Source organism: Felis catus, chromosome A1 (genome assembly GCF_018350175.1).
Source record: "Felis catus isolate Fca126 chromosome A1, F.catus_Fca126_mat1.0, whole genome shotgun sequence".
Classification (NCBI taxonomy): domain Eukaryota; kingdom Metazoa; phylum Chordata; class Mammalia; order Carnivora; family Felidae; genus Felis; species Felis catus.
Window position 1 is genome coordinate 74,592,061 of NC_058368.1, and position 72,089 is coordinate 74,664,149.

Here is a 72,089-nt window from a genome sequence, read left to right on the forward strand (position 1 = left end):
TTGTAATTTTTTTTTTTCGGAGGGGGTCGATTTCTAATTTGTAATTTTTACTCCCTGTAATAGATCAAAGCTTTTTCTAAATATGTAAATTTGCCATCCAACCTCCTTCAAAAGCTACATCTTTGGCATCTGATCAAATGGTTAAGACCCATTGATTTACTGACTACCTGAGTTTCTGAGATACAATGAATACAGTCACTAAATGAGTCATGTTTCAAAGAGAATAAGGAAAGATCCTCAATAAAATACTTATAATTTCAAATTACTTTCCTAGATTTTCTGTTCGGCTTCAATAATTGATACGGTAAATAAAATTAGAAATAACCAAAATTGAGTTGCATATTAATAACTTTCCTTTTAATTGCTAATTAGGGAAAATATTATTTGCCATAAAAACATCACCTGGCAATTTCAAATAACATCTCAAACATCCTTGGAAGTAATGAGTCTCGCTTGGAAAGTAATAAAGTATTCAGGCTGTACAATTCCAAAAAAACTGTAGAAATAGTTGTCTCATAAAAGGATCCTGATGCCCTTTGCAACATATACACTGATCTTTACTTCAATTCAGAGAATATGCTTTTTTTTTAAATATATGGAATCATGACCGAAGTGTGATTGCAAGAGTATTGAATTGAAATTAAACATGTTTGGGGAGCCTGGGGGGCTCAGTCAGTTGAGTGCCACACTCTTGATTTCAGCTCAGGTCATGATGCCAGTGTTCCTCAGAGAGAGCCCCATCTCGGGCTCTGTGTTGACAGCAAGGAGTCTGCTTGGGATTCTCTCTCTCCCTCTCTCTCTCTGCCCCTGCCCCGCTTGTACTCTCTCTCTCTCCCTCAAAATAAATAAACTTAAAAAAATGCAATATGCTTACTGTGAATCCACATAATCATCAAGGCAAAAACAATCGAAGAGATAATGATAGTATTTGAAATCGGGTCAATTATGGCTGTGACGCACTGATTAAAAACCATAGATGAATCCTAAGTGAAGACATCTTGAATACTGCGTTTAGAGGGTTGATCGGTCTAGGCATCGTGTGGCCGTCCTGCTGCTAAGTCTTCTCTGACCTTTGCTGTTTTCATTCATGTTATAGTGATTTTTCCAGTTGTTTTCATTCATGTTATAATGATCTCTGCAGTGGGATGGCTTTCTTCCCTCCTAGTCATCCACGCCCCAGGGGAGGAAGGCGAGGAAGATGACCACAGCCCTTATAAAGGCTCTGCGGTGGCTCCTCAATACTGCCCTTTTGGGTAAACTTGCAAGAGAAGTCAGGGTCAAGGGAGATACTGTGCAGAATGCTTATAACGGAGACAGGTGCTTTCTTATGAGACGCAAATCTACCCTAAGACATCATCTCCTGGGGCCACAATTATTCCAACATAACTTTGATGGACAAAAGTAACACGTTCTCCTCACCCCACCGCCCGGACGTATATGGCACATCATAAAAGAGATCTGCGGGCACCTCGGGAACAAACAAACGTGGGACAAGGTCAAGTGAAAGTCACGCGTGGTTCTAGAACCAAGAATGAAATAGTAATAAGACTAGTACTCACAGTAATAGTAATAAACAAAAATGAGTTCTCTTGTGCTGAGTGCTAATTGTGTGCGAGGCATCAGTCAAATTGCTTTACATGTATTAACCAATTTAATTCCCAAACCACTTGATTGGTTTTACTTTTACCCCTGTTTATAGATGCTGAAAATGGAACAGAGAGGTATAGTAACTGCCCCGTATCACACATATAGAAACAATAAATGATGATCAGGACACAAATGTGAACACGTAAAAAAAAAAAAAGAAAAGAAAAGCACAACAAATAAAAACACTGTGTCTACAATGAAGGCACATGTGTGATGTTTCCATGTTCCTGCAAGAGATATGTGGAAGGATTGTCTCAATACCAATAATGGCTATTTCAAAATGGCAGGACATCTAGTGGGAATTTTCTTTATATATTTATCTTTCCTTTGATTTATTTTTAATAATGGCCCTTAGGTCATATTTTGACTGGAAACCTTAGTCTAGACAGCTCAGCTAGAAATGTAAGATCCTGGTCCTAGAAAGTAGACCTGAGACAATATCGAGGCTCTCATCCTAAAGACATGGCCTCTCAGTTTGGAAACACAAGCCCAAACACAAAGAAGACTCAATACTTAATACTCAAACTGTCCTGGTGGGATTCCTACCCAATGTTGGCTACACAAGTCTGTAGATTTCATGAAGAATGCAAGTGACTCCTTAAAGGAGTAGTTAAGTAATCCCTTACCGAGAGCTACCAAATCAAGTAAATATTTGCCAATAATTTAAACAAGAATTGTATTCAGACAACAACCCCTCTATGGACATATAGGTTTTCCTTTTCCCATAGGCTGGGGTACATGCCATAGAGGTTTTTAAGCATCTTGAAGGTCATCCTGCCCATGTCTCATACTTGACTAGTTTCTTATTTCTGCTGATCCTTAACCTGCCACTGACTTGAGCTCTTTGACTGCCTGGGGTATTCCATCACCCTGTCAAGATGGCTTCCGCTCTTTGCTACCCATTACTTCATCCCACAGTCTTCCTATCCCACACTGTGTCTCCCTACCTTCACTCATTTACCCTGGATCCCTCTCTCCTCTGTACTTACCAGATATTTTTCACCTTTTCTGACACAGAGCAATTGTGTTCTGAAATCCATGCCCTCAGGATCTTACTTCCCATTCAAGTAGCTTATTAAAGTTTTTTAAAATTTTTTTTCCTCCTAAGGAGAAAGACTGTTCCCTATTTAAAAATTTCTTTTGTTCTATTACCTAAACATATTGTAAAGAAAAGTACATTAAGTCACCTTATTGCTTTTTTTTTTTTAAATTCCCTCATCAAATCTCTACTCCTAATTGGTTCCTTTGCTAGAATCTGTCCCCAAGACACCAACACCAGAATGATCTTCCTAAATCGCCACTGTGATCATTTTATTCACTCCCTCAAGTCTCCCCATCATCTAACTAACAAAGCTCAACCTTGCGTCATCAGACGTGTCCACACAGGCAGGTTTGCTTCTCAGCATATCCAGCTCACAACCCCCCATGGCAGTCATCCTCGACTACTTGTATTTTTTCCAAAGGTGTCCGTGCCTCTCTCCTCACCCTTTCGCTCCCCGTGGCATGGACTTTTCCCAACCAACTTTTTCACAGAATAACAATTAACACTATTCATGTAGACTTCATATCTCTTTTAAAGGTCTTAACATCATCCCACATTGGGTTAGCCTCTGTCTTCTTGTGTTCATCGAATTGCCTGTGGTTCTAAAATACAGCTAACGGAGGGGCGCCTGGGTGGCTCAGTCGGTTAAGCGGCCGACTTCGGCTCAAGTCATGATCTCGTGGTCCGTGAGTGCGAGCCCCGCGTCGAGCTCTGTGCTGACAGCTCAGAGCCTGGAACCTGTTTCAGATTCTGTGTCTCCCTCTCTCTCTGCCCCTCCCCCGTTCATGCCCTGTCTCTCTCTGTCTCAAAAATAAATAAACGTTAAAAAAAATAAAATAAGATAAAATACAGCTAACGGCACTCATCTCTACTTCTTATCTGCATGTTTGTTCAACCAAATAGCAGGCATTTTTCAACCTGAAAATCCACAATCATATTTAACAACTCTTAAGCATTAATACACATTAAATGAGCAAGTGACTTTACAGTTCATGTGAAATGTTAAAATTCAAAACTATTCATAAATATGAAAAAAACTGAGACACATCACAACTGAACAATTTTAATGCCCTCGTAAACCATCAACCAAAAAAATCAATAGAATTTGCATTACATTGTAATGCTAGATACCGGAGCACCCGGCTAAGAGTTACTGAAATGTCTTGCAAATCAACACTTTAAAGAACTTAAGCTTTACATATGCGAGGTATTTTATATCACGGGTATGCCTTACAATAAATGCCTAGGCCATCTATGTCAAAACTTAAGACTATTGGGGCGCCTGGGTGGCGCAGTCGGTTAAGCGTCCGACTTCAGCCAGGTCACGATCTCGCGGTCCGTGAGTTCAAGCCCCGTGGCGGGCTCTGGGCTGATGGCTCAGAGCCTGGAGCCTGTTTCCGATTCTGTGTCTCCCTCTCTCTCTGCCCCTACCCCGTTCATGCTGTCTCTCTCTGTCCCAAAAATAAATAAAAACGTTGAAAAAAAAATTAAAAAAAAAAACTTAAGACTATTATTTCTAACATCAAATCTGCTCAAATAATAGCCCAATATTTGAAATCGAAGTTATCTTGAAAAACTCTAGGGCACGTCATTTCATTTCAGGGGAGGTAGCTCTTCCTTTTCTGCAACCCTGCTGTGGGGGCTGACAAGCAGGAGACTCGATTCTGGTTTTAACACACGGGCCTTGCCCAAATCAGTCCCTGAAATGCTAATTGAGGACGCGGGAGCAGGTAATTCACCAAGGTATTTTTAGTTCATACCTTGATATGACTTTTTTTTTGTCATTCTTAGACTGGCCACAGTCTGGCCATGTCTGGGCCATTTAATCTTTCACCTCTGCTTGAAAGCAGGCAGCTGGCCTTTCCAGAAGAGACCCCAGCAGGTGCTCCGCATTTGTGGCCTTAACTCTCATTGTATTTCAATTCTCTCTGGCTCATTCCACATCTGGAATTCCTGTCCTTGCTCCCAGTTACCCCCCAGTGTTGCCCCATGAGAGGGTTTTAGTTTATTTAGCGCTTCTCAGACTTGAATGAGGATAAGAATCACCTGGAGATCTTGTTTAAATGCGGATTCTGATTGTGTGGCTCCGACGTGGGGTTGGGAGAATTTTCATTTCCAACACGTTCCCAGATGAGGACGCTGCTGGTTATGGGTCACAGATCATTTTGTGTAGCAAGAGTGTAGTTCACAAAGCACAGATTATTGGAGTGATTATATGATAAGTTTGTTTAGATTTTGGACTCTGGTTTCACTATTTACTAGCAGGGGAACCTTGGGCAACCTGTATAAACGTTCTCAGCTTCAAGGAACTTTTCCTATAAAAAGGCCTGTTAATACTTCAGAGGGTTCATGGGAGGACAGGGGATAATACAGTTCAGTGTCCGGTGCCTTTTAAATGGGAGGTTGCTCCTTAATGTAAATGGCCTTCTTTGCCTCTCCTTGTCCCCTTGATCTTTCAGCGTGAGTCATTTACTGAGGGAGTTTGTCACTCATTTTCTCCTGCCTCTACTTGGTCCTTTCCCGCTTTTAGGTTCGTCTCTGGCGCCGTGGTCTATTATTCATTGATTAACTGACCATTCACTAACGATCTTTCATACCCACATCTTTCTTCATAGACAGACCCTCCTGAGATCATGGGGACCCACAACGGTGAAGCTTTGGTAATGTGATGCTCTCATGACAAAAGCAAACTTTTCTTTTGCAGGTCGAACGTTAGCATCCCTCCAGTAAATTTTGTGAAATTCACTGAGGACAGTGAAATTCAATGAGAATTTTTACTGGGCTGTCTAACTCGGGGTGCTCGGTTAAGGTCACCCCTTGCCTCGTACAGACGTCTGTCCTGATAAATGGGCATATAATAAAGGCCTGTTTTGCCAGTGTGCATAATTACGTATGTGATTTTTCCTGAATTGGGTTTGATAGAACAGTTTGATTTTAATAAGACAGCTTTATTATTCATATGATCCAGAATAATCCATTTCAGCTGATGATTATTTTTTTTAATGCTTAAACAGTTTTGGAGTGTCAATTAAAAGGAGCTACAGAACATCACTGCCATCATCATTGTGGCATTTGTTGTATAAACAATTAAGTGCATTTGATCCTGAAATTAAGCAAGCAGGGAAATATTCGAACAAATGTACTGCAAACCAAAATAACATGACAGATACGATTTATGCATGAAGGCTATGGGAGGTGACATATTTTTTAAATTGTCTATCATTGATGCTATGTTAAATAAAAACGTGTTATTTGTGGCATTTGAATCAATTATACATTTTAATCCAACTTTTGTTTTGATGCTATGCCCTTCCACTCAAAGATCTAAGCCGTCTACCTACAGGGGGAGAGCATCCCTTAGTACACTAACTAATGAATATCACAACATCTTTTATTTCCTGAATTTCCCCGATTCAATGGGAAAAGTTACGTTAAGCACTGCATTGGAGTCTTTCTGACATTGTTAGTCTGGCATAATATAAGAAATATTTTGGGGCTAAATTTTCATCCTGGTGTAAAAGTGGTAAATTAAGCTTTTCTTGCAAGCAGTTTTACTCCTGTTAAAAATTTTGTTCCAGGTACCTAACTAAAATAGAAGATTTAAAAACTGTGCATGACCTAGTACTCTTCTGTGAACAAATTTATAATCTGCCTTGCATCAAAGCGCACATATACGTGCACACATCTGCACCATAATATGTGGGTCCTTTGTGTCTATCAGACAGCTGTATCCATTCAGATTTTACATTTAAAATGCCAGGATTCTGGGGCGCCTGGGTGGCTCGGTCGGTTAAGCGTCCGACTTCGGCTCAGGTCACGATCTCGCTGTCCGTGAGTTCGAGCCCCGCGTCAGGCTCTGTGCTGACCGCTCGGAGCCTGGAGCCTGTTTCCGATTCTGTGTCTCCCTCTCTCTCTGCCCCTCCCCTGCTCCTGCTCTGTCTCTCTCGGTCTCAAAAATAAAGAAACGTTAAAAAAAATTATAAAAAATAAAAAATAAAAAAAAATAAAATGCCAGGATTCTAAGCCAGATATTTTTCATAGGTTTGACTAGTGTGCTTAACATGAAAAGTTAAATACAAAAGGACAGATGAGTATGAAATGTTTTGTCTTTCTTTAAAAAGGGACTTTTTAAATTTTATTTTTGCTTCTTGGATGCATTACTACATGAATATGGGTGGGCGCTTCAAGGTGATGCCCATTGAGGAGGGCACTTATTGGGATGAGCACTGGGTGTCGTAGGTAAAAGACGGATTACTGGGTTGTACTCCAGAAACCAAGACTACACTGTATGTTAACTAACTTGAATTTTGAAAGAAAGAAAGAAAGAAAGAAAGAAAGAAAGAAAGAAAGAAAGAACGAACTAAGTTGAGGATTCACTTAATAAAAAAAAAAGAGGTATTTATTATATAAAACATGGTTTTCCATGTTTTCCAAACTTTCCTGCCCATGAAGGTTTTCATTTTTATTTTTTTAATGAATCATCCAATAGGCCTGTAGAATATACTAGCACTTGAATTAACAAGCCCAGTTTGCATCCTGGTTCCAAACATCAGTTACAAGGAAATGTTTTAATATCATTCAACACTGGCATTTTCTAAGGAAAGGGAAACTGAGAACAGACTTTATCCTCTCAAGTTGATGCAGAAATACATCAACTGTTTAACACTGTTCCTTCCACTAGTAATTGATTAATACATTTCTGCTATTGTTGTCATTTATTTAGCTTCTTTTCATTATATTTGAAGTAATCATATCTGAGAGACCTCCCAAGTCATTTTAGGATCCATTTACCCCAAAATTCTTCCCACGTTCTTTCTTGCTTAATGAAATACGGTGTTCCCTTCTGACATTAGTATTTACCTGAATTGGCCCCTGTCAAGTAACTAATCCAAAAAAAAAAAAACCCACATTTGTTATATGTTTCCTTTCTCTCTGTCCTGATTCCCCAGGACAAATGGAAACCGAGCTGGGTACCTGGATGGATAGGTAAACGTCAGTCTGCAAACAGTGATATTAATCATGCTACATGAACAGGTTCATTACCCTAAATTTAAATTTATTAAAAACTGGAGAAATAGATCCAATCTAAATCCGTATTCTTGGAATTAGATGATCATAGTTTCCAAACTCATACTGGACTATCTCCTTCTCAAGGTGGAAAATTCACCCAAATTCACAAAGACCTAACATTCTACATATTCTAATATTAACATTTATACTCAGTGATCTAATAAGAGTATTCATATTTAAATATAGTAGCAACTAACATTCCTTAATCTGGTTGCCTAGGTTAAATATTAATCATAATAGATTCAAAGAATATACCTATTTTTGTTCCCTAATTTTGCATCTCAAGGAGCCATCCAAGAAGGAGCACAGGATTTTAATTTCAATTACTTTAGCCAAGTGTTCACCAATGAAATGTAACAAAAATAAAATCACGTAATAAATAATATATTTTATGACCACATGCAATCACGAATAAATGTGACCCACCTGTATCAAAATGATATTTCTATTAGATAATATAAGTATGATATTCCTATTGAATTTATGTTTGGATACCACTGATTTTATATTTATCAAAGTAATAGTCATGAAGAAGTCAACTAGATTAAATGTCTATTGCAATAGAAGTTTATATAAGGGAAGTCTATTGAATTAGATGTAAATTTTTAAACAATTATTTCAGCTCTAAAGATTATGTCTCTGTCCAGATTTCTTTTTTTTTTTATTTTTTTAACATTTATTTATTTTTGAGGCAGAGAGAGAGACAGCATGAACAGGGGAGGGTCAGAGAAAGAGGGAGACACAGAATCTGAAACAGGCTCCAGGCTTTGAGCTGCCAGCACAGAGCCCGACGTGGGGCTCGAACCCACGGACCTCAAGATCATGACCTGAGCCGAAGTCGGACGCTCAACCGACGGAGCCACCCAGGCACCCCCAGATTTCTTGTAGTAAAGTCTACACCCAGAAAACCTATCTCATAACAAACACATTTATCAAAATTCATAGTGGGCTTTACTGGGAAATATTTAGAGGTATGACCACTAGCATTCTTATTCAATACACAAGTCTGTATTGAAACAGTTTAGATTTTATAATACTACAAACTTCAATTCAACAGCTTGTGAAATACAAGAAATATTTAATTTCATAGCAAACAGCTTTACTTTTTCCTGGATACCTATATAGTTTTTATTACTGAACTTTCCAGTACAAACAAGTTTCCAGAGCTTCAAATGTGTTTTGAGCATAATGTTACTCAAAGCATACCTAAAGACTGTTATTAAACACACAGACACACACACACACAAACACACATACTTCACAATGATATCGGCCCCTGATGAGCCAGATATCTATGGGCAAAATTAAGGCATCTGTCCTTAGCATACATCCATAGAATTCCTAACTAATCCTTCTCCAATGGAGATTTATTTTGAATTTATGTCTTTGCCAATTTTTTTCTGTTGCTTTTTATTATGGCTAAGATTTAACGTTAATATGATTATTGAATTTCTCATATATAATAATTACTTTAATTATACTTTTTGAAACTAGATACTGCTTTCCATACCTGCGAAACTCCATTTCAGCATCCTTACCCGTCACGACCTCTCTTTGCTCCTCTCTGTCTGAGGTTACAGGCCTCCTCAGAATTTCATCCGGTATTTTACATTGCTGATCTATGCATGATAGTAAGTATACACTAGAAACTAAGGTATACATTATAATTTAACTTTTGCTTCTTAGATCCTACCCCCTAAATACTTACTGATACCTGATAACGCACTCCTTCTTCGTAAGTCCGGATGACTGAGAGAATATTCATTCAATCATACCATATCCCCTCCTCATGGAACTTACCTAATGACCTCCCCATAGTCCTTTTTTCCTGGTATTAACTTTAGCATGAGGTGCACTGTCTCCCTTCCTGCTTCCCCATTGCTTTTCTTTCTGGGTCATTCTTGGAAACCACAACACCCACAAGGATGATCCACCCAATACATCACCATCAGTCTAGGACCTCTTTTGTTGTATCTTGTTTTCTCAAATGCACCCAGTCATCTTACTGTGCATCTCCCCGTGATCAGTATCTGTGTCATCTTTAGATCTTGGTTTCATAAATTTTTTTTTCAACGTTTATTTATTTTTGGGACAGAGAGAGACAGAGCATGAACGGGGGAGGACCAGAGAGAGAGGGAGACACAGAATCGGAAACAGGCTCCAGGCTCTGAGCCATCAGCCCAGAGCCCGACGCAGGGCTCGAACTCCCGGACCGCGAGATCGTGACCTGGCTGAAGTCAGACACTTAACCGAGTGCGCCACCCAGGCGCCCCTAGATCTTGGTTTCAAATATTTGCTTTTGATTCACCTGTCTCTGGCTTCTCCAGCTGACCTACATAACTGTCCGTTGCAATATCCAAGGAATGCATTGACCTACCTCATTTTTACTATATCTTTTTTTAAGTTTATTTATTGATTTTGAGAGAGAGAGAGAAAGAGAGAGAGACAAAGAGAGAACTGGGGAGGGGCAGAGAAAGGGAGAGAGGGAGAGAGAGAGAGAGAGAGAGAGAATCCCAAGCAAGCTCTGCACTGACAATGCAGGACTTGAACTCATGAACCTTGAGATCATGACCTGAGCCAAAACCAAGAATCGGATGTTCAGCCAACTGAACCACCCAGGAGCCCCTCATTTTCACGATATCTTGACTCTCTTTACTGCCCCAACTTCATTTTTTGCACTTAGCACAGTAATCGCTCTCTTGCAAATGCCATTAACTTCCTTGCCCTCCTGAGTTTGGGGCCCACTCACCTGTGGAAATATCACTGTCCGGAAGCCCTGCCCCTCCCCACCCCCCACAGGGGCTGCCCCCCCACAGGGGCTGCCCCCCTCCCCCAAGCCATGGAAGGTTGCTTGAAAAAACTTCCACAAACTTGCAAGATGGACTCACATTAGGTTTATGACCACTGACCTCAGTCTCCCAACCATGGAGTAAATGCTTCTCCATTTCTCTAGTAAATTATCTTTTCCACTCACTGGGAGGACAGTCTCCTTTCTTTTCAAATCAACAACTCCTCTGCAACCTGACTTCCTGGGATGAAACAAGGAAACCAGTCAGGAAATACCTCACTCTGCAATCACCCCTTTGACAAATCTGCCCTTCTGCCTTTGACTTCCCTTCCTTCACAGCGCAATTTCTCCAGAAGTTTCCTTTCATCCTGGCCTCATTTTCTCATCTCCCAGTTTCCCCTCGACCGGCTCGGGGCAGATTTCCTGGACCACCATTCCAGAGCCTCTCCTATACAGTTTGTCAAACCTAAAGGTCACTTCTCTGTCTTCCTGTGCATTATATCTTGGTGTCATTTGACACTCTCTTTTTCATAAAGTTTTCTTTTCTCCACTCCCTTCACGTTTTACTCAAGCACTGGTGCTCCAATTTCCTTTGTCAGTAATTTTTTCTACCTTATCAATGCACTGGATACAGCTGTGTCCTAGGGCTCCCCCCTCCCCCTCTAGTCTCTATATTGGCACTCCCTTCCGAAGTTACCTTATCTGTCCGGTGACTGCAAATAGCATCCATACGACCTGCTGGTGCATCCACGGTCAGCCGCACAGCCCTATTCTGTAACCATCAGATGCCTACCTCCAGCTTCCTACTTGCTGTCTTCACTGGGACATGCACTGAGTTTAGACAAAGCAGAGAAAATGGTTTTCTCTTCTGTTAATTTCTTCCCACCCCTCCCCCTCCAGGACTCGCCCTTCACCAAATGTCATGACCGGTCACCCACCCACGCAAAAGAAGACCTAGCAGTAATTCTTTTTTTTTTTTTTAACGTTTATTTTGAGGCACAGAGAAACAGAGCATGAGCAGGGGAAGAGCAAAGAGAGAGAGAGGGAGACACAGAATCCGAAGCAGGCTCCAGGCTCTGAGGCATCAGCACAGAGCCCGACGCGGGGCTTGAACTCACGGACGGTGAGATCATGACCTGAGCCGAAGTCGGACGCTTAACCGACTGAGCCCCCCCAGGCGCCCCTAGCAGTAATTGGGCGTCTTGATTCATCTCTTTGGCTCATACCCATTCCATCAGCCAGTGCTGTGACCTCCACTTTCAAAATGCCCAGAATCAAACTGCGTCCCCCACCCCCATGGCCACCCCCAAGTCCTCGCCCTCATCTCTCACCTGGAAGATGCCCACCGCGCGGCCTGGCTCCCTCCTCCACACTTGACCTGCTCCTCCTCTCCATACTCTATGCAGCAACCAGAGTCGTTTTTCTGAAACAGACATTATCATTCCCCTGGCGAATCCTCCAGTTGTTTCCTGTCACTTTGAAAACAAAAGCACAGATTTTTATGGAGGTCTGAATGCTCCTGCCGGGCTGGAGGCCTGCTGGCTTCTCTGAGATGACCTGTTCACCGTGCCCTTTTGTCTACACTTCAGCCCCACGGGCTGTTCTTGGGTGTCACAAAACCACCCAGATCTTTCCTATTAGGCGTTCTACCAACAAACTCCATTTCTTTCCCTTGGAATCCTCTTCCACTTCCTTTTCCGAAATTTTAAGCCAAGGCTGCCTCCATAGACAGGCTTTACTGGACCTTAATCCCCAAACCTTGGCCAACACCGCCCCTCAAAACCCTCCACCAGGTCACCATTGTACCCCATCCCTGGCCCTTGTTAGCAGCTGGGATTTTCTCAGTTGTGTATCTTTTCTGTTAACTTCCTAAACAGACTGCAGGCAAAGAGAGCTCAGGAGTTTCAACTTTCTCTAGGCCCTGTGGACCCAGTTGTCAGGAGGAGTTTGGAATGTGGCATGTGCCTCAAAAACACTTAGTTTTTGTCATCCGCTGATGACACCAACATTTACTGAGTAACTCACCACCTGTGAAAGTGATTTCACATAATATGTTTGTTGTATTTTAACTCTCATAAATACTTGGACTTATTTCTCTAAGTTCTTTTTTTTATGTTTATTTTTGAGAGAGAGAGGAGGGTGGAGAGAGACAGGGTGTGAGAGGGGAGGGGCAGAGAGAGGGAGACACAGAATCCGAAGCAGGCTCCAGGCTCTGAGCTGTCAGCACAGAGCCCACTGCAGGGTTCAACCTCACGGACCTCAAGATCATGACCTGAGCCAAAGTCAAATGCTTAACTGACTGAGCCACCCAGGCGCCCCTCTCTAAGTTCTGAAGATGTGATTATATTGTTTCATACGAGTGATTTATAGGGTTGATGGATACCCTTGATTTTTTCCCAAATACACACACACTTAATGTTGACAATGTAACTCTTCTGCATGAACTTCTCAAGAGTTTATTCTGTCATTTCCACTCTTAACATGAGAGCAGAATAAAATAAAACCCTGATGTAAATCTAAATAGAATTCTTTTAAGAATGTGAAAGAATTTGAAAAAAAAAAAAGATTCAGTGTTTGGGCATCAATAAAGCTTAAAAGGATGGTGAATTTATATTTTTTATATTGACAAACTAGGATTAAAAAAATAGATATATTAGCAACACTTATTCCCCCTCATTGAAGTGGTCTGTTTCAAACCACATTCACTTCAGTATCTGTCATTTGGGCAATGAAAATCATATGGTTGTGGCACAATAAAGAATCATAAGATAATAGTGTGAACCCTTAACAATTCAGAGAGACATGAATTTAAAACTTTTGTACACTGGGGCACCTGGGTGGCGCAGTCGGTTAAGCGTCCGACTTCAGCCAGGTCACGATCTCGCGGTCCGTGAGTCCGAGCCCCGCGTCAGGCTCTGGGCTGACAGCTCAGAACCTGGAGCCTGTTTCCGATTCTGTGTCTCCCTCTCTCTGCCCCTCCCCCGTTCATGCTCTGTCTCTCTCTGTCCCAAAAATAAATAAACGTTGAAAAAAAATTAAAAAAAAAAAACTTTTGTACACTAAATGCAATACATATGCATGCAAAAATCTTTTCAATTGTGAGAAAAAATAACTCTGAAAAATTTAATCATTTATATATTTACCTGGAAAGAAGCACTGTCCAACTTTAAGGGGTTGTAAAGATATTTTTATCTTTTATTACATTTGTTTCATCATTCAAAAGAATTTTACATATTGCACATGCAATATTACGTATTGCAACACCATCTGTGTTCCGATATCCCCAAATATCATTTAAGTGCACAAAGAATTATATCATAAAACCTAAATAGATGTGAGCAGAAAATAGTTTTATGCCAGATAAATTTTGTATTTGATAAGCTTTTATTATTGTTGTTGCTGACTATCTTCAACTAGTTGAAAGAGAGTATTCTTCCAATTTTTCAATATTCAGGTGTTTCATTGACAAGATCTCACTGATTAATTCAAGAAGATTTCCTCCACGTAGTACTTTAATCCCATGTATTGTGTTTAACTGGAGTATGTTGGGAGGAGAGATCGTTGTTTGTGTTAATCTATTGAGTGAAAATGACCTGGGGTAAATTATTTCTGCATTTAATTTAGCATAAGAGTTCTACATAATCTCAGACTTTACAATCATATGTGTGTTTCATAACTGTCTACTGTATTCATAATTGTCTGCTATTTGCAGTTGTGGGATGTCTATGGGTAGGCATCCATATGGGTGATCACGTATGGAATAATTTTTAAATGTAACAAGGAAGAAGTAAGTTCTGATACAAATGAAGGGTTTGAGAAAAGTCCTCAGGACCAGCTGATTCTGTCACCATGCATCGTGAGATCAACTGTGGCCCCTGCTGCCTGGAATCCCCTCAGTTCCAACTCAGGAAACACATTATTCAAGCCCTACCCTTTGGGAAGCCCCTGCGGTTGTCCTCAACCCTTAGTTTCTATTACAAATGTAATGACCAAAGTAAAGGAGTCATAACAAGTTATGAGAACTTGTTTCTTCCCATCCTCCTGCACCATATAAAGATTGTGGGTGGTCCTGAGAGCCCGTACCACGTCTGGAAGTGCTAAGAAAAACCCCATCCTTTCTTTCTTGCAATATCAGACTTTACGTATGTGAGGAAAACCTCAAACTGCTCTACGGCCACACGTTGTTTGTGACATGTATGTAATAAAACACCCAATCTGTTGTTCGAGGTTATTTTATCACGTTTACATTTCCCAGTGACCATCTGACTAGTCCAGGCTGAGGAAATCAATTGGAAGAATTTCTAAATATTAACAACAAAACACAGGGGTTGTTCGATCTGTTATCAAATTTTAGAAATCTGGAACAATCCCAAACCCTCCCCACATGGTCTGAACTTGAACAGCTATACAAGATGTCAGGGGCAAATGGCAATGTCATGAACCATTCTTTTCATATCTTACATTCTGTTGGTATTATCACTTCACTCAAATATTTGAAAAATGTCTGAGATCAGACATGTCAATCACCTGCCTTTGAAGGTGGCTCATAGAACTCGGGGCAGAAGATCCATCTGGGGGTGCACCACGGACTAGACTCTGGGGGACCACACAGGCAGCAGAGAGATTAACATGTACGTTTCAGGGAAGAAGGTCAGACTCTGTGAACTCTGCTTTCTCGTTTATTTCTAAAACTTGATCCTGCATATGAAATCTGTCTCTCTTCTACAATCTAAACTGCACTCTGTTGAATTGAGATGTGAAAAGATAGTACATGTAACTAATTGGTAACTTAAAGATCCGTTTTTCCTTAACTCCTATTCTTTATATTATCCCCCCACAAGGTAAATTGATATTTCAGGCAAATAAGACTGCAAGAACGGTATTAGCTTCCAGATTGCCAGATAAAAACATGAGAGTAACCTTTCAGAACTCTACAGAGTTGGAAGAAGAAAGGATAATGTATTTGCGTAGATAGCAATAATGGTATTTTTACGGTAAGCACCTTTTGGGGGAATATTTGCTCAAAACCTTCAAGTAAACGACGGATAGACGTCCTGGATTTATTTTGCTGGGCAAATTCATATACGTAAATGAATGTATCCCAAAGATATATAAGAGCGTAAGAGATATTAACTGTGCTAATACAATAACCACCTTTTGTCACACAATAATGTTTTTCAAACACCACGCTTTCAGGGTAGCCAATTCGCTAACCCAATTTCTGGTTGGCAAGGACCTGGGTTTTAAGGTGCAGGGGACATGAGATCCTGAGTAACCTGTTTAGGAATCAAATACTGAAGACTGCAGTCATAATGACTGCACTCTAGCAAAAGTGTCCTCCCCTCAATTAACGTGACACAAAGTTACCGGAGTCATTAGAAGAAATGGCAAAACCAGAACCCGCTCCCTGAAACAATAGAGTCATCGGCCCACTTTAGAGCCCCCTCTAATCCGATATGTCAGGCCCTAATCAGCTCTGTTTCACAGCGCTTTGCCCCATAAAAGCAGATTTGTTTAACCACAGCCTCTATTTCAGCATGAGTGCGGACGAAGAATAATGGACGAGCCCGGCAGATCTCACGGGTTATGTGATGGGGATCAAGTGAATCCATCATTTGCTGGAGAAGCTGAGGAAAAGTGACAGGCTCATTCATGCCTTGGAGACATTTTTAGGTCTATTGAAAATTTTAATCTGTGCACTCTAGATGAACCCCCGCACTCCCCAATTTCCAGCGTGTAGCCATGTGTGGAATCTGTCTGCCTCAGATAGGGCAGGCGGGCTGCTGTAGGACAGCAAGCCCTCCGAGCAGTTTTCTTCTCTAAATGCATCCTGCCTTGAACTTCACACACACATATAAGCTCCATTTACAGAAGGATTTCAGAGTTAATTAAACGCCGAATTTGTTTCTTTAGAAAGCACATATGCCTCGGGGTTAAGTAATAGCATTTCAGCAACTACTTTAATTTAGGATTAGGCATTCTGTACATTTTCGGAGGGAATTTTATTTTTATAAGGACACATGGAGAGAGATGGGGGGAAATTTCCCCCTCTGTTCCTACAAAAGCTTTTTAAAATCGCTTTGAAGAAGACACCGTGTGCTGAAAGATGCTGCAAATCAGCAAATTCAAAATCATCTCTTACGGAGAAAGCACTGGAAACAGACAAATAAAGGAGAATGCTTGTAAAATGGCTGCTTTCCTGATAAGGCCGTCGAATGACTTCCATCAAAGGCCCCTAGCTTTGAGTTCCCTCTGCTCTGGGTTTGCTCTGAGCATGCCACGGTCATAATCCCAGAAGCACAATATTTACAAATATTTGGGTCAAAGATGACGGGTCAGATTTTTATTATCAAACTAGCAAGTCAAGGCTGACATAGATCATCTTACTCCCACTAAAGAGTCTTACACAGAACAGTAAATATTTTCATTCTTAATTTTCTGAAAGGTGGGGCCTTAGCAGTGAACAAAATGTGAACAAATGCAGAACAGAGCAAACCAGGGACCTGGTTTCATCCTCAGCGGATTCACTTCTGAAAGACTTTGCTCTAAAAGTTCACAGTAAATGTAGGACCTTGAGTTCACGGGCACAGATACCTTTCAGCATCCTTCGTAAGAATGTTGCATTTTAGCAAAATGCCCAATCTGTGAGGTCCTCGATTGACAAAGGGCCAGAAAATATTTTCCAAAATAAAATTTAGAAAAAAGGACGGGGGGGAAAAAGTACACTTAAAGTTTGGGAATACCCTTAACCTTTTTTCTGCTTATGTTTAGCATAAATTATTAATGAAATGGAAGCATTCAACACAGCGGGGAGTGCTTTCTTTTCCTAAGCTTTTTCATTGGCCGTAAAGTTGAAATGAAAACTGTTACAGTTTTGGGGGTAGAACTAGAATTAGGCAACATTTGGTGCTTTCCGCAGTCCAATGAGCATATGGACTCTTGGAGGTAAAAAGTTCAATTCATGAGGAAGAACAGAGACAATGAAGGCCAGAATGAGTACAGTAAAATAAAACAGCTCCAAAGCCCCGTTGGAATAAGCCCCGTCCATAAATCTTATTAATCAGGGATACATCACAATGAAGTGAGCAAGGCAGAAAAGCGTGTTCTAGTTCAGTGCCCAGATTCTTTATTATTTAAGAGAGGATTGAAAAAAGAAATGATTAGGGCTTTGAGAGATACAGAAATCAAGACACAGGGAAACTTTTGTAGTGTGTACAACATAAACATGGGATGCTTTGAAGAAGCATAAATGCCCGTACAGAACGTGTCAAAATTTTACATTTGCATACATGCAGATTTTTGTCGGTTGCGTGAAAGTTTCTCATTGTCAGATGTGTCCGTATGTCATGTGGTTTCTATCGTTTGCTCCATTCAGATAAAAATAGCAGTCATTCCAAATGTATCTCCTGTCCAAATACATTGTTGAGAGTTTTAACTCTGGCACATTTCCTGTTTCAGTTCTAATTCATTTGGAAAAGAGCCCTTTTTTTCCTGATTTCTAAAAACAGACACTGGGAAAGGAAAGGAAATGAAGCAAACTAAGATGATCTAACTGTGAGTCGGTAAAGGCCTCGGAAAGCATTGTCATTTGGAAACTTTATCTTAATATTCAAGGGAAATCTGCAATTAAAATAAACTAACATAGATGAAATAACGCAAACATTGAAGAGAACTTAATTAGCCCACTACTTGATAAAAATTGATGATTTTAATTGCTTTAAGGATTATGGTTTGGCAATCCGAAAACAAATAATTTTATAAAGCTTCACATCTATATATGTAGCAAAAATCATTCGATTTTTACTTTTAATTGATTTCTGTTATTATTATTTTTTAAATAACAGTAATAATTTTAACAATAATCATAATTTTTTTTTGAGAGAGAGAAAACAGGTCATGAGCAGGGAAGTGACCGAGAGAGAAAGACACAGAATGGGAAGCAGGCTCCAGGCTCTGAGCTGTCAGCCAGAGCCTAACGCGGGGCTCAAACCCACGAACTGTGAGATCATGACCCGAGCCGAGGTCAGACGCTTAACAGACTGAGCCACCCAGGCACCCTCTGTTTTTTAATTATAAAACAGCATAATGATTTTACCAAACTTCAAGGTTATGCACACAGTAAGAAAGGAAAAATAACCCTATCTTACCATACTTAGAGATTCTAACATTTTAGAACATGTTTACCTTTCCTGATTAGATTTCTCTTAGTGATCCACATAAACATACATTGATACATGTAAATAAACACAAAAGTGAGATTTTGCTGCAAATTTATATGAATTTCTTTTATGCTTTCACATGATACTGTATTCTATATGCTGACCTTGTCAGTAAGTATTTTCTCTGGGAACAGGAATTCTGGGAGCTTCATAATTCTCCAAGCTATAGATAGGGCTCAATTTAGTGGGTCAGATTTTGGACGTATTTAGGTTATTTCTTTTATCCCCATATTAATGATAATCTTTGCTATATTTCTTCTTTCTCTTTTTTATTCAAAATAGATCCATGATAAACTTTTAAATTGCCCATTTTATGGCACCTAATACAAATTTCTTAAATACAATTTCTAACATTATATGACAAATATATTGTCATTGTTTTAAATTGCATTTTGGACTCTTCTAAGATTAACTGTTATAAATAGATACTTATGGGATTTTTTTATTTCATAGGATATCTATTTATATGTTTTCTGATTGATATTAAGACCTTTTATAGAATCACTGATCATATAATACCAATATTTTTCTTATATTTTAAAAGGTTAATTTTTTTGCTTATATGTAATTTCAAATATAAAATAAAATGTGACATTTTAAATTATATTTTATGATTGTGCATAAGTGCTTGGAACATCTTCCCTTCACATTATGGAAATATTCACCCATATTTACTTTATTATTTTTAACTATTTTAAATTTTTTTAATTATTTATCTTGAAACAGAGGGAAAGAGAGAACAAGTATTTTAAATTTTTTTTATTATTTATCTTAAAAGAGAGAGAGGGAGAGAGAGAACAAGAGGGGGAGGTGCAGAGAGAAGGAGAGACCGAATCCCAAGCAGGCTCTATGCCATCAGTGCAGAGCCCAGTGTGGGGCTTGAACCCACAAACTGGAGATCATGACCTGAGCCAAGACCAAGAGTCAGATGCTCAACTGACTGCGCCACCGAGGTGTCCCTATTTTTTTTTTTAATTTTGTTTTGAATATTGCCTCACACTATCTACATATAATATATTTAGACATATGATAGAACAGAACTAATGTATTATTTTTAATAAAAGTTACTCAACAACTATTTTTTAAACAATATATTTCTGGAATGATTGTTTTTCATAGTGTTGTCTTTACCATAAACTAAATATATATATATATATATATATATATATATATATATATATATACACACACACACACACACACACACACACATATTAAGGTCTACTTTGACACTTTGGTTCTGGTCTATTAAATTCTTTCTTTCCAAGTCAAGAACACCACATCTAAATACTATAGTTCTTTAAAATGTATTTTAATTCTGGTATAGCAAATCCTCCCATTATTATGATTTCAAAAATATATTGACAAATGATCTCCTTTAATACTTCCACAACCATTTTATCATAGTCTTAAGTAGCTCAAAATAATACTATACATTTATTATTATTTTCTTTTTATATTTCACTTGGGATAAGTCACAATTTAAAAATATTTTTAGGTTTGTTCATACAGTTTTATAAAATCCTTTCTCTATAGACAGATGATAGATAGATAGATGATAGGGAGAAAGACAGGGAAATATGCAAGTTAATTTTTAGGCGATGTGCATTTTTTTGTTTGTTTTTTTGAGAGAAAGAGAAAGAGACCATGCATGAGTGGGGGACGCAGAGAGGAGGGAACAGCGGATCTGAAGCAGGCTGACACTGTCAGTGCAGAAAGCCCAATCCGGGGCTCGAACTCACGAACAGTGAGATAGTGACCCTAGCTGAAGTTGGATGCTCAAATGATTGAGCCACCCAGGCGCCCCAAGATGATGTGAATTTTTATGGCACATGTGAATGAAATCTTTGATGCCGATGCTTCTTAGTTATTATTGCTAGAGTTTGGAAACTTTGTTGGTTTCTCTGTTTTCATTTATGATTGAGTATAGCTGACACGCAGTGTCACATTAGTTTCAGGGGTACAACTTAGTGATTTGACAAGTTTACGCATTTTGGAAATTTTTGAATTGAGTTCCAGGAGTCTTGATATATCTTAATTTTATTCCCTTCGCTTGTCTATGTAACATTAAATCTGCAAAGATCGTTCTTCGGTAGGCTGTTACATCAGTTAAAAATATCTACAATAAAAGCAGTACCCACTATGTCCTAATCACATGTCTAAGTGCCAGAAAGCACCAAAACACTACATTGGCCATCAAGGACTCTACAGGCTTATTTTTTACTATATTAACCCCTATTTTTTGATATTTCTGATTTATCATTTTATTATTTATTTATTTATTTATTTTTTGAAAGAGAGAGAGAGAGTGAGAAAGAGAAAGCGTAGAGGAGAGGGGAAGAGGGAGAGAAAGAGAATCCCAAGCAGGCTTCATGCTCAGCACAGAGCCCGACACGGGGCTCAATCCCACGATCCTGGGATCGTGACCTGAGCCAGCATCAAAAGCCGAATGCTCAACCAACTGGGCCAGCCAGGGCCCTTCCGTTTATTCTGTAATAGACTACTATACATTATTTTTCAAAGGATGAATTTCCTGTTTATAATTCTTATTTTCTCTGTTACCTATGTCATTAATATATGCTTTATTCATACTTTTCTGATGTTGGAGCTGTTTTCAACCCTTTTCTTTTTATTCATTGCGTGGATGCTTAGTTTATTTTAACTCGTTTCAATTGGTTTTGTCTTAATTAGGCTAAGGTCTTTTATGGTGGCTTCCAGATTCCTGTTAAATTTTATGCATTGAGTTTGCATTTTTTTTCATATCCATACCCTATCTTGTATAAAGATTTATATACATACATATATGGATTTATATCTTGTATAAATAGATAAATATAGATTACATCTATGTGTATATGGAGAGATTGATAAATATGGATATAAATACAGATACGGGTATAGATGTAGATATAAGAGAGGTAGATCAGATCTCTGAGAGATAATAAATCGTTACTTCCACAAAAGGGTTTGCAAGGTGGGAAAAAAAAATGGTAGACTGAATGTGTTTTGAAATCCTTCCTTGAACAGAACCAACAACTCTGCTCTTTTGCTCCCTCCTTTTATTTGTTCTTGGGCCAGGTGGCTGGCGGGTCACATTGTTACAGTAAGAAGGGTATAGGTTGTGGAGTAAAGAGTCAACAGGCTGTTTTCCTCTGGCTCCTTGGCTGTCATGGGAGCAGCCGTCTGTCACGCTAGAGACCTGGCACTCCATGGTCCCCGAACCCTGGGAAAGGACAGCCTGACTTTAAGGGGCAGGCACGTGAGGCCCTGGATGCAGCCAAGCGTGAAATCAGCTCTGGTGGATAACCTTGAACAGGGACAAAAGAATTATCTCCTTCCAAACCGGGCTGGGAATTGGTGCAAGTGAATCCTTCCAAGTTCCAAGGAGGGGGGTGTGGGTGCTTCAAAGTTGCAGGTAGAAACAAAAAGCAAGCAACCAGCCAACCAAACAAAACCCCCAGGCATCAAATATTTCCAGTTGTGGACAAATGTTCTGGTTGTAAATAACATTTTTGAGAGACTGGAGCGCCTTTCCAAGACTTTAAGGGGGGAACTGAGACTCCTGTCCCGCAGAACAAGGCAGAGGAAACTGGTGATCCCAGGAGCTACCCGGTCTCTCCCACGCAGGGTCAGCCCTGGGCTCTGCCCTTTCTCCACTGGTTTCTCAACACTGCCCTGTGCGCCAGCACGGCTTTCTCGTTGAGCCTGGGCTTCATGCAAGTGTAAGGTTACATTCAGCCCAGTAGAAAATCCCATCTAGTGAAGGGAAAGCTGAAATCTGATATGAGGGTGATGTTTTGCTGGTCCAGCTATTATTATGTGCTCATAATATGTATTAAATTGTACGTATTTCCTTTCTCATTTAGCAGATAAACTTTTTATCGGTGCTTTCCTCTAGTGAGTAGAGGCTTTGCTGCAATTCTGAAATTATTTTAAGGTAATTGAAAAATCTTCAGAGAAACGGTTTGAGGCCATTAGTTTGGCCTTACTACCATATGGGTTTGATGAAAAAGGGATTTATTTTCTCTTTACATTTGAAGTTAGAAGGCATTCTTGAAAGGTTTAAATCTCATTTCCACAAATGACCGATTCATATAAACCGACAGTCTATAAAAAAGCAAGTGTGCAATTCACTTAAATGTTTGTATTTGGTTTTATAAAAAAGCATTCCGTGATTTGTGAGAATGCATAAATATGTGTTATTAGTGATTTCCCTTGATTAGAATTTAGATCTTTAGGCCTGGATTTCATCCAGTAACTTCTGTAAGTCATACTAATAGATATTTTCCACCTAGACGCAGAAAGCCTTCTTTATTAAGTTTTTCGTATCACAATTCCCCACATTCACTCATAATTTATGAAGACCAAAGAATCTGGAGGTAACTTGTCACATCAGGGAATATTTACTAAATATCTATATTCTATTTTAGTCCAGGAATCTTTCGAAATTGGAAAATCTCAAACTTGTGTATGAAAAAAGTTAAAGCAAAATTAAATTATCTGTCAGGCAAAATTGCAAATCTGAAGTCACAAATTACTCATTTCCTTTTAATATATATTTTACACCACGATTATTATTATCCGTATTTTAGAATGTTTGCCTACCATTGCTTTTGGTATTCATAAACAAAAGAAACATGTTACATAAAGAAACAGTGTGTATTTTTTACATTTGCTAAATGTGATTGAGACTCAGCGGCTGCTTTTTAGAAAGGCTGAAGGCCGACTGCAGAGGACATTGGGTCATGAGCCTGAAATACTGGACACGAGTACTAGATATTCCCCCATTGGTCGCGTCACCTTCCAAAGTCTTCAATAGAGATAAGACATGTTGGGGTCCATTTCTCTGCGCGTTTTGGGGCAATGAGAATGATATGTTTAAAACTCTTGAAAAATAAATGACTATAATAAATGGCAGTGGTCCTTCTATTATCTTTATGGACACACTGATGTTTAGACAACCGAGGGGTGTAATGATCGTGCAACATGTAAGTAAGTATGTCAAGTTGGAGCAGGGTTGCCTTTGTTCGGTACATTTTTTCTTGCAAACATGGATGTTCTGGTGCTGAGCATGAGTCAAAGATTCAAACAGACAGCTTCTTCCACTCTTTTTCTGAAGATTCTATAGACTAGCCTCAGAGAGAGGACATATTTACAGAGGATAAAAAATGAGTGTACATAAGCAAGGCTACACAAGCTATCGAAAAATAATTTAAATTCATGCATACACGCAGAAGAAATGCAAAGCTGGGAGACAGTTGCTATGATCAGAGATAAACGTAGAGTCTGGAAGAGCCCCATGGATCACTGCTACCCCCAATCACGCGGGTCTGATTTAGTTTAGTTTAGTTTACTTTAGTTTACTTTAGTTTTGTTTTGTTTTTGTTGCTTTATTTTTTCTTCATTTTATCATTATTATTATTTTTTTTGAGAGAGACAGAGAGAACAGGAAAGAGGCAGAAAGAGGGGGAGAAAGACAGAAGGTCAAGCAGGTTGGGCACTATCAGCACAGAGCCCAACATGGGGCTCAAACCCACAAACCTTGAGATGATGAGCCAAGCCGAAATCAGGAGTCAAGAGATGCTCCATCAACTCAGCCAGGCAGGCACCCCCCACCTGGATATATTTTTTGACAAAATTTTTATTGTAGACTTTTGGAGGCTCAAATAATATTTCTGAATGGATTTCCTGTTGAGAATATTAACAAAGAATTAAGGCGTCTTGGTTTTCTTTTTGTTTTTCCTCCTATGATCGTTTGTTTATTTCCTAAATTCCACATGGGAGTGAAATCGTGTGGTATTTGTCCTTCTCTGACTGACTTATTTCACCTAGCATAATACCCTCTAGCTCCATCCTCGTCTACATGTAAAATGTAAAACCATAAAACCTCTAGAAAAAATACAGAAGCAAATTAAGTCATGATGATTGGTTATGTTAAAGGGAGAGACGAGCCATGTGAAAGAGCTCCCAATGGCCAAAATCAGAATGATTTGAACAAAATACCAATAAGATGGTATTGAGTTTTAGTCAAAATTAAACTTTAATAAGTAAATTTACTAAGTAAATAAATAATAAATAGATAAACAGCACGTCATGTTGATAAGATTTGATGAGAATGACACTTTACTTCTGGGGGGCCTCGCTAACCCAAACTCTTAATTCCAGTCTAGTCAGGAGACAAATCCCGACTGAGGAACATTCTACCAAACACCTGGGCAACACTCAACATTGTCAAACTTGGGAAAAACAAACAAGCGAAAAAATGTCTGAGAAGCTGTCACAGCCCTGTGGCACCCAAGTGTAACAGGACATTATAAATGAGACCCCGAACCAAAGAAAGACATTAAATGAAAAATAAGGAAATCTGAACAAAGTACGTTAGTTAATAATAATTTTAAAAAAGATACTAATATCACGCTATATGTTCTGTAGCTGAAATTTAAATAACTTTTGAAAAAGGAGGTGGGGTTTGTGAGACTTAATGCAGTTGTCCATGAAAGGCCAACTCACTGCATCCCCCTGACTTTGGGTGCTGAACACACCCAGAGGAAGGAAACTATCCCTCTAGCCCTGAATTTATGTCTCTACTTCGATTTTTTTAGATTTTGTTGTTTAATTCAGTTCACATAAGGCTTGACATTCTCATTAATACAAGTGGTATATATGCTCTTTGTGCTGTTGATTTTCTAATAGAATTCACTCAGAAACTCCCACAATCCCTTGATGTGTGATGTCACCCAGTGTCCAGGCTCCTCATTTGCCTTGCAAATGGACTTTTGCTTCTCATACAGTACATTCTAGATAGTAACTGAAATGAATTCGCTTCTACTCAACAACCATGACTTTGGACATTTGTCCTGGGTATATTCTCTTGCCCCTCAGTTAGCAACCCCCCCCCCCCCCACACACACACACCCACTGAGAGTCTGAGCTTCTGTGCCCGTGCTGTTCTCACTGGATCAGAGCATTTGTGTCCTCTGCTGATCACCTTATAGAGAAGACCTGGAAAGGGGCTCCTTTCTATAATGCTTTTCCCTCTGACTTCAGCACTTCCCCATGTGTCCCGTTTCTTCTCAATCTCCCACCTCTGTCTCAAACAGACGCCCTATTCTGAATGTTTCTTACAGAATTACTAACCCCACCAAGGCTAAAATGACCAGATGTTTCTGGATCTGTCTTAGTTCATTCAGGCTGCTACAACTGAAAAACCAGACCATAGACTGGATGACTTTTAAACAATAGAAATTTATTTTTCACGGTTCCAGAGGCTACATCCAAGATAGAGGCACTGGTAGATCAGCATCTGGTGAGGACCTACCTCCTAGTTCATAGATGGATGGCTTCTCTGTGTGTTCTCACAAGGTGAAAGCGGTGAGGGAGGTCTATGGGGTCTTTTTTTATAAGACCGCTAATCCCGTTCATGAGGGTTCCACCTTTATGACCTCCCAAAGGCCCCACCTCTAAATACCATCACTTCCGAGGTTTGAATTTTAACATACGAACTTTGAGAGGAGCGCGAGCCTTCAATCTGAAGCAACCTGATATTTTGTTGACAGTATGAAAACTCAGATTAGCTTTCTCATTTAGTGAAAATAAAACCATGGCTCAAGGAGAATGGCTTGCTCCTTGTCTGATTCTCACTTTGCTACCATCATTAATACGACGCATCATTTTTTCAAAGATGGAGGATCCCTTCAAAGGAGAGGCAGAAATGAAAAGCCAGAGACACCCAGGACAGAAGCTACCAGTGGTGATGATAGGGAAGCTGAGCTGTTGAGACATAGGGCACGTGAGAGAAGAATGGTGGTGATTAGGAAACCAACCGAATTTTGTTCTAAGGAGGGTCTGATGAACATCTGTGACCTCTCAGCAACCTTCCAGGAAGACCAATCCTGACCTTCAACATCAGCATAACCCTGTCTTCACGGAGTTACTGACCCAATCCACAATGGCTATACTGCCAACCCCTCTGTTCAAAAATCATCCTCCCCTCAGAGTTCTAGGAGAGCAGGAGGTGAGACAGAAAGCTGACTCTCTTTCCTTGCTGGAGCTGGATGGTTCTTGCCTCCCCACTTGGAACGCTGAAGAGATTTGCCCATAGAAACAATATTGACACAAGGGAGAGAGGGCTGACACCTCTACGGATTTGGAACTATAATTATGTTCATTATGCATTAGGATGGCTTTTATGGGTTTGCCTCAGACGCCAACCACATTTCAACACTCTTTCCATAGGAAAAGGTCAACTTTAGGGCAATGGGTTGTGAAACCAGCTATTGGAACACAGCATATGCATCTGGAACATAAGTGACTCTCTTCATTCTATGGGAACACAGGGTAGGCACGTGCCCCAACAGCATTTCTTCCCTGAGCTTTGAAAGCCAGAATTTTCAAGCAAACCAGCGAGGTTATGATGTTGTCCTTCAGGGTGAAAAAAAAAAGGCCCATCCTTTTATGTCTCTATAGATAACAACTTGAACTAAGCATTGTTTCTGTTTCACTTACAAAACCTTAAGTGGTGGGTTTGCTTTTCCAGCCTTCATTACTTGAGTCTAGCTAAGTGGTTAAGGGCATGCAAAGTTCACTCCCAGCGCACCATTTTTTAAGCATTTACTTCCTTGTCAGTGTTATAATGTAAACAAGTATGTGTGGGTGGTAAGGGAGGCCCTGGGAGCACTAACCATTCACTTGATTAAATAAAATGCCACAAAATAATATAAATGGAGATGCGAAGGGGCTATCAACGAGTCCCAAGGTTCTAGGTTTCAAAATTAAAGGCTCTTTGATAAAAGATGTCAGCAACTCATATGGCCAAATTTGTCACACGCTTAAACATTTCATTTCCCACGGGGAGAGTGAATGCAACGTGATGCTTTGTCTTAGAATACGTTTTAATCTGGTGTGTTGTCCTCAGTTGAGGGAATCAAAGGGCAAGGCCAGGGAGACAGGAAACACACAGATCCCCATGTCCAGATTCCTCTTACATGAATATTTTGTAAGCCAGCATATGAGGTGCGTTTACTCCGAGAAATGGGTTGTTTGTTGTAAGCCTTCGGCAAACAGGAACCGACAAACCTGTCTACAAATAGCAATGCCTGAAGAGTGAAGCAATCCGTAAGTCTACTCACTAGGAATGCCGTGGTTCCCCCGCTGTGTCCTCCCCTCTGCTCTGGGAACATTGTGACCTCTTCTAGTAAGCAAAACTGTAGGAACAGACGATGATTCATAAAATCACTTCCCCAGGTGAAGGCGGAAGATGGACGAAACAGAACCTTTGATCTTAATGAAATCCTAATGGGAAAGCCACCCCAATTACGTGTTTCCGTTTGAGTATTCTTCCGCATTGATTCGTATTTTCTAAGGAAAGCAGCACAATATGGCAAGTGTATTAGTCATGTTACTTCTCTGGCTGCAATAATTTATTAAACAGCATCGTAGTTTTCTGGACGATTTACTAAGCCTCTTCAATTACTTAACTCTTGTAGAACAATTTCATACCGGCAAGAGCAGAGAGGAAAAAGACCCACGAAGGAAGTCATGAACTTAGAATGTTTCAGAAGCACCTGGACAGAGAATATGTCTTTATCTCTCAATTCGCCATGAAATACTGTTTTCTACGCACCCACCATTTTTTAAAAGCCTTTGCGAATGATTAGTCCACTTTATCTTTTTTATCTTGCATATTGTGGCTAAGTGGCAGAGATTAATTAATTAATTAATTTTAAGGGAGTCAATGTTTTGGCATCCATTGCGTGCTTCTGTAATAAATGCCTTACTCCAATTTGCTGGTCGATCAAGCACCTGTCAAAATCGCCTGAATCTTTTTCATACTGACTTCTGTATTTCTTCTTTGTATTCTGCCTTCTCCTCCCTATGTTGTACGTTTGAACGTACTGCTTGAAGAGTGTACAAACTTGTATTTTCTCCCCTTGTATGTATTGTTTACAGAGCCCTTACCTCCGATGTCTTTTGATTGATCAAGTGCGGTATTTTCTAATAAAATTTACATCGTATCTCTCTAAGATGCATTTGAACAAAGGGTTTAAAAAGCCAAATGATGAAATTGCAAGCCTCAGTGCAAATGTGAAAGAGATTTTGCTTTTGCTTAAGTCAAAGAGGCCACTGATGATTAAATATATCATTATTTTATTTACCACTCTGAAAGCAAAAAAAAAGTTTATAAATTATAATGGATACTTAGGAATAATTTCACACAGCATATATACTGGGCACACCAGCCTTTGGAAATTTTGAAATCTATTTAATCTATTCCAAAGGAGATGCCATTTTTTTCTTCTTGTCCATTTTGCACATCTCAGTTGCAAACTATAACATAATTTGATCTATTTGTGTGTTTTTTTTTCCATTCCTAGGTACAATAAAACACTTTGTTTTTGCTTTGCAAGAAAATAAATGGAATTGCAGTCATTTCTACAATGGCTAATATTTGCCAGCGGAATGAAAGAGGTCATCAATTCCTAGATGCATCTTGCTTTTAGAGTTGATTAATTGGAGGGAAATGTGTAGATAAAAGGCAGTATTTGGGAAAGGATTTCATTCCTAAAGCCATTTAATTTGTTTCCTCAAAAGAACAAATTGTCTAGCACCCCATCCACCTGCAGTTATCAATCCTGAAGCTTCAATGGCATTAGTAAGATGTTTATCAAGAGATAAATAGGGGTAGGGGTGTGCTGCATGTCACGTGGCCTTTGTTTCTTATATTGATTTCCTGCATTGAAAATCCCAATCATTCATTATTAACATCCCTACTTCACCTTAACTGTTAGTTATAAATTACATATACTTAAAAACAAATCTTTGCTGTCTGAAAGATTACAAACTGGCTGATAGAAAGTAATCATATGTGAAATGAAATTAGAATCGTTTCAAAATAGTGTGTGAAAAGTTACATAATTCTTTACATTCTGATGTACGAATATTACAAAATGATATTTAGCGACACTTAATAGGTTTAAGTTTGTGATGCAATAGTCAAGACACTGTACATCTTTCCCTTGAACTTTTGCTAAAATTTTGAACATGTTCCTAGTGGATGAAAAGTGGCCCCATGCCTGATCTGAACAATTAAATGTTCATGAGTGGCTAGTTGAGAATAACATACTTTTTAACTTCAATTATTTATTGAAAACTATTAAACCTACGGGTATAACATTTATTTGTTATGAAGCACTACATTTCAGAAAACATCTGTATGCAGCAAGATACTACAGAAACAATTCCCTAGGTAGTCTTTTATATTTTGGTCACTAATAGGCAAGAACTCGGAAATGTTCTACTTTATCACTTCAAAATTTAAGGAAATATCATATCATCTTTATTATTTTTCTCATTCTTTTTATGATAAAATTTTCATTACACAGGACATATTTAATATTTAATCTATTTATTTAAAGTTGAAATGGAAACTTTTTCAAACCTGGGCCTACACGACCTAACAATCTCCCTGGAGAGTCTATTTGAAGCACTAAAGGCTTTGGGGTTTGACAGAGGTACGTCCCAATCTCAGGACTGAGCTGCTCACATCATCTCTATTCTGTGAAATGGGGGGCAGTAGGGCATGAGTATTGGGAAGGCAGCCTGGGCTGACATATATAGATCATGGTGTATGGTCTATAAGAGATAATGAAATATGAACTCCCCAATCATGGTTACATATCATAAAAGGAAAAAATTCTGCAATTATTTGTGAAAATATGAATAGCCATGACATTTATACAAATGAACATCTTTAATAGAAATATCTAAGTCCAGACCGCTTGTAACCTGAAAAGACAGTGGAGACAAAGAGAATAGAAAAGAAAGAGAAGGGGAAGAAGGAGGAAGAGATTGACCAGAGGAGGGAGGGAGGGAGGAAGGAAGGAAGGAAGGAAGGAAGGAAGGAAGGAAGGAAGGAAAGAAAGGAGGAAGGAAGGAAGGAAGGAAGGAAGGAAGGAAGGAAGGAAAGGAGGAAGGAAGGAAGGAAGGAAGGAAGGAAGGAAGGAAGGAAGGAAGGAAGGAAAGGAAGGGAGGGAGGGGGGGAGGGAGGAAGGAAGGAAGGAAGGAAGGAAGGAAGGAAGGAAGGAGCTACACTGTTTCCATCGATTATAGATTTTGATGAAGTATTAATAAGTGGTTAGGGTTTTATTTCATTTTTACTTATTGGTTTGTTCTACCACGATTGTCAATCATCATGTCATTCGTGAAGGAGAAGCTACTGTTCTTTTGTAATTATTAAAATTCATGAAATATCTGTTATGTTTCATTTACTGACCTACGCTTCGTTCATGATGTCTTAGGTATGAAACATACCCAGTGGATCGGGCCTAATTATATTTAGTGTACTGATGGGGGTGACAGAGGATGAGGTTGACTGAAATAACTGAAGTTACTTGAGAACACAAACTCACTGTTTAATGCAGACATGGATGCATATTATGAACCAAAACATTTCCTTTCAAAACTAAGCAAGGGACAGAAAGTTATCTCTTAGTAGCCAAGGACCTGATTAAATAAATCAAAAAGTAAAGCCATCCTAAATATCATAATACTCCTTCAAAGAAATATGTGGAGTAAGTGAATGTACTGACAGATAAAGAGAAACCATGTTAATGGAGAATCCGAAACACCCAGGCTGCCCATTTGCTAGTCAGGTGATGTATTTGGCAAATCTCTTAATATCTTGAAGTTAATTTTTTCCTTGCGTATAAATTGGAAGTAATGATACCAAATCATACATCTGTAAAGAGATAAAATGAGATAATGTACACAGTACATAGTCGAATTGCTAGTATAATTATTTTTGCCTGTGACCTCTAAAGGATAACCATTCTGATTATATAATAATTTGAAAAGTGTTTATAATAGCACTATTAAGTCAAAAAGGAGATTATAGAACCATACTCAATTTTTCCAACTATGAAAAGCTCTGGGCAAGCAATAAGAGACTATAAAGAAATGAATAGTTCCTTAAGTAACATATTGTTATTGAATACTTTAAGTGTTATAAATGGTACTCGTTCAATAAAACATACACAATTACAGTGTTTTAAAAGATATTATAAAATGGCTAGTCACAAGGTAATATTTAATATGGTGTGAAAACTTACCAAAGGATAAATGACCCAAATATTGAAATATATGCATAATACGATATATTTTGATAAAAAGACAAGTTTAAGGTGAATTTGCTTTAACTTTGTAGGGCCAGCATATGGAAAGGTCTCCCAGGACTAAGAACGCAGAATTACCACAACAGGAAAACACCCTGCCAATATTATTTAAGCATTAGTCAACAGAGAATGTGATACTTTATTCTGAGAGTGCGGATTAAATGAAACCTGAAAATGTAAGCACTTTTTTTGTGGGGAGGGGGGAGACAAGGGAAAGTCAAGGTGAAAATGATGCCTAATCTTATGTCCTAATAGGTAGATTAACCATTTGAGACAGGTAGAAATGAGAGAAGTTGTGAACACATTCTGGTCCATCATGAGGTCAGCCTAGAGACTGAAGAAATCCAGGGGAAAAGAGTGGAGTCTACGAAGGACTAAATATCACCATCAAAGGAAAAGGGGGAATCGAAAGGCCTGCTAGAAGAATGTTGACACCATTGACGTTACTTGAGTCAGATACAAATTTTAATTTGGGAAGAGTGAAGAGTTGTGAAGAGTTCACTATTATCGTTATCCGGTTTCAACAGTAATCAAATAGAAGGTGGACATTTCTTGGTCAGTCTCTCATATACTCACATTTATATTTATGACACAAAGCACAATGCTGACCTCTCCCCTAAATGATACGCAGACGTATGCAGTATTTGTAGGGTATATATTGACAAAGGCAATACTTAGGCCCTGACTAAACCAGTATAAAGAGAGAAAACCCAGGGGATTTCCCATCACAAATTCTAGGCTGTTATATTAATTATATTAAAACCTTATTTGACCTTTTCTGTCTGCCAAGTATCTTAGATTTAGTTCTTATTTTATTTGTAAAAGCTAATTATTTATGTGTATACACAGGTGTATACTTATGTATAAATGCGTACGTATGCATATACACGTATACATACATATACATATGCAGCGGGACGCAGAGAGACAGATTTTCATTTTAGATTCTCGATGGTATTAACTCAAGTGTTCAGAGAATTTATTCGGTTAGGAGCTAAATAAATTTATACATCGTCCTTGTGTTATGGAGATACAATAAACATCAGACCATGTTATAATGACTATGTTTTTCAGGAGGTAAGTAGATTAACCAAGAGTGGAAGAAACTTGCCAGAAATCACATAATCAGAAAAGCCTGGAGATCAGACGAGATCTTCTGGTTTTAAGATTTTGTCTCTTTCTTTATGCTTTATAACAGGTAAAAATATGAATCCATCGGGATAAATCCTCCTTTAAAAATGAAAATACTAGACTCTTATTGCATTATTGAAGCATAATAACGATTTAAGATACTGCTTTGACTTTTGAAATCGAAAACCTTTCATTTTTTTGAAAACCTTTTAAATGTATTTGGCTTTATACTATGCCTACCAAATGAAAAAAAATACATTTATTTTTCTAAGTTCAATTTAAATTTCTTATTTTCTTGAAAATGTACTGTACCAGATGAGAATTTGAGCTTCTACTTTAAAGACAATATTTGTTTTATTTCATCTTGTCAAGACTTAAAAGAACCGGGATTATTATCATGAGTTTCAAATACCTTTACAACGATCTTAAATTCTGTATCTTAGCTGTTACAGGATATTTATTTATATCTCTCTTCTCCAAGGCTATAAGACCTGGTAAAATTACTCGGTAAGATTACCACCTATTTGGAGAGGGAAAATATACATGTAACCCCAAATCAGAACCACTACAGAGTTTTGTACATCAACAATAGCAAAACTATCCACATACAATATGCCTAAATATTGAGAGCGTTTATTGCCATTTTATGGGTTTGCAGTTAGAAAACGTGTTCAACTGAAAATACGTTCAGAATCTAAAGCCATACGGTGGTATTACCATTTGCCCTGAATAATTTTATCCTCCGCCTCTGAAACATTATCTGGGAAGGAATGACAACTGAAGTGAAGATTGCTAGTTTTACTTAACCATACAGATTCTGCTTTGCGAAGTTTGAGGAAAATAACTCGAACGCCTTTTGTGTCTTTCGAAAGTTAGGTTGGTAGAAACAACCGGAACAAAGTACCTGAGCATTTCTCCATTATTTCTGTGCTACGGCGTGAGAGCACAAGCACCGAGCTCCCTCGTCTGCATCGACTTCACAGGTGCCATGTTGAGTTGGGTTGCACCTGTCATACTGTGTCTTGTCGCATTGCATGGTGCCTTATGATGGATGCTGACACGAGGTAGGGGGGCTGCCCCCACGCCTATGAAAACAAATTCAGAAGGCAAGCAGATGGTGCGTTGTTTGCTGCGGTAACTATTGTGGTAAATAAAATACACCTAATTGTGGAAACGGCTATCATGTTGCTAAACCTCATAGTCTGAACTGCATCTAAAAGGGGTAAATGTTATTGATCTCGGGGATGCTTTTTCTTCAGTCATGTGATAAAATGGACGTTAAGCTAATATCGCAGCAGTTACTAAGCCAGAAGGTGGAGTGGAACCACACTGCACGCAACCATGATTATGTAATTTGAAAAAATTTGGAGACGGTAAGGGTAACCATTTTTTTGCCGTGGGCACTTCGGATTCTTAAATTGTGGCAAAGAGTTGTCAATGCAGATGTCAACAAGCCTTTCAGAGATGAGAGCCATTTCAATAGGATGTGGGGGGCGGCTGGGTGGCTCAGTCGGTTAAGTGTCCGACTTCGGCTCAGGTCATGATCTCACTGCCTGTGAGTTCGAGCCCCACGTGGGGCTCTGTGCTGACAGCTCAGAGCCTGGAGACTGCTTTTGATTCTGTGTCTCCCTCGCTCTCTGCTCTTCCCCCACTCACACCCTGTGTCTCTCAAAAAATGAATAAACATTAAAAAAAATTTTTTTTAAATAAAAAAAAATAGGACGTGGAGTGAACAGTGGCTGTAATATTCCCAAATTACATTAAATTTCAGGCCAGGTCAGTGAATACTGGAAATAAAACCTTATTATTTTCAGTTGAAAAGTTCAACACCACCATTATGAACTAACCTATTTCAGAAGCTCTTGAATTTTTTTTCCCCACAATGATCAGCAGGTCACGTAAACTATATTTTTAAAATACTCAACTGATGTGTGCTACATCATAATTAGGATTAGCAAATTCATATTTTATATTATGAATAGAACTAATTATAAGAACCGAGATTTATACTTTGGTGAATCTCTGTTTAATCGTAAGATTAAGGTATCCTTTTATAATCAATATAATATTTAAAGAGAAATACAATTAAATAGGTCAATTAACCCAATGCATTAAATGTAACATTTCACTAATCTCATAATTAGCTTATATAGGGTTTAAAAATGTAGTTATTCCTTATATAGATTTATTTCATCTTAGACTTCATGAAGATATGTGTTAGTTTTGGTTTTAGGTGAAGAAATATCATTAAATGAAAAATTAGTCTTATAACATATGTTGGTTGATGAGTTCTAATTTAATCCATCAAAACAAATGAACTGATTTAATACTTTGCAAAACATTTTTCCTGGACACTTGACTGAAATATTTCAAGGCTTCTTACTTTCTCTGTAACAAAAGAAATCCATATTCAAGTAGTTCTGACATGTGAAAGTGTAGTGCAAAATTTGAGAAGGGGGTTGATATGTAAATATCTTTTATGAGCGCAGTAATGAAACTGACCTTATGTTTATACTTACATCTATATTTTTATCTTAGGACTCAGTCTGCCTGGTATGACATCACAGATGCCCAGACTGCTTAATATTAGGTCAGTCTTCTTCGAACTTTAGCTGTAAAAGAGCATTCCTTCGCAGGAGGTAGTTTGAATTATTTTCATTGGCTCTGCCCATGTGTGTATTCTATAGTTACCTCATGAAAAGAGCAAAGAACACTAAACTATCAGGATGGATTGACCAATTGATCGATCAGTAGATAGAGAGATAGATGATGGATAGATCGATAGATAGATGATAGATCGAGATAGACAATAGATAGATAAATCATCACATTCTTGCTGTGGAACCACCCAGGGTTATGCTCACGCTAGTTACCATCCTCCAACAATGATTTCTGTATTGTTTTAGAGGCTCTGCTAGGACATATTGAACAGCAGGACTTTGAGAACAACGGATAGATTACCATTGGTTTTTCTGAGAAGTATGGCGACCAGGTGTTCATTTTAAAAAGGCAACTCTTCAGAACATCTTGTATGTCCTACAAAAACACTGTCCATAACATGATATTGTCTTCCTAACTCTGTTTCTTCTCATTTCTTCCGGTGTATTTTCTGACTCGCTATCTCCACAATGGAAACACCAGCCGTCACGGAGTTGATCCATTAATTTGCCCCTTACTGCCTACAGTACTTACCATAGTAAGCCATTTCTACCTCCAAATAAGACTTCAATCCACTCCTTCCTCTCTATCTCCAAGGAATTTTTTTCAATCTCATCTTCCCAGAATCCCTCACCTAAAAGCCTATACTATTTTTATAATGTTACTCCTCTCTTAATCCCTTCCAATTTTCACTACCTTGTCGCCAAGTTGCTGTTTTAAATTAACTTTATCACAACGCTCCTCTGTTGGCTCATTACTGGACAAAATCCAAACTCATCAGCACAGAGTCAAGATTTCCTTTGTATCTGACCCCAACACTCTGGCTCTTGAACCCTAGTTTTGGCCTTGCCACAAAAGGTCCCCTAATATTAGTGGGTAGAAATGAGATTCTACACTTTATGTGTGCCTGGTACACATAAACTCTATGCAAGTGTGAGGTATTTGCTGTTATAGTTAACAAAAGCCACAGATGGGGATGAAACTAAGAGAACAAATTAAATGGAGAATCAAACATAAAGTTAAGATTAATGAACTGGAAAATAGATTCAGAACATGTCTACAGGATTAAGGTTTCTGAAACACATAAAAATACAGGATTTATACGCAAAAAATTAGGAAGCCCAGAAGACTGTAATGGATACAGGGCCATGGATAGCACGATAAGATGCCAAGAGAATTCTCTGGATTTCCTTGCCCACAGGTGGTGTCGACAGATGAGTCCTGAATCAGTCTGACTACCTCCTATACCACTCTGTCACTATCTTAACATCTTCCCTTTTTCACGGGAAACCCATAGTTCAGACTGAACTTCTTTAATTGATGTTGATGAGAAACAGTCTATTCCCTGTGCATAGTGCGATGCCACCCTTCAGTGCATTATTCTGACTAGCAATGAAAAGAGAAAACTTTGATTTACACACAAGGAAAAGTCGAACAGGTTACGTCCTCCAGATCTAATGACAATTTCACTTGTCGTGATTTTGATCTGTTGCCAGCTAATCCAATTTGAAGTTGCATTCACCTGTGCCCGGTGAAGTGTCACTGTAACCTCCCAAGCAAGAGTGGAGAGGCAGTTTTACCCCAGCAGGTGTAAGAGAGTGTTTAATAGGGAGGAAATACATTATTATTAAGTCACAGACCTTCCAATATGCGTCTTCTCAACCACGTCTAAGTACTTGGCACAGGACTGCTCACCATCCTTGGTGCATATGGTTTGTTTTGACACCAAATCTAATTTAACTCTTGCTAAGTGCTGGTCAACAAACCAGTGTCTTTCCATAATGAGATTTTATTGGTCCATGTCAAAATGAAGAAAAAAGAAAAAAAAGATCAACTCGGTAAAAATTTCCCAAGGCCGAATTTGTTCATTATCAAGGACTTTAAAGGTTGAGATTATTTCCGTCTGGATTTTTGGTAGTGAAACAACTTTCCTTTCAGGAAATGACAGTGATGAAAGATTCCTCTTTCGATGGTAGAATCTAGTCTTTTGTTTTCTTTTGCACAGCTTTTTTACATTCTTACCAGAAAAAAATATTGCCAACCCAATTACCATTCTGCCATATAAATTTTGAATTTTACAGGTATGTGAAATCCATATATGAGTATTTTTCTATCATGCATTAATAATGGTCCTTATCCTATCATTTTAACATAAGCCACCTCTGAACTTGGGTATCTCTCTCACCAGATCATTCTTTATGGCCTTGATGAATGGCACATTCTCTGGGCGATCCTATGGAACATGATCCTTGAGTATCTCCTCAGGTATAAAATAATATATCCATTCTAGCATACCTACCCCCCTTTAGCCTCTTTATAACGTCCTCTACTGGCTGCTACAGCAACTCAGATTTATATATGTCACTGAACATTGGTCCCCACACTCCCCAAGCTTCTAATAGCCATGCGATCAATGTGCTTGCCGCATTTGTAGGGTCTTGATCAGAGTTCTGCGTCCTAAGAAAGTGCTACCAGGTCAATGAATTCTTGCTCACCCAGTCTTCAGTTCCAGCCCTCTTAGGCAAGCACACTCAAAATTTAATCCCAGGAATATCCCCCTGGATCCTACAAATATATGCTCACCAATTCTTGCTGTTCTTTTATTGTGTAATCTCATTCCTCCTTTGTCATTCTAAGCAGGTCGCTAGCCAGATTATGCTGAGTTTAAGCCATGGTTATCCACCCCAAGGCTCCTGGAGGTGGGTTTCTGTTCCCTTATGTTATCTTTCATCAGAGGGGAAGGATTACCTTCCTTGAGGTGAGGGGGTGGGCCTCTTCTCCAAGCCATGACAGCTCAGGGGGTCTGCATAACCCAAATCGGCTACTGCATCCATTCATGTTTCAAGTTCAGATCATTGTAAGCAGGGTCCTAAACTTAGCCTAAAAACTGGCTTTGCTGAATATTTAAGCCTCTTTGGAGACTGGCAGGTCTCAGGTTCTGAGTCTGCTCCTCAGCTTCGTTCCATGTCTCACTACAGATGATAAAGACCTTCAGAAAGAACTTCTAGTTATCATAGTTAACTAGCTAGGTTAACTAGATAAGTTAATAAACCTTCAGAAAGAACTTCCAGTTATCATAGTTAGCTTTTAACTAGTTGGCAATAGCACTCAGTGGCAATCTATCTTTAGGGAGTATTGTGGACTAAATGTTTATATCCCCTCCAACTTCATATGCTAAACCCTAATATTTGGAGATGGGGTCTACGAAGACGTGATAGAGGTTACATGAGGTCATAAGGGTGGGGACCTAATCCAGTAGGGTTGATGCCTTTCTAAGAAGAGGAAGGCACACTGGACAACCTTGTGGCTCTCCACCATTAGAGGACACAGCAAGAACACTATAGAAGAGAGCTCTCACCAGGAACAGTATTAGTTGGCACCTTGATCTTGGACTTCCTAGCTTCTAGAACTGTGAAATACAAGTTTCTGTTATTTAAGCCACTCGATCTATGATATTCTTTATGGCAACCCAAGCTGACTAAGATAGGAAGTTAATATAATTTTTAAACAACCAGTCAAATCTTTGTATACATTGTTTTCTATATATATTTTAAATGCCTGAATCATGTACTTGTTTCTTTCTACCAGAATGTTTTCCTGGTCACTACTGGCCAAATATTCATTAATAAGGCTGCCATCTTGTGCCAGGGATGACCTTTAACTATGTACCCTTAGGGTATTGTCCTCCTTGCCTATCAAGTGACTAAGGGATGACTGTCTTAGTCACCGAATCACATCTTCCTGCCTCTTTTCTCCTATTGGTATCACCTGTGTTTGGGTTCTCGGAGAAGGATGCACCAGAAAAGGATTAGCCATGTCAAGGAAATATGAGTAACTCATCTTCATGTCCTTCATAGTTGTTACATGGCATATTCATAATACCAAACGAAGATCATGGAAGGTGGGAATTATCTCTAATATTGATCCTGGATTATCAATGACACAGAATTGCCTAACATGAGTGAATAAAAATGTATCCTGGATTGAATTGCTATAAATTGAAAATGTTTTCATTGTTCAGACGTTCCATGTAGTATTTCCAGTGTTAGTAGCACTGAAGAGTGGAAAGAGGGCTACTCTTTGATCAAGAAACTCCAAGTAACAATTTACTCCAAGTAAATTCAGTGGAGTGTTCTGTCAACTCTTTTTGTTTTTTTCCATATCAAGTATGGTATAGTTCTCCTAGATTTCCTTATACCATCCGGACAGAATTACAAAGTAATACTTTGTGATCTTGGTTTTCTTACGATGTTTTGTCTCCATTTCCTTCTTTTTGTGCACAGAATGAAAATAAATTGCTATTATTCTATGCACTTAATGATGCCCTTGGGAGCTGGGCGGGCAGATTAGAGAGGTGGGAGTGATCCAAGCTCCTAAATATTTAGCTAAATTGGATGTTTTCTAAAGGCAAGTGATCATTTAGAGAAACGGAAGATACATCATAGGAAAAATATCAGACATGATGAAGCAGGGAGTCACCGGATAATCTAATAAGTTGTTTCTCTTTAAAACCAATACTTTTAATGATTAACGTTTATTTAGAAGGAATGGGAAGAAACTTATTTCATATTGATACATATTGCTTTGAATTTATTTCTTAATCACTAATCTGTTTCTATCACTATACACGCATGAATTATTTCACAATATATTTTAACTACAAAGAGAAACAGATTGTTTTACACATTTTTTTACTAAAAAAATAGACAATGGTTTAACAAAAAATGGTAAACCTATCTCTATTTTTACCTACTTATTTTCTTGCCCGTTTCATTTTCTGATTTTTTTCCCTAAAATGGACAACTTATTATGATACCTGTGAAGGATTCAAAATTTAAATTTGTAAATATACTATATTCTGAGGAAGTGGCATTAGGATCTGCATTCCTCTGTTTCAGAAATTTAAACCATTAAGACTGCATTGTGTGTATGAAAAAGCATCCCATAGATCTAGGTGTGTATGCACAAGAGTGTTTATTTGGGACTGGTTTGTGTTTCAACAGTGTATTGGTGTAATGTTTCAGGATTCCTTACACATTGGCTGCCTGCTCTTATATCTCGTGATGTGATGCTCTATGATCCTGGTTGTGAAGAAAGATGTAGAAGGATCTTTCATTGGGAATGGGAGTGGGTATTGTAAAATTTTGCAAACACGTAAGGTTTTGTTTCTTCTGTTTCTTATAGTACGTAAAATGTCACCTTCTGCAGCTAAGGTGAGGACAACAATAACAATAACAACAAGAACAACAAACACAAAAACTCCATGACGTAACTTCCAGGATGCAGCAGACACCGTGAGATTAATAAAATATATACTTTTAGATACTTTAAGCCAGCCACAAAACAACCAATGATAGCCATTATCAAATATAAGTCTTTGGAAAGGCCCCATGAGAACTGACATGCCAGGAGTTTAAAGACTGAAAATTAGCTTGATGGGTTTTTAATTGCAAACAAAACATACATGATTTGGCTTAACTGAGTAAAGAAATTCAAGAGAGAACTTTTTATGGTGGATTTTATATGGGCATGTTACAATGCTCTTAGTGCATATGAGTAGTACCACAAGATAGAAGATTCTATCTTCTATGTGTGTGTGTGTGTGTTTGTGTGTGTGTATATATATATATATATATATATATATCTTCTATATATATATATTGATTATTGGACTTTATGACATGAAAGCAATATATATATATGAATATATATAAGAATATATATATGAATATATATATAAGAATATATAAGAATATATATAAGAATATATAATATATATTAATATATATTATATATTATATATTATATATTAATAATTATATGTATTAATATATTATATATTATATATTATATATTAATAATTATATATAGATTTATATATATTATAATAATATAATATATTATAATAATATAATATATAATATATACACATTAATATATAATATATATTATATATTATATAATATATAATATTATATATTATATATTATAATAATATAATATATTATAATAATATAATATATTATAATTATATATAATATATATAGAATATATATATAAGAATATATATATGAATATATATAAGAATATATATATGAATATATATAAGAATATATATATGAATTGGGGCGCCTGGGTGGCGCAGTCGGTTAAGTGTCCGACTTCAGCCAGGTCACGATCTCGCGGTCCGTGAGTTCGAGCCCCGCATCAGGCTCTGGGCTGATGGCTCAGAGCCTGGAGCCTGTTTCCGATTCTGTGTCTCCCTCTCTCTCTGCCCCTCCCCCGTTCATGCTCTGTCTCTCTCTGTCCCAAAAATAAATAAACGTTAAAAAAAAAAAATTTAAAGAATATATATATGAATATATATATAAGAATATATATATGAATATATATATATAAGAATATATATATGAATATATATATATAAGAATATATATATATATATTGCTTTCATGTCATAAAGTCCAATAATCAATATATAATATCCTGTTAAATACAATGCTTCAGTGTCATTAAATCCAATAATGAATGCATTTCAGGTGACTTTCATTGATTCTTTTGAATCCTTCACCTTTGTTAATTTGCTCAGCTACAATTTCAGTCTTAAGCTTCTCTTTCGTGGCCCAGATTCAACCCCATTATATTTATATTTAGAGTAGTTCTTTGTCACTTACAAGGCTGCAACAATAGAAGCCATCAAAAATGACTTCCCTCAGCTTCCTGAGGTTCCAAAATTTCCCAGGATTCTTATCTATCCTTTGTTATTTTCTGCTAGTCTAAAAGTAAGAGATCTTCCTCTTTTTGTCCATAGAAATTCCTTAATCTCTGCTTGGATCTGACTTCCTCTCCACTTCTCTTACTAACTAAAAGAAAGAAGGAAGGAAGGAAGGAAGGAAGGAAGGAAGGAAGGAAGGAAGGAAAAAAGAGGGAAAAAACCCCACATTGTTTGGATATATTTGCAGAGAAAATTTACTTCCTCCATTTCGTTCTCATCTACCTAATGGATGGTGCTAGCATCGATGTGTCTCTAGATTCTCATGTCTTATTTCATCCACAGTCAACTAAAATCTTGCTCACAACCAAGGTTGCCAGTGATTGCTCAGTAATACTGGCCCAGATGAAAAAAAAATTAACCGATATTTTCAGGCATTATTTATCCAGATCCCATGAAACATTTAATAATGTTGACTATGCATAACACAGAGGATCGTATTATCAAATCGGACTAATCGAATCAGAAAGTTAACTGATTGTGAAGCTTTACTAATAATTTTAATGCTCAGTTGAAGCAGAGAAAGTTCTGGGGGTATCAAAGGTAGCTCCTTGGGGTCCCGTGTTCCTTCATCAGTCATGCATCTCTGGTTCAGAATAATAGATGAGGTTTCTAATGAGGTTCATGTTCATCTAACGTAGCGGGATTCTTTAAATTATTAATATCTCTCTTTTATAGCCAGCTAAGTGTTGTGTAGCTTATGTGACATTCTCCAGGGAACCCTTCTTCATAGATATTGGACTCAATTTCATACAGGTGACCCTTAGCCATGGACTTCCTGCTAAGTGTACTTCAGAGATCAGTTTTCTTTCGCATTGCAAATATCAGAGGTCCAGGTGACAAAAGATTAGGCTGGGCCACCTGCCCATCTGCCTCCTCTCTTTCCCCCCAAATGAGTCTCAGATGAAAGAAATGAGTAGGTTACAGGCTAACTTCTTTAACTTTCCCTCCCATCAATTTGCTTTCCTTTGTCTCTTCCTTTACCTAATTCTCTCCTGGTTCTCTTTATATCCTCTGAATATAACTCCGGGTTCCTTTACTGGAACTTTCCCTTAATGATTCTTCAAGTGTCAGTCCATGGTATTCTATTCTCAGGGTCTCTTCTGTTCTTTTCTTGCTCTACATTTCCCTTTATACATGATTTTTTACGTTGCCTTATGTTTTTAACCATGACCCTATATCGTGACTCAAAACTTATTTAAAAAAAAATTTTTAATGTTTATTTATTTCTGAGACAGAGAGAGACAGAGCATGAGTGAGGGAGGGGCAGAGAGAGGGGGTGACCCAGAATCTGAAGCAGGCTTCAGGCTCTGAGCTGTCAGCGCAGAGCCCGACGTGGGGCTCGAACTCACAAACCGCGAGATCATGGCCTGAGCCGAAGTCGGTCGCTCAACCGACTGAGCCACCCAGGTGCCCCAAAACTTATTTTTTAAACTGCATAAAGAGGTGATGACATATATATACAAGGACCTGCTAGGGGCACCCGAGTGGCTCAGCCAGTTAAGCATCTGACTTTGGTTCAGATCATGATCTCATGGTTAGTGAGTTCGAGCCGCGCATCAGGTTCTCTACTGTCAGTGGGCATGGAGCCCACTTTGGATCCTCTGTCTTCCTCTCTCTGCCCCTCCCCTGCTTGTTCTCTCTTTTTCTCTCTCTCAAAAATAAATATATATTTTTTTTAAAAGGAGATGCTAGGGGAACCTGGGTGGCTCAGTCGGTTAAACATCCAACTTCGACTCAAATCATGATCTCAGTTTGTGAGTTTGAGCCCCAAGTGGGGCTCTGTGCTGACAGCTCAGAGCCTGGAGCCTGCTTCGGATTCTGTGTCTTTCTCTCTCTCTGCCCCTCCCCCTCTCGTTCTCTCTCTCTCTCTCTCTCTCTCTCTCTCTCTCTCGAAAATAAATGTTAAGAAAAAAGGAGCTTCCATGGGCAGCTGGGTAGCTCAATTGGTTGGGCGTCTGACTTCAGCTCAGGTTGTGATCTCATGGATCCTGAGTTCGAGCCCCGCGTCGGGCTCTGTGCTGACTCAGAGCCTGGAGCCTGCTTCAGAGTCTGTCTCCTCTCTCTGCCCCTCCTCCACTCACGTTCTGTCTCAGTCTCTGTCTCTCTCTCTTAAAATAAATAAACATTAAAAAGACATTTAAAAAATAATTAAAAAAAGGAGGAGCTGCTAGGCGCTGCCTGCATATACAACAAGCATCTCAAAGGCGACCTATTCTTGGGGCGCCTGGGTGGCACAGTCGGTTAAGCGTCCGACTTCAGCCAGGTCACGATCTCGCGGTCGGGAGTTCGAGCCCCGCGTCAGGCTCTGGGCTGATGGCTCAGAGCCTGGAGCCTGTTTCCGATTCTGTGTCTCCCTCTCTCTCTGCCCCTCCCCCGTTCATGCTCTGTCTCTCTCTGTCCCAAAAATAAAAATAAACGTTGAAAAAAAAATTACAAAAAAAAAAGGCGACCTATTCTAGATGGAAACGAGGGTCTCCCTTCCATTTCATAATCAGATCTTCGTTGACTCTTCATCATCAGTATCAACAGGAATAATAAAACATTTTTTTTTAATTCTTTTTAATGTTTATTTTTTGAGAGGGAGAGAGAGGGAGCGTGAGCGAAGGAGGGGCAGAGAGACAGGAAGACACAGAATCCGAAGCGAGCTCCAGGCTCTGAGCTGTCGTCAGCACAGAGCCCGATGCAGGGCTTGAACCCACAAACTGCGAGACTTATGACCCGAGCTGAAGTTGGGTGCTTAACCCACTGAGCCACCCAGGCGCCCCTAGGAGTAATAAAACATTTTTAATGCAAGTATCAGTCTCCACTCAGTATTCAGTGACTGACACAGTGAAACTTTGCTTGTCAACTCTTTTCTGTGTGCTTCTCATAGTTAAGTACGTTAATGTCCTCACATCCTTAAAAGGGTTATTATTGTATCAGTTTTTCTATGTAGAAGTTGAGGCTGAAAAACTTTAATTGGCTTATGCAACGTCTGCCAGTAACTGGCAAAACAAGGACATGCACACAACTAATCCCATGGGTGCTCAGGTACATGATTGCCAGCTGAACTACATCCAGGTGAATTTCTCTCTCTAAAAACAGAGAGGCTTGAGCAGAAAGACGCTGAAGCACCAGAAAGCTGGGTTTCTGAGCTGTGCACAGGTCTGTGTATTTTTGAAAGCCTAGAGCAAGCTGCAGGGGGGTATGAGGTGGAAATGCCACCAAGGTGCCCTGTGACTCAGAGAGGGATGAAGAGAGGGGCGCAAGCACCTCTGCGTTAGTTAGGGTTCGAGATAATGATCTTTGAGCTCTTCGAGCAAGGTGCACTGAGAATCTAACAAGTTACCTGAAATCAGCGTTTGTTCCTGTCCCAGGTCCATCCCAGAACTGTTCAGGAGAGTGAGATTTCTCTGCCTTTCTCAACATCTTTCTTCCATTCCTGGGTCCTCCAGTTTTTGTCATGTCCCAGCCAATAGGAATAGGGAACAGAAAATGAGAAGCAGGTAACTTCCTTTTTAAAAATATAAACAAGGGGCGCCTGGGTGGCTCAGTCGGTTAAGCGTCAGACTTCAGCTCAGGTCATGATCTTACAGCTCGTGGGTTCGAGCCCCACGTCGGGCTCTGTGCTAACGGCTCAGAACCTGGAGCCTGCTTTGGATCCTGTGTCTCCCTCTCTCTCTGCCCCTCCCCTGCTCATGCTCTGCCTCTGTCTCTCTCAAAAATAAATAAACATTTAAAAAAAGGTTTTAAAATACAAACGAGAAGTGAACAAATCACCTTTACATCCTATGTTTGCAAATTTAACCACTTCTACTGAAAGAATCAAAGGGGGAAATCTGGCTATCTATGCCACACTCGTCGATACAGAGAAAGCAACAACCAAAATACCATGAATTTGGAAATACAAACAGACTTGCTCAGACACAGTTACAGACCTAGGCATCTGGGCTGTTCTAATGACATGTCTGTCCTTGACAAGCTCACCTTCCATACCTCACCCTGGGGAAGCTTACCTGGGGAGCATAGCCTGTACACACGAAAGCTCCAAACTTGACTCCATACTTATTCTGTCTTGGCACAGGGATGCTTCTGTTCATACTGACCCTTTAGGTGAACACTTTATATGCCCCATACCAATAATGCCTAACAGACCGACCATTCCATACACCTTTTTCCTGAGACTTATCTGGACGCTCTCCAAATACGACATATATTAGCATCTAGAAAACGTGTAGAAGCCCTAACTGCTATTTTAAAACATGTTAAAATTGACAGGTAATCAGGTCCTTCAAGACAATTTACAAGAATTGTATACATTTCTGACCACCTGTTTACATAATAAATTTCCGTCAGTCTTAAACTAATGTTCTATTGCTGCATAAGAAGCCTTATTGCTGTGTTGCCAGACTTAGCGACTTAAAACAACAAACATTAATTGCCTCACGGTTTCCGTGGGTTAGAAGTCGGGCATATGCTCGGAGTCTCTCAAGGCTGTAATCCAGGGGCACGGGAGGCAGCATTTGCATTTGGAGGCTTGTCTGGTGAGGGATCAGCTTCAGATTGCTGGCAGAATTCATTTCATGAGGCTGTACGACCAAGATCCCCTTTTGTTTGCCAGCTGTCGGTTGACAACCGCTCTCAGCTCTTGAGAGCTACCCAGATGCCCTTTCGAAACATGGTGGCTTACTTCTTTCAAGGCCTACTGGGCAATCTCTCTTGCACACGTCTGCTAAAACAGAGTCTTATGCAATCTGTGAGGAATCATCCCACCATCTTTGCCAGGTAAGATGATCGAGAGAGTAACTACCCCATTACCGTCCTGTCCTCTGTTGGCCAAGAACAAGTTGCAAGTCTACCCCCGCGCATGGGGACGGGTTTAGACAAAAGTGGGGGTCATTTCAAGTCACCTTAGAATTCTGCCTACCCCAAATCTTAAAATCTTATTTTATTTATGTCTCCCACTTAATACAGTAATAAAGTGCATATGAAACTGGTTGGCATAATTTTATGAGCTTGTGGATGGGTCACAATATCAATCTCCCAAGGGAATCTTATTATCTAGTCTGATATTATATTAAGTCATATGTGTGTCCATATATGTACAAGCACACACATATGTTTATGTATAATATACCTGCAGACACCCATGTATATGTTCTTGTTCTTAAACTGTGTGGTTTTTGATTGCTTTATTATGCTTCATCATTTACATACATTACATAGGGCACCTAAGTATGGAATTAAATACATAGAAATCATTAATAATTTGTATAGGTGGAAATTAATGTCAACCCAAGAATAGTTGAACCAAATACCTCTAACTCTATTTTGTGCATTTTTCTTCCACTTTTTCGTATGTTAAAGCATTTCTTGGTCTACTGATAAAATATCTCAATGCAGAACCCAATCAATCAACACATGAGTGAACCTCTAAATAGAAATAAGTATATGCCGGCTGAAGAAAAATCTTAGAAAAGAAGCAAAATAATGAAATAAATTCCTTAAGGGATATTTCAACTCTGTCTGCCTCTGTCATGTTGAGATCATACCTGTGGCATGTGAGTGCAGCATTCTGTTTTAGTGAAGGGGAACTGTCTATGTCTGGTATGCAGTGAGATGAAGGTGATGTCAAACCTGGAGTAGGAACTGGCCGCCTAATTCTCACCGTTTGTGGCTCATCTGTAGGCACGCATTATGCTCCCTGACTCCTGGTTATATTCTAGACTCATTCAGAGACATACGGAGAGGAAAGGCAGAGGCATGTCTCTGGGTAAGGTCTATGCCCAAAGGTGGTTCAAGAAAGTGTAGGGCTCCAGTTGGCTCATCATCTGTCTTGTGGCAGAAATGGCAGACATTTAAAAAACCTCTACTTACAGATTTTCTCAAATCGAGGGGAAGGGGTGTGCACATGTGTCCTTCCCTTCCAATTCTGTAATGGAAGCATTAAGATATTAAGCACATCCAACTTCTGGGTGGAGAACGCCATGATAGGAGTTTTGCAGAGTATTGCATGCTTCTGTTTCCTTTCCTTCTTGGAATAGTATATATTATGTGAAGATGGAGTGTTAGAGCCTTGACCTACCAAGCTTCAGGAAAAAAGCCTGATGGTTAATCAAATCCATCTGTTCCCAGGGGAAGGCAACAGTACACATGACCGATACCTGTCATCCAGCCTCGAAGAGCTCTTTCCTAGCTCCCGATAACCTTTGCAATTGACTTTTTTTAACTGTGTTTTTATGCTTATTTAGTTTTTGAGACAGACAGAGCGCGAGCAGTGGAGGGGCAGAGAGAGGGGGAGACACAGAATAGGAAGCAGGCTCCAGGCTCTGAGCTGTCAACATAGAGCCCGACGTGGGGCTCGAACTCACAGAGCAGGAGATCATGACCTGAGCCGAAGTCAGACGCTCAACCGACTGAGCCACCCAGGCGCCCCGCAATTGACTTTTTTATTAACCAACCCTTACAGATTAGTGTCCTCTTTACCTTGATTCCCGCATCTTTTTAGAATATTCTTTTAAATATATATCAATTGTGTATGTATTTAATTGGGAAAGGGAAGAGCAATCATGAAAAATGATGTCAGGGAAAGAGAAGAAAAATGAGGAGAGAAGGCAAAAAAGAGGACAGAGCAGAAAAGGAGGGAGAGAAAGAAGAAAAGTGAATGATAAAGAGAGAGATATAGGAAGAGATGAATGAGAAGGTCGAGACATCGCTTGACTCTTCAGGTTAATCCAAGACTCAGATTCAGGTTGGAACGTTTATGCACGGGCATGCCAATGGTGTTTTAGTCTTGGCAAGTCCGAAAGGATTCTTCATGACCTCGTCATTTGCAATGTTCCCTGAGAGCAGGAGAGTATCTTTTCTAGTCTCATTATCTTATTCTAAATTCTGCATAAAAATAGTCTGCCCTCCCTTGCTCACCATCTGGCATATCTTCTATATTGAGGAATTTGACTTTTGCCCGCCGCATGCCCCTGAAACTGCCTTTTCGAATTTGACCTTATTGTTCAATGCATTGTCTTTTTCATTTTATTCTCCCTCTTTTTTCCCAGTCCATCCCTTACTAGAGCTCTCAGTCATCTCTTAAAAAAATTTTTTTAATGTATTTTTATTTTTTGAGGCAGAGAGGGAAAGTGTACAAGCACACGTGCGCGGGAGAGGGACAGAGGGAGAGGAAGGGAGAAGCTCAAGCATGCTTCATGGTCAGTGCAGAGCCCGATGTGGGACTCAACCCCGCAAACCTGGGATCATGACCTGAGCCGAAATCAAGGGTCGGACGCTTACCCAACGGAGCCACCCAGGAGCCCCATTCTATCATCCTTTCTGTAAATCTGACTGTAAAGCTCTGTTCCTTTGTATCCACCGTAGCCCTTCAGTAATGTTTAAGGCTTTATGATTATTTCTTCCAGGCTAGTTCCTGAGCTCCTCCCTCTCAGCTCCTTCTGGAACTCACAGGGTGATGATGTCCTCAGTCTTCCACTCTCCCCTCCCTCCCACCCTCCCGGGACCATCCCACCTGTTTACAGGGGTCAAACCACCACATTCATGCTGAAGATTGCCAAGTCTCTGTCCCCAAGTCCAGGCAGCTCATTTGAGTTCTGGGTCACGTACCCAAACGTGTGCTGAGCGTAGCCCTCGATGTTCTGCAAACATCTCAAATTCCCTACAGTCAGAAACTACACTCATCCTCTCCTTGAGTAAACCTGCCGCTCTCCCTTTCTATCTCTCCTATACCCAGTGAATCTGGAAGCATTTATCACCTTAGCAGCTACATCCAGTCAATCCCTAACTTTTACGATACTTCCTAAGGGCTAACAAATTGACCCTCCTGCTCTATCGCCATTAAGGATAGCTGTAACACACTCTCTTATCTTGCTTCTGTGCTTTCTTATAAAATGCTTCATGAAGGATCATCCTGCATCAAAGAGTCTGTCTAATGTCTTATTTGCACATACACTCGAGATTCACGGAAGCCGCAAAGCTCCGCGCATTACTTACTTGCCCAACCCTTCCACAACTTGTCATAATCAGGAGAACACAGTCTAAACTTCTTAAAATGGCATATAGTCTCTGGGACTATCTCTCTCTTTTTAGCATTACTTCTTGGTGTGCCCCCCCCCCTCAGAACTTAGGCTGTAACAATCCCAGTCTGTTTCTGGTTCCCTTCATCACAAAATGCTGCTTCCCCATGCAGACCTTCCCCCATACTCTGCCTTCTCCTTGGGAATCCCCCTTCCGCCTGGAATCCCAAGTTTTATTTTTAAAATAAATTCCTAAAGAGAGTTTTCCCTTACTGCTAGAGATGGGGGGATGTGCCCCTCCTCTGTGCTACCCTCATCCTAAACCTGCTATTGCTATAAAAACATTGCATTGCAGTTGTATACCCGTGTCTTCCAGGGAGAGAGAAGGCAACTGCTGTGCTTCCCCTTATAGCTGGGAAAATGCAGGTCAAACTACAATGTAGCAACTTCTCTTAAAACCATAAAAGAACTGAAATCTTAGGGTAATCAAACATCTCCAAACCTGGAGAAAGAGACATACCCTTGCAGGAATAAGCAGGTTAGGAGAATTTGCTTGTCTGGGAGAGATGTCCCTGAACACACAGGAGCCCGCAAGGTTCTGGAAATTTACCAGGCATTGCAAAAGGCCAACTATGGGCTGTTGAGGGAGGATAGAGTGGTGAAGCCTTCACACTGAGAAAGGTTTGCATCTCTTGTTGACTTTACACAGGGGACCTCAGGGAAGATGGAGGGGGGGGGGTGGGGATTCTGAGAAAGCTCCCCCTTTGTAGTGCCTGGGGTTGGGGACAGTTGCCACAACCTAAATATGCCCAGACCTACTTTCTCTGTGCCCTACGGGGGGGGGGGGGGGAGGGAAAGAATACTTAATATGCAAGAGAAAGATAAGAAAAACTGCAGCCCGAGGGCATAAACTGATTGTCACATCACTCAAGTTTATTCTGTTAAAAAACGAACAAGAAAAAAATTGGGGTATGCATTCCAAACGTTTATATCTAAGAAAACACATGGTCTTAAAATGCAAAGGAATTGGAACCCAAAGACCGAAACTGTAATTTAATTATAATTAGTTGTATGACTTTCCGAGTTACTGCCTCATAACATGGAACTTGCATTGATTATAAAGCTATGTTTAATTAGTGGGTGGTGGTACATGTCATTATTTTAAATATCGATAGCATGAATGAGGAACTAATTTTTCCCTGGGGAACTATCTCCACCAGAAGTAACTGAGAGCAAGGCGGTAGGTCAACATCTCGTGTCTCTTTACTTCCACTCTTTATTTAGCACGGGAAAGCCTTTCCCCAAAGCCATGCTCTCCTACTAAGGGAAGTTGCTACTCGAGTTTCAAGGTGTTTGATGCACCAAGGCAACTTCTCCAGAGTTGGCTGTCCCATTTCAAAAAGATTCTTATCTTCAAAATCTAAATTACAGGCCATAGCCCATGGCAACTAAAATTGTGAGAGCAGGGGTCCCTGGGTGGCTCAGTCCCTTGAACATCCAACTCTTGATTTCAGCTCAGGTCATGACTCCAGGGTCATGGGATCGAGCCCCACGTCCAACTCTGCACTAAGTGTGGAGCCTGCTTAAGATTCTCTCTCTCTCAGGGTGCCTGTGTGGCTCAGTCAGTTAAGCATCTGATTTTGGCTCAGGTTACGATCTCACGGTTTGTGGGTTCAAGCCCCACATAAGGGCTCTGTGCTGACAGCTCGGAGCCTGGAGCCTGCTTCGGATTCTGTGTCTCCCTCTCTCTGCCCCTCCACTGCTTGTGCTCTCTCTCTCTCTCAAAAATAAATAGATAAACATAAACACATATTCTCTCTCTGCCTCAGCCCCTCTCTCCTGCTCTCTCACTTTCCCTAAAATAAAAATAAAATAAAATAAAAATAAAATTGTGAAAGCAGAAGGGAGTAACTAAGTGCTCGTTTATGTTAGGATGGTAAAGTAACGAAGTGGCTTTGAGATTAGTTCCTTCCAGGTTCCAACTGTGACTCTGCTTTGATCAACCCCTTGCCTCTTGCAGAAATAATGAACTTCCTTCGGATCCAGTCCCCACAATTGTAAAAAAGGGAAGAGTTGTGAGGTTTAACAGCATCATGTCTTCAGTGTATTCTGAGTAGTCCATGAAGAAACCTGCCATTATTATTATTATCATTATTATTAGAGTTGTCTTTATTTGGTAAATAAATAACACCACTCTGATGATTTTGTTTTATTTGGCTAAACGGAAGCTCTTCCTTGCATACCTATCCATAGACCAGAAAAATTTGGCATTCCTTGTCCTGCTTTCTTTGAATGTGCGGCAACCTTTCAATTAGAAGAGGGAACGTGCGTGTTTTGACGAGGCGAGCCTTGTCCTAGGTGAAACAGTTCACAGTTTATCAAATGCTAAAGCCCATTAAGAGTTCTTTCACAGAATAACAGTCTGAACTCGCAAACTGCGGAGGGAGGAGTTGATGTGCGTACTATGGACTTGCAATACGTGACATTTCATCAGCCATTCAATGAGCTAAATTTAGCGCCCAGGCAAGCATAATGGTACCATGGAGTCAAATAAAATCAGTGCTAGGACGGCAACCTGCAAAATTCAAAAGCGTTGGCGATGTTAATGCATCTGATTTATTAATCTTTCCTATTCAGCGTTTTATGAGATTTTAAATGGTCACTATTTAGCATCAGATTCCTGGAGAGAAAATGAATCCCTGTCATATGCTCAATTTAAAATAAAAGGCTTTGGGGAGCCTGGGTGGCTCAGTCGGTTGAGCGTCCGACTTCGGCTCAAGTCACGATCTCGCAGTCCGTGAGTTCGAGTCCCGCGTCAGGCTCTGTGCTGACAGCTCAGAGTTTGGATCCCGCTACAGATTCTGTGTCTCCCTCTCTCTGACCCTCCCCCGTTCATGCTCTGTCTCTCTCTGTCTCAAAAATAAATAAATAAACGTTAAAAAAATTAAAAAATAAAATAAAAGGCTTACACTTGGTGACTAGAACTGACCCTGTTTACATTCACTGTGGATGATTCAAAGGCAGAATAGAGGCCATTTTCTCCGTCATTGAACTCGCGTGAGATGGAGACATTTTTAGATGTTTGTGTGTGTGAAATTCAGTACCTCATAAATATGGTCTGGGAAGAACCAGGTAATCCCAGGGATAAAAAAGACTATATATTCATAACTCTTACCTTACACAGGTGCACGCACATCCCTCGATTAAGTACAGAAAGCTGTGCAGAGAAATAGGATATATTTGGGCAAAATAGACATGTTACCGAGAATCCTACGTCCCTGATTTTCCTCTGAACTCAGAGGATTTTCATTTCCTTCCTTCCTCCTCCTTTGTCTTTCATATACTCCCGTTCTACACACACACACACACACACACACACACACACACACACACACACAAATCACAAGGCCTCTGAGAAGGTTCCTTTACTTCTGAGAAGCGACACTTGAAAATGAAAAGATTTGTATTTTAATCAGTTTGCTATTTGATATCACCTGCCTTCCTTGTATTTTGTACGTTTACAAAACGAATTGCTGTGTGTAGGTGCTCAAACTCTGTCCCCACGGTATCCTTAAGTAAACCGCTGTATAGCAACAAAAATTTTAACCCAGTTGTTGAATAAACACGTTAGTAAAAAGCAAAGCCATACTTTTATTTTTTTTCAACTTTTTTTTTTATTTTTATTTTTGGGACAGAGAGAGACAGAGCATGAACGGGGGAAGGGCAGAGAGAGAGAGGGAGACACAGAATCAGAAACAGGATCCAGGCTCCGAGCCATCAGCCCAGAGCCTGACGCGGGGCTCGAACTCACGGACCACGAGATCGTGACCTGGCTGAAGTCGGACGCTTAACCGACTGCGCCATCCAGGCGCCCCAAAGCCATACTTTTAGAAATTGCAAGTCCTGTCTTTGACTTTCCTCACCGCAGTAGATAACACTGATTTCATTGGACGTGTAGAGAAATACCATAAATATTTTTTAATTACTTAAAAAAATAAATCTACAACTGTAATAGTTAGGACACAAATGTCCTAAAATATTTTGCTTTATGCTCATTCCACAGCATCACTCCATGTCCCTGTGAAAATCTAGGCTTTCTCTCCTTTGGAGTCTTAAATGGCATGCGATTTGCAGAGAACTCAGAGAGTAGTGCCTTCAGTTATAAATAAACCTAGAACGGTGTCAATATATCTGAGACATTTCGTAAAAAATTTTTTTAACGTTTATTTATTTTTGAGACAGAGAAAGACAAATCATGAACGGGGAAGGGTCAGTGAGCGAGGGAGACACAGAATCTGAAACAGGCTCCAGGCTCTGAGCTGTCAGCACAGAGCCCGATGCAGGGCTCGAACTCACGGACCACGAGATCATGACCTGAGCCGAAGTCGGACGCTTAACCGACTGAGCCACCCCCGCGCCCCTCCGAGACATTTTGATAAATACTAACATTTAGTACTGTGATGCTCTAGAACTCCAAATTTTCTAAAAATAATTAAGTAAATTATGCCAGAATATGGAAACGTAAAATACAATTGGATCTCAAGTGGTGAAAATGTGTCAGATACTATACTTACAAGTCATGACCTTCAAAAAGGAAGTGAAAATTTTCTTTGGATTACCCAAGCCCTGCTAGGACTATTTCCTGAATAGTTCGGTGTTAGCGATGGTAGTACATATTAATTGCAGTATATTTAAATCAAAGTACCACGTGTTACATCACATTGCCCAGAATTATGCCACATTGTCATCTCAAAAACTCTCTATAAAGGGGTATGGACCCCATTAATTTCTTTGAGTCCATCAGAATTTCTCTCTGGAGAATAGTCTGAACTTTCCCCAAGCTACACACGTAATGAGTGGATACCTAAACAGATTTGCGACATCGTCAGAAGAACAATACTTATCAGGAATGCAGCCCATAGTGTTGGTTACAGCATCCATACAATGAAATAGAATTCACAGCCATTAATACGATACTCTTTCTTCTTAGCGATGCTGGTGATTGTTTATAGAAATAGAAATAACAGAATGTTACATAGTTAACTGACAAATTCAGATTATAAAATGGTCTGTGCTATGATCTGTTTTATTCTCATTTACTAAGCCAGATGATATATAGATAGATGGATAGTTAGTAAGATAGATGTTAGATGGATAGATGATAGATAGGTGATAGATGACAGATAGATAGATAGATGATAGATACATAATAGGAGAAGAAAGAAAAAAAAAGAAAGAAAGAAAGAAAGAAAGAAAGAAAGAAAGAAAGAAAGAAAGGAAGGAAGAAAGGAGGGAGGGAGGGAAAGAAGGAAGGAGGGAGGGAGGGAAGGAAGGAAGGAAGGGAAGAAGAATATATAGAAAATATGCCCACATATACACTGTAGCAGGGTTTGGTGATATATAAATACTAAACTGTTAGCAATGCTAAATAACCTTAGAATAAGATTGTCTTCGTGAAATACTTATTCTTATCCTGTTCCTCTTTTATTTTACACATTTGTACCTTTGGGAAAATATTTAAATTATTCAAAGCACTCAACTTAATAATTCCTACAATATAGCTATTGTCAGATAAGCATCTGAATTTTTTTTTAATTTTTTCAAGTGTGTATTTATTTTTGACAGAGAGAGAGAGAGAGAGAGAGAGAGAGAGCATGAGTCGTGGAGGGGCAGAGAGAGAGGGAGACACACAATCAGAAACAGGCTCCAGGCTCTGAGCTGTCAGCACAGATGCGGGGCTTGAACTCACAAGCTGTGAGATCATGACCTGAGCCAAAGTCAGATGCTCAACCGACTGAGCCACCCAGGTGCCCCTGAAACTTTAACAGCATAAGACTTCATAAGAGAAACGAAGTCTGAGGCCCAATGAACAATAATAAACGATTGATCACAGGTTATTTTTTAAATCTTATTTCCTGTTAGAAAATACAAAGCTCCCTATTTCCCACGTTTGATCATGCAGTGATTGAGTTTGATGGGCCTTCCTAAAGTTCCTGCTGAGTGTTTTAGAAAAGATTAGATGACAAATTCAGTGCAGTTGAATTGCAAAAAGATATGTACGTCACACTGAGGGTTTAAACTATTTATTTTCCTTTTCGGCTCACATCGGTTTTGATTGTTACTTTTAGATGGGATTAAAATTATAGCAGTTGAAAGTCCTATTGAAATAAATATAAAATACTATCCGTTATATGAATCTAAAAAGTTGCCTCAATTTCTACAGTGAGCTTACAAAGACCAACCATGAAACCCAAAAAATATACTAGAAAGAGGGAAGATAAACTTTAGATAATTTGCCTGCATCTATCATTTAAATGCTCATAACCCTATATATGCTGATACAACCATTCAAAGGAAGCTATGACCATAAAGAATTAGCAAAAGCAGGGCAAATCTAATTTAAAGGCATTATGAGTGAAGCATTAAGATTGCTTTAATCAGAATGACCATTGGCTTCTAGGAAGAGACTGAAACAATTCTTTTCTTTTCACCTGTGATGTTTATGTATACTTTTTTAGATTGAATTTGGATGGTGGCATCATGGGTACAATTATCAGCCTTTCGAGGTAGATACATAGAATAATAGAAAGAATGTAAACTGATGTCTTTCACACCATAGGTTATTTCTGTCAGCTAAACAATGATAACTTTGATTACAGAGTAGATCAGTCATTTGTTTATCCAGAGGAATGTTCCAAACTCCTCACGATCTCAAAGTAGATTGGGAATGTATTTTTTTTTTAAAGCAACAGAATATTTATTGGTCAACTCACATAAGATGAGAAATTTTTATTCACAGATGATATGGCCATAACAACAGCCAGCAAGGAGGGTTTCTCTCAACCAGGGGTCTCCACGTTGGTGTGCAGGTTCAAGGACATGTATTGTCACACAGGAAGAAAATATGAGACATTCTACTTAGGTACTTACAGAATGATGGAAGAATTACGATTTACCAGTGGATGATATTTGGCGGTAACCTATTACAAATGAGTCGCTAACATACAAATACTGTTCAGATTTTTATTTACTGACAGTGGAGGGCCATGTTGTTTTAGTTTGTGAAACACTGCAGGGACACAGAACCAAGTTCTGAGACCACTTCTTTAAGTAATGGGAAGGGGCGTAAGGTTAATATTCCAGTGAGCCCCTTGCCTTAAACTTGCCTTCAGTAGTGGCTTTTAAGCTTCTTCATACACTGTAGCACGTCTCCCCGCTGTCATATCTACGAGCAGAACTTTGCTGCCGCAATGTTTCAGGATACACCGTAGAAAAAGCCCTTCTTCTGCACTCAAAAGATCTACAAAATCCTGTGGGTCAGCAAAAACACAGAAAAAAACCTCAAAACAACTCACAACAAGACCAAACGTAGGATGATGAACATTAAGTAATTCCATTAAATAATAAAGTAAGTTCTGCAAAGAACCCAGTACAGTGATGCTTGGTACATAGCATATACAATTGTTCTTTCCTTCTCCAATTTAACTTTTTTAAAAATGTTTATTTATTCTTGAGAGAGAGAGAGAGAGAGACAGAGCATGAGTGAGGGAGGGATAGAGAGAGGGACACAGAATCCGAGGCAGACTCCGGGCTCTGAGCTGTCAACAGAGTCCGGCGCGGGGCTTGAACTCACAGGCTGTGAGATCATGACCTGCGCCGAAGTCAGACGCTCAAACAACTAAGCCATCTTGTAATTATTTACACCAAAGTTAGCTTTAGTAAATTGATCATAATTCTTTTCACAGCAGAAATCACTTTCCTCTCCAATAATCAATTTGATGTCTTAAAACTTTCAAGTCAAGAACAGTTTCAATTTTTCTTAGGTATGTAATGAGCCTGAACACAATGTCTATGTGATCGGAATTGAAAGCAAACAAAAGCAGTGCCATGGTCCTATCTCCCGAAGTGCCAATTGCTAACTGCATGCTTCAGGAAGGCCTTAGATCCTTGCTTTAAAGATGCAGGCAACCACGGCCCACTTTAATACCATAATTCAACTAAATGTAGCAAAATAGCACCACTCTAGGAAGCCCTGGAAATGCAATGTTTAACAATACAACCCCCACCCCCCACCGCCCTTGCCTGGATGTTCCTTGTCAGGCTGAGATTTGAAGCTCAAAGTTTACCAACTGGTAGTAGAAGGAAACTTATTCATATTTGCTATGCCACTCATAGCACTGACACATAAAATTGTGTTTGTAACTTTCAGTGCTTTCTCATTAGTTTCTGTGGAAGTCCATCCTAATCATCAAAATTATATATTCGTGCTTTAGTTTCAAATAGGTCCCATGGCAAAGAGTTTAACTTACTGTGTACATGAAGCACTTAACTTTACCAAAATGGTATCCTACTTATGGAAATATGATAATATCTCTTTAAGTTTGTTCTTCGTTACATGACTAAAATTTTCTTCTCCCTCTTTCTTCTCTCCTCCCCTAGGTTTCTCGATATAGTTTATAGCCAGGAGCTTATCGTGAAGTGATAAAGAAGAAGGAAAGACCATAATGTCAATTCTAGACTAACAAAATATCCATCTGTTGTATCTACATATTAAGCTTTGTGCCATGTTTTTAAAGATAGTACGTGATTGCCTAAGGATTTATAACACCCATCATGTAATTAGTCAGTAAAATTTCAAAAATAGATCAAAACTCTCAAAATACTCAACCGTATATTGTCTGTATAATTTTTATGTTTGGAGAAGATTTGGAGTGGTTTGAATTTTAGTCCATTTACATCTGTAATCCTGATAAAATAGAACGTGTGTCTCCACTTTGCCATTAGGTCTTTGGTTCATCTGTTTCTCCATTGTTGTGTCCTCTTATATGAAATAGATATTTTCTAGTGTGCCATTATAATTCCATGGTCATTTTTTTTACTGGATTTTGGAGTTACTTTCTTAGTTACTGTCATGGAGGTATAGCACACCTTTTCATGTATAACAATCAAGTTTGGATTAAGAACAACTTGATTTCAATAGTGTATGAAAACTTTTCTCCAATATTACTCTGTGCCTTCACCCCTCATTTGAGCTGTTATTATCATACCAATTACATTTTATCATTGTGTGTCCATCAGCACAAATTTATAATTATGATTTTATGTGGTTGTCATTTAAATAAAGTAGGAGAAAAAAGTTATGAATAGAAAGTATATTCATATCATGTTTTATATTGACCTATGCGGTTACAATTATTAGTGTTTTTTATTTTCTTTTGTGTATTTGAATTACTGTCTAGTGTCCATTTCTTTAAGCCAGAAAGACTCCCTTTAATATCTCTCACATTTCTCAGTTGTATCTGGGAATGTTGTTATTTATTAATTTTTCATTTTTTTGAAGAATGGTTTTGCTGTGTATTCAATTTTTGTGACAGTATATTTCTTTCATTACTTTGAATATATAGCCCCATTAGCTGCTGGCCTTCATGGTTTCTGATGAGTCATCAGCTGTTAAGCTTGTTAAGGATCTCTTGTGTATGATGAGGACATTTTCTCTTGTTCTTTTCTTATCTTTTGACAGTTCAGTTATAATGTGTCTAGCTGTAAATCTCTGTGTTTATCCAGCATCCAGTTTGTTGAGCTTATAGGATGTATAGATTACTAATTCCCCTCAAATTTGGGTACTTGTTGACCAATATTTCTTCAAATACTCTTTCTGCCATTTTCTCTCCTTGCCTTCTTAGACTCCCATTGTGAGTATAATTGCAAATTGGCAGACATAAATTTTATTTCGTAGATTATCTGATGATGTCCACCCATCTCTGAAACTCTGTCCATTTGTATGTCATTCTTTTCACTTTCTGTTCCAACTCGATAACCTCAATGACCTATTTTCATTTATGGATAAAGTTTTAAGGTGAACTATTTTATTTTTTAATTATTTTTTAATGTTTCTTCATATTTGAGACAGAGGGAGATAGAGCATGAGTAGGGGAGGAGCAGACACACACACACACACACACACACACACACACACACACAGAATCTGAAACAGGTTCCAGGCTCTGAGCTGTCAGGACAGAGCCCGATGCGGCGCTTGAACCCATGAACCGTGAGATCATGACCTGAGCCAAAATCGGACCCTTAACCAATTTAGCCACCCAGGCGCCCCATTTATGGATTAATTTTATACTGGCTCAAGTCTGCTATGGATCCCCTCTACTATATTTTTCTTTATAGTTACGGTGCCTTTCAACTCCATAATTTCTATGGTTCTTTTTCATAATTTCTATGTCTTTATTGTATTCCCTATTGAGTGAGACAAACTTCTCATTTGTCTTCCCTTTCTTGGGAGATTATTTCCTTAGGCTCTTTGGACGTATTTAAAATAGCTGGTTTAAAGTCTTTGTCTGGTACATCCAATATTCGGGCTACCACAGGGAGAGTTTTATTAATTGTTTTTATTCCAGCACAGGTGTATACTTTCTTATACTTTCTTTGCAAGCTTCATAATTTTGTTGTTGTTGTTGTTGTTAAAGTTGGATGCTTCAAATAATATAATGTGACATCTCTGAAAATCAGATCTTTCTCACTCGCAGTGTTTATTGTTGGTGGTAACGGTGTTTGTTTAGTGACTTTTCTTTTTATAGTAATTTTTTTTCAACGTTTATTTATTTTTGGGACAGAGAGAGACAGAGCATGAATGGGGGAGGGGCAGAGAGAGAGGGAGACACAGAATCGGAAACAGGCTCCAGGCTCTGAGCCATCAGCCCAGAGCCTGACGCGGGGCTCGAACTCACAGACCGCGAGATCGTGACCTGGCTGAAGTCGGACGCTTAACTGACTGCGCCACCCAGGCGCCCCAGTTTAGTGACTTTTCTGAACTAACCACAAAGCGTGTGTTTTTTATCATGTATGCCTGCGAAGCCTCTGGTCGACTTAGTGGTCAGCTAATTACTGGTCACATATCTCTTTACACGCGTGAAACCATTTCTCTGCCAATTTTCCCAGTGCTCTCTTTGGACATCAAGACTCAGCCAGACAGTTCACAACTCTGCTTCAGGTCTTGCTTCCATTGTACCTCCAGACCAGCCAATCATGAAAGATCAACACCTTTTCAAGTCTTCCTGACATGTGTACAGCTTGTAGTCTTCTAGATTCTCAGTCATATGTCAGTTTTTCAAAGCCCTTAGGGGCATCTCATTCTTCACTTCTGCTTCTTAAACTTTGTATTAGCCTGTTGCTTTCCTCAACTTTTATCTATTATCTCAGGCAGCTGGAAATTAAACAATTGCCTCTAATTGTTTTTGACAAATATCCAGAGAGAAAAGGCTTTTGTCCCGGGTGACCTCGGAGTCAGGTCAGATAAAAGCATTCTTTCAAGTGGAGCCTTCAGGGAACCTCCAGACAGGTTAAATAACAACACTTTCCTTGAAATGAAGTTTTGAAGGAGTTCCACCTTTAGTCTGTCCCCACTTCTGGTGATAGGCAGCTTACTTTGACCGTGATTGTGTTTGGTGGCTTTGAAGTCTACTGCAGGGCTGAAAAGGGAAGAGTGGACATAGCATAAGTAAAAATGCCACAAGGCTCACTGTTCCTACTAAAATCCAGTCATTTTACTTTAATGCATATTCCTGAGATGGCTGCACGCATTTCATTACTATCCTGAATTCTACAATGTTGATTCCGACCGTTTTTGTCAGTTTCCTTATTGCTCTTATATTGGAGACAGTGTTTGGAGTTCCTTACTCCATCATTTTCACTGATATCAATTTAAACTATATTTTCAATTTAAACTATATTTAGTTCACCCATGCCCAAATCAATTTTTTTTGAAAGTTAAAGACATGACGCTCATTCAAATACAAACACGTATTAAGCTTTTCTTAGCCTATTAGTAAGGTCATAACTAGGATGGTGATTCTGGCTCAAAGACACCTTAAGAGACTGAGTATCAATATTCAAACGGTCAACGGAATACAAAAACGTATTTGCTAATAGATCAAAAACCGGTTAAAGCCTTGTAGGGCAATAAGACTGCAACTTTTGTTGTCATTCTCTCTACAGGACAGAAATCAATTACCTCTCTGTTGGAGAAAAAATATACAAGCTGATGCATAACTGTACAGAGGCTGTGTCTTAATCAAGTGTGCATAATAAGCCAAACTGAGATTCATCAGCTAGAAAATTAAATAATCCTCTTGAAGACCTGTTACACAATGCTCCCACCTAGCAGTTAAAGAGTATGCAATCCCCATTTTGCCTGATTTATTAATTTTGGAAACTTAAATATTTTTTTAGCACTTGATCTATTGGCTATTTGTTGCTTCAAAGTAAATCACTTTACATTTACAAAATAAATCAGGGTCTTTTTTTTATTTAATTAAAAAAATTTTTTAATGTTTATTTATTTTTGAGACAGAGAGAGACAGAGCATGAATGGGGGAGGGGCAGAGAGAGAGGGAGACACAGAATCGGAAGCAGGCTCCAGGCTCTGAGCCATCAGCCCAGAGCCCAACGTGGGGCTCGAACTCACGAACCGTGAGATCGTGACCTGGCTGAAGTCGGACGCTCAACCGACTGAGCCACCCAGGCGCCCCAAAATGAATCAGGGTCTTAAAAACAACTGCCAGTTATCATACCTATCAGTTTGCCATTTGGGCAGGCTTTGGTGTCATTTCATAGATCATCAGCTGGGAAAACTCCCCTAAAGGGTGGAGGACCCATTTCCGAGACAGTCCATTTCTCGCATGTCTGTCAATGTTTGCCCGCCTGTTTTCCAGGAGATCGGCTGAAGATGAAGGCTGAGACTTTGGTTCTTCTCCAAGGGGGTTTCCTTGTTAATCCTGAACTTCACAATGGATAAGAGAAATTCCATTTTTTTTGCTCTAATTTTATTACTTGGTTCTTATTCTACCAGTTGCAGTAATCACAAAGACTCACCAGATTCCAGGGGACGAGACAGAGATTCTACCCCTCGATACAGGAGTGGCAAGACTCTGGAGGTGAAAGTGTGATGACAAATGATGAGGAGGACAGTTTTGAAAAATACACTCTTCCACAACCCACTTGGATTTGGTGGGTTTTGTTTTGTTGTTTGCATAGGTGCCACTAGGTGACAGGTATGAGATTTCTGAACAGGTGACAAAGACTAAGTCAGCCTTACGAATAGAAAGGTGTAAAGAAGTTGATCCAATTATTTCAAGAAAGTTAGAAGTCTAAGTAACCTAAAAATCTCCCTTAAATAAGTAGTGATTTTCATATTTTTGGCTTTAAGGTGATACAAGTGAAATAGGGTGCGAAAATTAGATCTTAACATTTTTAGTTATAAATACAGTATTAGGGCCATCTCTTTATAATTTCATAAAAAAAGAAAAGCTTAGTGATGTGGGCGTTTAAAAAGCACATGGGGAGATTGCTCCAAGGGTCATACTTTTTAAAACAATGACTACATCTCTAACAAGTCAAATTACTTGAAAAGTGAAAATTGCAGTGGATCAACTCACTGGTTTTTGTTTTGATTCATTAACTTATTGAAATGCTTCTCTTTGTTCCTTACTTAGTCCCAGGTGTCATGATGTAGTCTGGTATCACAGTGACCCAAACCAAGGTCTTGAGAATGTGTTTGTGTATGCGGGGGGACAGTGCGTACATGAGCATCGATGTACTAATTCCCAGGACTTTGGATCCCACCTTTGATAACTGCAAGCACTCTGTAGCCATGACTCTTGTGTGTTTCACATGATCTTCTCTGGAGTTCCTGGGAATATTTCCATGTGTTTCCCAAAATTTGCACGCAGTTTCATTTGCTCTGGTGGCTGCATCGAGGCACCTTATTCTGTCTCTGTTAAGAATTATGAATTCTTAGATTCATAATTACCCTCAGATTACCCAGATTCATGGAACACAACAGCAATGTATCCAAGGTGGAGGAAGGAAGCGTATCTCAACGCATAGTTGCATCTCACTTGTCCCTACAGTCCCACTGTAATAGATTCTGAAAAGCTTTTATGATTAAAGTTACCATTAAAACAATTTCTTAGCTTCTGATTCTAACGCCCCTGTGGTTAGTTTTATGTGTCACCTGGACTTCGCCATGAGATGCCCAGAGTAAACATTATTTCTAGTTGTGCTTGTGAAGGCACTTGGATTGGTAGACTCAGTAGATTACCCTCCCCACTGTGGGTGGGCATCATCTAATCCATTGAGGACCTGAATCGAACTAAAGGCAGAGGAAGGAGGATTTTAGTCTTTCTGGTTTCCTACTCGCTTGCTTGAATTATGACATCTCATCTCATTGTCTTTGGTCCTAGGATTAGGATGTAAACTACTGACTTCCCTGGTTCTCATGCCTTTGGACTTGGATGGAATTACACACCACCGGCTTCCCTGGGTCTCTTCCTTGCAGACAGCTGTTCATGAAACTTCTCAGCCTCCAAAACTGTGTGTGCCAATTCTCTGGCAAACCCTAACACAAGCACTCTCACTATAGAGCTCTCTCAAAAGTACTCTACGATGGTGGGCAGTCAGAAGCCATTCTATCATTTCCTCGTTTTCTCTCCGTCTCTGCCTCTCTGTCTCTCTCTGCCCTCCTGCACTCTCCACTCTTGTGCACTCGTGCATCTCTCTCTGTCTCCTCCCTTCAATCCTGAAAACACCCTTAAACGCTTTTGAACAACTCATGACAACATGTGTCAGAGAGATGCAGCCCACCAGTTTCACACACATTCAAACAGAATCTTGGTTGGAGCTCAGCTGGGACACTGCTACATTGACAGGAAGTAGAGGGAAGCCTGAAATTAAAGAATCATTCTTTTGAATCAAAGATGCTTGTTGAGGGCTGTTTGAATCTATCAAATGACAAATTAGGAAAACGTAATGACAAGTGATCTTTAACGTATCAGAAGAACATGAGTCATTTTAAAAGTCAGAATGAAATTCAAAGATGCCGAACGAATTATCCCTCTGTGTCTACTGGAGAATTAATCCCTCAGAGGCTCCTCTCTGATCAAAGGAAGACACATTGCATTTATCTCTCACATAGTGAACAATGTGTATGTTCTTCCAAATGCGCAATTCCCTTTTGATTTGTTTCTTAAAATTCATAGAACTTTTTATAATAATGGGACTCAGGAAAGGAAAGTCTATCTATGGAACAGAGTACAGATCAGAAGAGACAGCAGATTCCAGAATTATCAGTTGTGCCCCCCAAATGCAGGTGAGATACTTAGAATCCTCTCATTGAAAACAAAATTCTGACCATAAACGGAAGGACATGGGAGAATTTTGAGTGAAAATACAGTCAGTTTTGTATTGTAGTATGTGTTCTAAAATGGACCACTTCAAGGACCTAGCATACAACAGGACGCTCACCTGGTTATTCGTGTGGTTACTGGCCTGTCACTTTCTCAGAGAGACCTTGACTCACTCTAGAAACTAAATTAGATGTTCTCCTTATATCCTGCTTCAAGCTGTCATTTTTTTAAAAATAAAATTATAGCTCCGGTGAAAATCAGAAATTATAGATTTGCCTATGCCCGGATTTCGTTATTTTTGTCTCCTTCACTGAGCTGTAACAGGAGTCATACTTATGTTGCACGTTCATCACGGTGTTTCCTAAGCGCTTCAAAATACATGGAAATGGAGCAAACGATACCATCGACACATATCGCGGTATTATTAACGATTCAGGGTTAAACTTCAGAAATCTTACTTGCTGAGAGACCCTCATCCAGGAGTTCTCTTGCTCTTCTCCATCTTTCTGCCGGTGCCAAAGTGCAAAGCCCTGACCACCCTTTGCCCTCGCCGTATCTCAGGACCGTGTTCACGGCAAAGCCAGCTTAAATCAAACGACATCTTCAAGGTGACAAACACGGGCAACAATTAGAAGGAGATAAAAACACATGCTTTTGCCCATTAGGACATGGTCAACAATAGAGCAAAGCAGACGATCACGGCTACAACTTAGGGAAATGTGTTCATTTCTCTTTCTTTTCATTTTCCTCCTGTAAAATTGGGGAAAATAATATTTAATGAGTTAACTTCTTAAAAACCCCTAGTCCCCTGCCTGGCTCCTGCTATATGTATTTGTTAAAATAGAAAGTATAGGATGTCAGACTTCAGCGATAGAAATATTCCTGTATCCTGACGGTGACGGTGGCCACACAAATCTACATGTGTGACAAAACTGCATTTAGAGAAGTGTTCACACACACGCAAGAGTATCTGTTTCATTAGTCAAGTCTGAATCCGGTGAGTAGACTATATCAATGTCAAAATCCTGATTCTCGCCTCCTACCATAATTGTGCAAGATGTCCCAACTGGGGGGGAAATACATGTAGGGCACAGTGGAATTTCTCTGTATTCTTTTATAAAGGGCCCACAAATCAACCATTATCTCAAAATAAAAGTTTGACAAAATATATGTGGAATGTTGATCATGTGGGAGGCAATGCTTGTACAATGACAGGCTATGTAGGAAATTTGGACTTTCTGCTCAATTTTGCTGTAAACCCTAAAACTACTCTAAAAATAAAGTCATAACGAAATTAACAAATAAATAACCAGTGCAACTTTTTGGAGGGGGTGCAAATAATTCACATATTTTGAACACATTTTTTTTTTCTGATTAGCTTCCTGATGGCTTTTTCGTTGGATCCAATCTAGAATGTATGCTCCGTAATTCAGTGTTTCTATTCTTTAGAATAAGAGGAATTTGATGACATTTGAAGATCCATGAGTGTGTAAGAGCTTACTGGATTTTGTGATTTTCCACATCTTTTAGAGTTGCCTTTTAAATACCGCATTCAGTGGAAGCTTTTGGTGGCCATTTCTTAGAGAGGCAACTGCTTCAAATCTCACCAAACGTGTCAGCTTATTTTTGGAAACATCAATTTCCTTTCTGTTCACATGTACATCTTATCAGATTATTACATTTTATTAAATTACACAATTACGGCGGCAACCGGCTTAGCCTTAAACATTTGGAAAGCACGGGTGGAAAATTCAAGTAGTGGGAGAACGTGTCCAAAAGGGGGGTCACTTCCCGTAAAGACTGGAGTGCCAGGGTTTCCCAAGGCACAACATGGCGGGGGGGGGGGCACGGGAAGGGCAGTTAATCCCGCCAGTGCACTAGGGGGTTACAAAGCCACTTGAGTCTGCCAACTACAGTCCGATCAACTCAGTGCTTAATAGCCACCACTCTGCCTGCTCAGATAGTTTTCTGATCTCTTCTGGTCTCTGCAATGTTTCTCTGCTTCTGTCTTAGTAGATATTGTGTAAGCCTGAAAGACATAAAGACATAAAGGAAACAGAAATTTGTATATGGGAGGAAAAAGGAAAACTTAGAAGGATTAGCAACGTTTCAGTAACCTCATCCATGTCTTCCAACCGTGATGGTTAACATCCTTATGATTTACTAGGCACTAGATAAAGTTCTAATCACTTATTGATTTTAACTCACTAATCCTCAGAGCTACCTTGCGAAAGAGGTATATATTGCCATCACCCCATTTTATTTGAAAATTTTTTTTTCAACGTTTTTTATTAATTTTTTGGGACAGATAGAGACAGAGCATGAACGGGGGAGGGGCAGAGAGAGAGGGAGACACAGAATCAGAAACAGGCTCCAGGCTCTGAGCCATCAGCCCAGAGCCTGACGCGGGGCTCGAACTCATGGACCGCGAGATCGTGACCTGGCTGAAGTCGGACGCTTAACCGACTGCGCCACCAGGCGCCCTGCCATCACCCCCATTTTATAAAGGAGGAAAGAAATAGAAAGACTAAGCAACTTGCTCGAGGTTATACATCTAACACATAACATGACAAAGTTTTGAGCACAGGTAAATTGGCGAGTCAGTGTAGTTAATTCCCCTGCTGCAGTGCGTTTTGCCACATTTTATTCTCTAAATACAAATGCGGAATGGCTCTCTGGGGCATTGTTAACTGAGGCGTTACTAAACCAATGTCAGTTCAATATCATTCGTGTTTCCATTTTGTTAGAATTTTGCGGGGAGAGACAAGAAGTGAGGGGTGAGAGAAAGAAAGAAAGAAAGAAAGAAAGAAAGAAAGAAAGAAGAAAGAAAGAAGGAAAGAAAGAAAGAAAGAAAGAAAGAAGAAAGAAAGAAGGAAAGAAAGAAAGATGTAAAGCAGGCTCCACATTCAGCATGGAGCCTGACATGAGGCTCGATCTCACATCCATGAGATTGTAACCTGAGCCAAAATCGAGTCAGATGTTCAACCGAATGAGCCACCCAGGAGCCCCATAGAATTTGTAATGTACTTGATATCTAACTTCAAAATCAAAATTAGTACCTTTTTGTGCCTTTTAACATTTCTGTTAAAATTCTGAGCTATATATTACATAGTCAGGCACAGATTTATGAATGCATATGTTCATTAGCTGTGATTTACAAAAAGTTGGATATAAGTGGAACATGAAATAAGAAATTACATAAATGGTGAAGGGCTTACATGAATGTTATGTCACCATTAGGAATAAAATTAAAGAACAGTATCTGAACACATGAGAAAGTGGTTTCTACATGCAGAAGGAGCTTTGATGTATAACCAGCGGAGGGAAAAGACCAGAAAGAACCACACTAATATGTTGCCAGTATTTCTAGGTGGTGGAAAATGTTTGTAATTCTCTTTCATCGTTTCAAATGCGTTTTCCTATAGTGAGATAATATTAACTAATTAAAATGCTACCGCTGCAGAACATTTACAAGCATCTGACATTTTAAAAAGAAAGAAAACTGGGCTATTATAATTCTAACAATAGACATTACCTGAGTCTGGGGGAAGGCAGGAAGCCTGTGACTTTTGCTGTAGAACCAAGGGTTTAGAAGGTCCAATTCATGTGCTCTCTTTTCTGATTGGAATTCTAAGGAGGGGTGCTTGAAAGGTAATATTCCATTTCCAGGCGAAACAACCAAATATAGAAATGGAGTGGAAAGAGTTAAAGGAGGCTGGTTAAAGAGTTAAAGGAGGCTGGTTAACGAGTTAAAGTCAGGCTGGTCCCGGACTCCATCTCTGGAAAGTTAGAGTTCCTGTTTCACTTTCTCTTGGAAATGTCAAGTCTGGAAACACTAATAATTACAAAGCATTGTGTAAGATTCCTTCTGATTTCACTTAAGAATTGGTATTTTTGACTTTTGATTTTTTTTATGTTTTTATTTTATTTTAGAGAGAGAGAGAGAGAGAGAGCAGGGAAGGGGCAGAGAGAGGGGGAGACCCAGGATCTGAAGCAGGCTCCAGGCTCTGAGCTGTGGGCACCGAGCCTGAGGCGGGGCTCGAACTCAGGGATGGTGAGATCATAGCCTGAGCCAAAGTCGGATCCTTCACCGACTAAGCCACCCAGGCGCCCCTACTTTTGATATTATTTTATCTCAAACTGGATAACTGGCTCAAAAATAATTTTCAAAGCATGGCGAGGTTTCATGTTCCTACAAAATAAACACATATGATATATTGGTTTTGGTGCCTTGATACATTTCGGTGTTTAGTTTTCTCTCCTGTTCACAAAGGAACTGAGGGCCTTGTTAGTAACCCGTTGTGCCAATACTTATGCTTTGTGAGAGGATATCAGAGGGCTTCTCCAAAACTTTGGATTCAAATTAGTGCCATGGCCTTTCCCCTCACTGGAAAAACATTTTGGATGTTTAATAAATCCTTTGGCATTTTGGTGTCCGTCTTAAAGTACCGAGAGAATAAGGTCATAATACAGATGGAAATAAAGAAAGCAGCAACACGGCTCATGGAAAAAGTGTTGCTGGACTGTAAAATGTATGGTCTTATGAGAGCATATGTCCATTGACAACCACAGGGACGTGGCAGAAATGGTTCCATAGTAGGCACCTTATGTAAAATCAAGGCTTCCGGGTGGCTCAGTCGGTTAAGCATCCAACTCTTGATTTCAGCTCAGGTCATGATCTCATGGTGGAGAGATCAAGCGCCCGGTTTGGCTTCTTACTTGACTTGGAGGCTGCTTAAGATTCTTTCTCTCCCTCTGCCCCACCCTCACTTGTGTGTGTGTGTGTGTGTGTGTGTGTGTGTGTGTGTGTGTGTGTGTGTTTTCTGTCCCTAAAAGACAAACCGACAAATACATACACACACACATACATACATACAATCAAGGAATTTTTATCCATATACACACATGGATGTTTTCTCCATAATTACAAAGGTTAACACCTCTTTCTAAACTGGAGCTTATACCAAATTGAACTTGCGAATTGCACTTCCTTTCACTCTGGAGTCTACCCTGGTTATGCCAACAGGAACAAAATCGTTGTGTATTTTAAGACAAAAATTAAAGCCCAACACTGTATGTCTTTCTGTGTTTATTTTTTGGCCTATTTTTCAAAACAATAGAGTCTAATGATTTTTATTTTATATCAGTGCTTTTTATTTTGTACCACTCATTCTAAGCAGATCATTACGCTTTTTTAAAAAATAACTCTTGTATAGAGCAGATAGCACTATGACACGCGTACATAATTTGATAAGCTGGTTTTGGTCACAAAAAATAACTGACTTTAGTTTCAGTAAGAGTATTTTGCTATATTTATATTGAAATGATGCTGTTTGAAGGGCATTCTGAGAAAGGAGATTCATCAATTAATTGCTAGAACTTTGTAGCTATTTCAAAGACACCATACCCAAGATGAAATATCATAATGTAGAATTGTGAAAAATAATTAATGGGAAGTCAGGTGTCTCGCCTACTTTGTAAACTCTTCATTTGTCTGTGAGTATTTGTTCCTTAAACGTAAGGTAGATGAGAAACATTCTTATGTTTTCTCTTTCATCTCTTATTATTTATCTCCTTCCAAAATATTCACTGAAAACATACTGCTCTGCATTATATGCTACACTTAAAGGAATAAACTTAATAGATTTTGAGTTATTATGATGTGCTATCTACACAAGTTTTTTTTGAGTCTAGGCCAGTGCGGAAAGATGCTATTTTAACCATCGTTCTTCACATCTCCATTGGTTTAATGTATATTTCTAAGTTAATACCATTATTACAATAATGAATATGTAGTTTCTGCAAAAGGATGTTATTTTAGTGAAACATACATAGCATACTTGACCCTAGAGAAGGAGTAGGTGGTAATGAGGTGTAATCTGTGCCTGACCAGACTACTTATTTCTATATTCGTTGATGGCAATTTTTAGTACTTTGAGCTTTTGGATGGAAGGGATTTAATTTCAAATCAAGGGAACTTCTCACACCCTTGAAATATTGGCTCATGAAGAAGTTTGTCAGTAGCAATTGTCCAAATTATGCACTGTCACTAATTAGCACTTTGTTCATGTAGTGAGGCTCTGAGAAAAATCTTACATTTGCTCCTGCACTTTTCCTGGAGTGGTCTAATACATGTTCTTTAAACAAGGGTATATTCAATAGAACATGCTTTGTTGCCTTGAAAAATGGACTATCGGCTCTTTGAGAAGATTCAGGGATCCTGTGGGGAGACTCAAGGAAAATCCAACAACCATTCATTCCTCAAGGTATAACAAGTGTTAGGTGGAACCATATGGCGTTGCCATTTTTGAAGGTCAAATGGTTAAACATAGACAATTTCTTACAGTTCAAGTTATTGGTTTTTGATGTAACAAACCAACTCTTTTTCTGATT